Source organism: Apium graveolens, chromosome 2, assembly GCF_009905375.1.
Source record: "Apium graveolens cultivar Ventura chromosome 2, ASM990537v1, whole genome shotgun sequence".
NCBI lineage: Eukaryota > Viridiplantae > Streptophyta > Magnoliopsida > Apiales > Apiaceae > Apium > Apium graveolens.
This window is the reverse complement of record NC_133648.1, coordinates 233,498,958-233,571,046: the sequence shown is the minus strand read 5'-3', so window position 1 is coordinate 233,571,046 and position 72,089 is coordinate 233,498,958. Positions and strand designations below refer to the sequence as shown.

Below are 72,089 nucleotides of genomic sequence, written 5' to 3'. Positions count from 1 at the left end.
ATATAAATCAGTCAATGACTCATTAGACTTTGAGTCAAAGTGTTCATACTCTTGAGTGAGTATAGTCTTCCTGTTCTTCTTAATCGAATCAGTTCCCTGGCATCTTGTCTCCAAGGCCTCCCATATCTCCTTTGCAGTCTTGCAGTTAATTACCCTGTTTGACATTACATTATCAATGGCACTATGCAGCAAGTGTCGTACATTAGCATCCTTAGCAATTGATACGATATCTTCAGCAGTGTAATCACTCTTCTCCTTTGGTACAGATTTTGCTGCTTCACCTGCAACTGCAACTGCGAGTTTGGTTGGCTTGTGAGGTCCTTCATTGATTCTGCAAGATATTCTGGATCTGTAGCTTCCAGAAACATAGTCATCCTCACCTTCCATTTGGGGTATTCAGATGGTTTCAGTATGGGAACTCTAATAGCCTCATATCGACTATGGAATTGAGTCTTTGGAGGTTCTTCAGTTTTGGTGGGCTTGGTTGGAGTTTCTGCTTCAGACATGATTGTTTTTGGATCTTAAACTGTTTGTGTGTTAACAGATAGGCTCTGATACCACTTTTTAGGTCACACACACACTGTAGAAGGGGGGTTGAATACAGTGTATAGCACAATCAAATCGAATTCAAAGAATACAAGTAACATAAAACAAACTTTATTAAACTCTGTTACAATGTGGAGCTGTCCTCTCTCAGTGATGAATAAAATATCACGAGAGCTGCTAGGGTTACAATGAATATTATTCTCGATGATGATAGCACTTATAGTGTAAACCCTATGTCTGTGTTTATATACTACACAGTTACAAGATAATTGCTAATTGATATGGAATATAATCATGCTTCCTAAAATATATCAATCAGATATCTTTTCTTCCGAGTATTCTATTCTTCATAGAATTCCTTCTTCATGCATATCTCTTCTTGCGTTTGTCTTGATCTTCTTTTCTTTCAATCAGCCGCCTTCCTTATCTTGAAGTCTCCTTAAGTCCTGATATTATCTCCTGATAAATATCTCCTGATAACTTAAGTTCTGATAACTTAAGTTCTGACTTCAGTATAAGTACTGATTTCCAGTTAAGTACTGATTTGTCTTGTTTAAGTAAGATCTGAAAACTAAACACAAATCATATTAGACATGACAATATCAAATATATCTAACAACCACTCTCATTAATAGCAGTTAAGGGTGCCTGCTTTCTCTTTTTTTACTCACTCCAGTCTGTTGGGAGGATGGAGTGGTTGGTTTCCTAGCTTCTAGGGGTAATGAAGAAGGGGTCTCAGTTTGGGAAGGCCCTGTGGGTGTTCCTGTGTTTATACTTTTACAGGTACATGAGCCATTACTGAACTAGGTATAACACTTGACCTCATATCAGGCATAGAGTATGGATAGATCCTGAATTTCTCCAAAATAAATGGAGTGATTCTAAGACCTACATGTACCTTGTTCTTTGTAATTAGTGAACCAAATAAGATTTTGGACACTTGCTTACAATTTCCTATTGTACTTCTATCAATACCACTAATTAAATGTATGGCTACAACTTTATTACTTAAAGTTGATATAATAAATCTAGGAAAGAAAATTTCCTTACCTCTTGTGGCCAAAGGCATTGTAAGCCTTGTGCCGAGTTCCTCCAGAATCAAGAGCCCCATATTAATATGTCTGTTATGAGCCATAGAGAACACCAGCTTCTGTACCACACTGGATATATTGTCATATCCAGTCTTCCTGCAAGTGAAGGCCCTTACAATTGAGTCAAACAGGAATGACCATTCCCTCCCCAGATGCTTCTATTTCAAGCTATCCAGGTTGATCTTCTCACTGTAGTTCATAAAGTCCATGAACTCAGCTATCTCTTATTGAGTTAGGACCTCCACCATGTTGTCATTAAGAATGCCCAAAGCCTTGTTGACATCATCCTCATTGAATTCCACTTGTTGGCCTTGAATTGAGCAGTTCACCAGTAGAGATATAGCCTAAGACTCATGCACAACTGTCCTAACTACAGTTGAATTCCAGAATTTGTTGAGAACATCCATGTACATAATTGGGTTTGCAGTCAAAGCACCTGCAAAGTATGTCTCGGACAAAAACTTGACATAACTCTTGAAGCTGTCAGGAGCTTGATTAGCATCTGTGAAAGCTAGGTAGTTAAATCCCTCATTTGGGATGAAAGCTCTAACAGTGCTTGATGCCATTGTAAATGTTTAAATTTGAGTGGTAAGAGATTTAAAAGAGAAAGTGTTTGAAATGAGAGAGAGTAGTTAAGATTTGTAAATGCTAGGTCACTTGAGATATCGAAAGCGTAAAGAGGGGTTATGTCGAGATGTTTGAGTATTTATAGAAAAAGGTAAATAACTTATCGAGAAGTAGAAATAAACATTTGGAATTTTCTTATTGAGAAGTCACGTGAGAAAATAGATACATATCGATATGTCACTTTCTTGACTCTTATCGAGAACTAGATAGTGACTTATCGAGATGTCAAATAAATACCCAGTTTTTCCCGAATTGACTGAATTTTTCTAATTTTTATTTGAATAAATCAAAATAAAGTTAAAATAATTTTATAATAAAAGTATTTTACTAAAATAATTTATTAAAATATTTCAGTTCTAAGTTGTCGAGAAGTCTAAAATGTATACTTCTAGAGAACTCTATGAATTAATATGTATCAAGATATTTACAAGACTTATCGAGAAGTCATAAAGAGGCCTATTGAGAACTCCTTCGAGAAGTATAGAAAAAGACTTATCGAGAACTCTATCGAGAAGCCTCAAAATGACTTGTCGAGAACTCAGTTAGACTTATCGAGAACTCAGTTCTCTATATACTTTTGTTCTTTTTGGTTTTGTCTTATTTTAAGTTCACATACTGAATATGTAAATTAACATTTAGACATTTTTTTAGAATTTGAAAATTTCCAAACTAAATTTTGAATTTTAAAAAATAAACATGCAGAGAGTTCTGAAATATTTATAAATCATAATCCAGCTAATATCCAAGTAAATTAAATTAATTTTGATTTATTAGAAATTAACCTGCTGTAACATATTAGCTGACTTCTTGCCTTTAGGATGAAGTATTTAACATTCCAATTTCACCAACAAGTCTAGTGAAAGTTGTTTCATCCAAAGGATTAGTGAAAATGTCAGCTAATTATTTTTCTATTGGAATAAAATAAGCTCAATAGTACCATTTGCAGTATGTTCTCTAATAAATGGTACCTTACATTAATGTGCTTTATTCTAGAATGATTAACTGGATTAGCAATAATAGAAATAGCACTAGTATTTTCACACATAATTGGAAATTTGTGTAACACTAGGCCATAATCCATTAGCTGATTTCTCATCCAAAGCACTTGAGCACAACAACTTCCAGCAGCTATGTGTTTAGCCTCAGTTGTGGAAGTTGACACATATTATTGTTTCTTACTGTCCCAGGATACATGCCATGAAATAAAATGTACTAAACCATTTTCTAAAGTAACCTTTTTCTATTTCCATTTCTAACTTAGCAAATCTGTACAGAATCTTGCAGGTTTGTGACCACCCTTTGTCCAGTTAATCTTGGCCCTTGATCTTGCATTCTTTCAGCTACTTTGTAGACTTTCCAATCCAGTGAATAGATTGTTTGTTGACTAATAATCTTGAATCTTGAACTTGTCTACATTCTGAATTTTGGAAACACGTCAAGATCTCCAATTTGTTCTATAGAGAAGTGACATCTCGATAAGTATAATGACTTATCGAGATCTCTGAATTCTCTATGGGTATATTTGACTTGTCGAGGTCTCTTGATCATTGCATGTAAATTGAATTATCGATATGTCTGAGATCTCTACATGTAGAAATGACTTGCCGATATCTCTGAGATGTCTCTATACACATTTTGACTTATTGATATCTCTAAGATCTCTATATCAGAAATTGACTTGTCGCTATCTCCAATTCTTCACATCATCATTTGACTTGTCGATGTCTCTGAGATCTCCATATGCAGAAATGACTTGTCGATATCTCCAGTTCTCTACATCTTTATTTGAATTGTCGATATCTCTGAGACTTCTCTAGAAGCCATTTTGGACTTCTCTCAAAGTCATTTTGGACTTCTCGAATGACTTCTCGATATAACTTGATCTATGACTTGTCGATATCTTGACTTAGAACATTTTTCATAGAACACCTTAATTCAACTCCAAGCTTCTACACTTTTCTCGGATGCATGATCATGGCTTGATCTTCTTCCAGAGTTTTTTCCTTAACTTGAATCTGTTCACAAAAAAATCCCCCAGTCTAATCTTCTAACCATTTTACAGACTCAAGAAATACAATTACAGAATACAAAATTAATTATCAAACAACTTAATCTTAGGGTTGTCAATGTGACTTAGTCTTGTTATTTTACAGACATGTCTTGCACAACAAACCCGATTATAATCAAATTAAAGTTTTTTTAACCGAAACCGAATTTGAACCTGAATCGGAGATTGTGATTTTTTATTTTATAAACGGAAAATATACAAAATCGAACGCCTTCTCAAAATATAATTTCAGAACGAGGCCTCTCATTTACCGAGATTTTAAACCAATGTGATTTCCTTTGCAACAAGTACACTGTTCAGTATTTTTTTAAGGCCACATTATTTAGTATTTGTTTGTTGTAGAAAAAGGCATAATATACTTTGAATTTATTAAGGGAAATATAATTTTCACCCAATTTACCAATACTTTCAAGAGCAGTTTGAAATAATAATTCAGTCAAGTTAATTGGACGATAGTCCGTTAGCTAGCGTTTGAAAGCATTGATTTCATTTCAAATTCAAAATTTCAATTGAAGAATTTGAAATTCAGAATTTGATTTTCAAATCTCTTATTTGGGAAACTCGGGAATTTGAATTTTAAAATAGTTTTTTTGAGATTTTTTTAAACTTGAAATATTAATTTTAAATATATTTTTCAAAAAAAAAATGCTGAAATAAAATTATTGAAAAAATCTCTCGGTAAAAAAGTTCCCGAAAGTCGGAAAATTCTCCTGATAAACAAATTCACGGGAAAAATTTTGATAGAGATTTTTCTAGAAATTTTTTCTAAGAAAAAAGCTTTTTGGAAAAAAATTGTCGGGAAAACATCTCGGAAAAAAGTTCCTGAAAATATATTTCTCGCAAAAAGCATCTGGAAAAAAATTCTCGGAAAAATTTTTTCAAAAAAAAGTGTCCGGGAAAATTTTTGGAGAAAAAGTTCTCGAAAAATATTTTTTGAAAACAATATTTTCGAAAAAAGGTCTCGTGAAAAATTTACTGAGAAATTTTTTTTGAAGAAAATGTCCCGAGAAAATATTTACCGAAAAAAATTTCCAGAGAAAAATCTCTCGGGAAAAATTTCCGAGAACAAATTTCTCTGAAAAAACTTATCTTGAGAAATTATTTTTTGGAAAAAGTATTTCTGGAAAAAATTCTGGAGAAAAATGTCTCAGAAAAAAAAAAGTTTCCCCGGGAAAACTCTCTCGAGAACTTTTTCTCGGGAAAAACTTGTCTCGAAAAAATATTTTTTGAAAAAAATATACGTAGAAAGAATTCTAACAAAAAAGTTACATGAGAAAAAGTTTTCGAGAAAATTTTTTGAAAAATATTTCCGAAAAATGTTTTCGTAAAATATTTTGCCCTGAAAAATTTCCCAAGAAAATGAACCTCAAATAACCCGGAAAAAACTTAACTTGAGAAAAAGGTCTCTGAATTTTTTTCTCGAGAAAATGTGACTCTTCCCCTTAATATATTTAATCTGAAATAAAAAATCAAAAACAAATTGTCTATAAAACTTTCATTTAAAATAACATGTATTTTGCTAGTATTTCATATTCTAATTTTTGAACTTATTTTTTGTTGTGTTGAATTTGAATAAATTTTTATTACTTCCTAGACATATAATTTGATCAAATTGGGAATTTGTAATTAAATCCATCTTTTCACACGGGACAACTAGTGCTATAAAAGACAAGTTGAAGCTTTCAGGAACATGGCTCCTTTAAAATGTTTCTTTTTAATATTTTAAGTCTTTCAAATAATAATATTTTATTTTTATATGATATATAATATAATCATATATGAATTAGTTTGTCGGACTAAATTGATAATTTAGTTCACATTACATTTTATTTGTGTTCCGTTTCAAATTAATTTTTTGTTGTGCCCAAAATCTTGCATGGGCTAGATTTAAGGTCAATAAAAGATTTGGGCTCAATTGGTATGAAGTAATGAAGGTTTTGATGAGGTTCTTGGGTCAAAGAATCATGGTTTATAAGGTAACTGCACCAAGGTATAGGGATCTGGAGCTAACAGTAGCTAATAATGTAACAGCCCGCACTTCCGGACTATTAATTCCAAATCAAAACTAAAACAAAATACAATTTACTAATACGAAAATCTATTACAAAGATCACTATTACAAACGCGCAGCTAAAAGCGGAAGTCCAAAAGTCAATTTACGCCAAACTTATGGTTCTCGAACTCCAATGCTATCCAACTCGAACTCTTAGACAAAACCTGAAATATTAAAATAACGAGCTGCGAAGCCCAGCAAGCAACTACCGTTTGACGGCTCAAAATAAAATTTTAAATCTTTTTCGAAAACAAAATTTAAACATGCTTGACACATAACACGGATCATACAAAATCACACATATATTCGATAACAAGGTGAACAAAGATGCACACGATATAATCAATAATCATAATCAAACACATTCTATAATCCACATAATCAAAATTGTTAATCAATCAATAAATCTTAATAACAAATTCTTATCTTTAGTCCCACAGTCCTAAATCACACCTCATGCCACACTTTGCCAGTGACCGTCATCTTATACTTTATGTCACACTTCCCAAGTGACCGGGTATTCGAATGGGGGCTAGTTTACGTCCCTCGTCAAGTGAACCCGAAGCTTGACAAGGTATCGATGTGTTCCGGAATGTGCGCAAACTAGTTCTAAGTTCTAAGTATCACACTATCAAGTGATCGGAATCTAATTCTTATACATGACTAAGACTGGGGATTTCTTTGAATTCGTTTCTTATCATCACATATCAATATCATACTTACAATCATCAAAATAAATATTCGAGCACATGAACCAAACAATAGAAGATACATTACACAACAAAAACGGAGTAACAAATAGTTACTTACAAAACATGTAGGAAAACAAATAATACAGAATAACGGAAAGTTACTTGCCTCAATCACGCAAACATATAATTCACGTTAGAATACACAATCAATCCTTAGCAACCCATCAAAAACGAAACATCTAAAATCTCGATCTTCTCCATGATACCAATTCTGATCAGATCTTTATTTTCACTTTTTGACCCTTTGAACGATTTTTTCTTGGAAAACACAAAACACGAAAGTTGTAGAGAACGAAAAGATCTTTCCGAAAAGTCCATAATCATCGAATTCCGAATTACGAAGAATTTTCTACGAATTTTACAAGACTGCTGATTTTTGTGTACAAAGTCCTACGAATTTTTAATAATTAAAATGAGGAGGACATATAGGATCTATTTAAAATGATACAAAACCCTATATCTTAACCTACAAGTTATCCATATTAGATTCTGATCCAAATTTTAGGCCCATTAGTCTAATCCAATTTTAATATCCTAATCATTATCTGATTTTAATCCTTTTTATTCTATTATTCTATTATCAATCTAATTTTAAAAATTACAGGATATTACATACTACCCTCCTTATAAAGAATTTGGTCCCCAAATTCACAACAATCCTATACTTCTACTCCCCATAATCTCCTATTGGTCAAACTTAAACTATGGTCCACAGGAACGCATCCTAGGGAATGTACTAGTCCCATAACTAACACACTCCGAAGAACAGCCTGCTCTTGATACCAACTGTAACAGCCCGCACTTCCGGACTATTAATTCCAAATCAAAACTAAAACAAAATACAATTTACCAATCCAAAATTCTATTACGAAGATCACTATTACAAACGCGCAGCTAAAAGTGGAAGTCCAAAAGTCAATCTACGCCAAACTTATGGTTCTCGAACTCCAATGCAATCTAACTCGAACTCTTAGACAAAACCTGAAATATTAAAATAATGAGCTGCGAAGCCCAGCAAGCAACTACCGTTTGACGGCTCAAAATAATATTTTAAATCTTTTTCGAAAACAGAATTTAAACATGCTTGACACATAACACAGATCATACAAAATCACACATATATTCGATAACAAGGTGAACAAAGATGCACACGATATAATCAATAATCATAATCAAACACATTCTATAATCCACATAATCAAAATTCTTAATCAATCAATAAATCTTAATAACAAATTCTTATCTTTAGTCCCACAATCCTAAATCACACCTCATGCCACACTTTGCCAGTGACCGGCATCTTATACTTTATGTCACACTTCCCAAGTGACCGGGTTCTAATTCTTATTCGAAGGGGGGCTAGTTTACGTCCCTCGTCAAGTGAAACCGAAGCTTGACAAGGTATCGATGTGTTCCAGAACGTGCACAAACTAGTTCTAAGTTCTAAGTATCACACTATCCAGTGATCGGAATCTAATTCTTATACATGACTAAGACTGGGGATTTCTTTGAATTCGTTTCTTATCATCACATATCAATATCATACTTACGATCATCAAAATAAATATTCGAGTACATGAACCAAACAATAGAAGATACGTTACACAACAAAAACGGAGCAACAAATAGTTACTTACAAAATATGTGGGAAAACAAATAATACAGAACAACGGAAAGTTACTTGCCTCAATCACGCAAACATATAATTCACACTAGAATACACAATCAATCCTTAGCAACCCATCAAAAACGAAACATCTAAAATCTCGATCTTCTCCACGATACCAATTCTGATCAGATCTTTATTTTCACTTTTTGACCCTCTAAACGATATTTTCTTGGAAAACACGAATCACGAAAGTTGTAGAGAACGAAAAGATCTTTCCGAAAAGTCCAGAATCATCGAATTCCGATTACGAAGAATTTTCTACGAATTTTACAAGACTGCTGATTTTTGTGTACAAAGCCCTACGAATTTTTAATAATTAAAATGAGGAGGACGGATAAGATCTATTTATAACGATACAAAACCCTATATCTTAACCTACAAGTTATCTATATTAGAATCTGATCCAAATTTTAGGCCCATTAGTCTAATCCAATTTTAATATCCTAATCATTATCTGATTTTAATCCTTTTTATTCTATTATTCTATTATCAATCTAATTTTAAAAATTACAGGATATTACAGGTTGCTTATGCACCATCCGCTAACACTTTAGCCAACATTAAGCAGCGTGAGGATGAATCGTTGAGATAATATTTTAAGCATTTTAATGCTGAAGTATCAAAGGTAAGGAGAGCTCTAGATGAAACCTACAAAAACTTTCTTATAGCCGGGGTGAGACTGAGCACATAATTCTGGAAGGATCTCCAACATGAGAAACCTAAGACCCTCAGTGACTTCTACAACAAGGTAGAATCACACAAGGTGGTGGAGGAGTCACTAGCGAACCTTAAGCGAAATTCTTTTGGGGGCAATGGGACATGGAATAAGAATAAAAAGGGCTAGGTCCATCAGCCATATGGATAGAGGATTTAGGAAATGACCTGCCTTTGTAGGAGATTCGAATAAAGAGGTTCCACAAGATAATAAGGCTTCTCCCATCACAGTAAACGCAACCTCAAACAGGAAGGGATTGGGGTATGCCTATCTGCAGCAAAGAGAATGAGCTAGGTATGTGGAATATACACCTTTGAAAGCTCCGATCAATCACATCTTTGGGGTGGGAGACATGGCAGGCATCTTCAAGAAGCTATATAGGTCAGGTCCACCAGGGAAGAGAGATGAAGAAAAATATTATGCCTTCCATGATGCCAACGACCATGATACAGCTGACTGTCATCACCTGAAGGATCACATCGAGGATCTGATACATAATGGTTACTTGACAGAATTCATGGCTCAAGAAGGCTGGAAGTACAAGGACGATAAAGCCAAGAAGGAGGCTGAGAAAGAGCCTGAACGTACCACCAGAGCAAGGAGCATTAACATAATCATTGGGGGTGTTTACCATGGAGGTTCATCCCCAAATTCGATGAAAAGGTATGCAAGAGAAGCTCAAGACCAGCCATATTATGGGGTTCATAATTTGAATGGAAGACCCCGAAGGAATTTTGGAGGTGAAGCAGATGATATCACCTTCATTGAAGCGGATGCAGAACATGTGCAGCACCCACACAATAATGATTTGTTTATAACTACTTTCATCAGAGGTTTGAATATACACAAGGTACTGGTGGATAATGAGAGCACCTGTAACATATTTTCCTATAATACTTATCAAAAAATGGGCCTTCTTGATAAAGAAATGTCTGCGTACAATGAGTTGTATGGCTTTACTGGGGTCTAGTATGTGTTGTGGGAAGAGTGAAGCTTCCAGTGACTTTAGGAGACGAACCTCTTTCAGCCACCTAAGTGGAGGAATTTATGGTGGTTAATGAAGATATTTCGTATAATGCCATAATTGGCAGGCCTTTGTTGAAAGATATGAGAGTGATAACCTCTATATACCACCTCTCACTAAAGTTACCAACTCCGAGGGGGATTGGTTATGTTAAAGGAAATCAAGGTGAGTCCAGAGCATGCTACGTCCGCGCTTTATGTATAGATGAGCAGACATACAAGCATGTGTTATTAGCAGATGGAGAACCTAGTCTAGATAGTTGCTACAAGCAAGTGGAAACACCAACAGATGCTACCAGACATGTGGGAAAGAAAAGTGGAGGTCCTTATGCAACGTTATTATGATTATCCAACATCAATGAGGAGCTCCCTATACTGATGTTGTCTTTCCTTCGGGGGTAGATGCCCATGGAGAGGTCCTTATTCTAGAAGCACCCCCACCAAAATTTTTAGAAAATGGTGACTTTTTGATGGACGAGTTTGTTGAGGAGGTTAATGATAGTAATTTTGAATGTATTAACAACACACCTGAACCACTCGAAAAGGAGGACAAAGTGGTTCCATTAGAGATTGAATTGGGTCCAAGGATGCCTTAGGTGAAGGAAGCAACAGGTGTTGCTGGAGGCACAGGATCCATACTGGTGGATGAAGCTGACCCAACTAAGGAGTTGAAAGTTGGACAGCAGTTGGTAGCATAGGTAAAGGAAGCTATAGTTAACTTTCTGAAGGCTAACATAGATGTTTTTTCCTGGTGCCACTCAGACATGGTTGGGATAGGCCCAATGGTTATTTGCCACCATCTTAATGTTGATCCAGAAAAAAGGCTGTGAGATAAAATAGGAGAGCAATCAGTAGAGAAAGAGCTACAGCTTTAAAAGAAGAAGTGGATAGGTTGTTGAAGGAAGGTTTGGTTAGGGAATCTTACTACCCAAAACGGCTTGCTAACCCTATTTTGGTGAAGAAGCCAAATGGAAAATGGCATACTTGTGTGGATTTCACAGACCTTAATAAGGCAGGTCCCAAAAACAGCTTCCATTTGCCTCGAATAGATCAGTTGGTTGATGCTACAACCGGCCATGCTTTTCTCAGCTTCATGGATGCATATTCTGGTTACAACCAGATTCCCATGTATAAGCCGGATGAAGAATATACCTCTTTTATAATGGATAGGGGTCTTTATTGTTATATTGGAATGTCATTTGGTCTACTAAACACAGGAGCAACCTATCAAAGACTGGTTAATAGAATGCTCAAAATCAAATTGGAAAAACCATGGAGGTGTATGTGGACGACATGTTGGTGAAATCGAAGGTTGCAGCTGATCCTGTGGCACACCTGTCTGAGATGTTCGACATTTTGAGAAAATTTTGAATGAACCTTAACCCTCAAAAGTGTTTGTTTGGGGTTGAATCAGGGAAGTTTTTAGGTTTCACAGTGAACCATCGAGGTATTGAGGCCAATCCTGCAAAGATAAAAGCTTTAATTGAGATGTGTTCACCACAGACTGTTAAGGAGGTGCAATACCTAACTGGAAGGGTAGCCGCTTTAAACAGGTTAGTGTCAAAGTCATCCGATAAGTGTAAGGAATTTTTCACAGCAATCAAGAAAGAAAGGAATTTTGAATGGAACTCAAAATATGAAGCTGCATTTCAGAAGCCGAAGTAGCAATTAGGCAGCCCCTCATTGTTGTCTAAACCTATAGAAGGAGAGGTCCTTATTCTCTATTTGGCAGTTTCAGAGTATTCTATCTATGCGTATAACGACTCGTATTTTTGTATTATTGTAAGTGTAATTATAGAATAATTAAATAAATAAAATATGTGTACTCTGCAAGGCAAGTACCCCTGACCATATCTTTATGGTTCAGTAATATATGAATAACTCTTGATTTAAATTACATACTGGAACAGAACATTTTAAGTTGTGTATCCCATGTATCTGAATTGTTATTTAAAATATATTTTTGGGGAGAAGTAACTTCTGAAAGTACATATCTATGAAAAGTGATTAAAATGAAAAGGAGTTTTGAATAGTGTGTTGTGATATAATTATTTTTAAAAGAAATAGGTAAAGGTGATTTTGGAAAACTGGATAAAGACAAATGTTTTGATCCACCTATGTCATGGAATGTTTTGATCCACCTATGTTGTGGAACGTTTTGATCCACCTATGTCGTGAAATTTGAAAAGAGGTAAAAAGGGAATTCAGTTAGTCTATTGGAGTTGTGTAAAAGGCCCGTTATTCGGTAACTGCCCAGCAGGTGGTGGCGTAAGAGGCTAATTCGGTTGTGCACACTGTTTAACCGATTAGTCCAGCGTGAGGGAGACCTAACTAGTCTCCCAAGTTCCGGAACACATTTTTTATTCTGGACGGCTGTTCGTCGCTGTCCGGTGATGACAGACTGATCAGCTATCTTCATCTGTTGAACGTCCAATAGATTTGATTGATTAAATTTTAAAACTGTTTAACAAATCAACTCGTACGGAACAAATGATTTGAAAGTGAGATAGCATGCTAAAATTAAACTCTGGTATTTATATGCAGCACACAATTGATGTTATGATTTTACAGAGCATGCTAGTTTTGAATATCCAGTTTATGAATGTTTATCTAGCTTTTGTAAATGAGTTATGATGTCTATACCTATAACAGTTTTATCATAACATGCCTTACTTGTTATTCGTATATTGGTACTGCAGAGCAATTGATTGCTAACCCTTGTAGAATGTTTTGTGTATATATATTGTAGATATATAGGAGATCTCCTCTGCTATAGTCAGGCCAGAGTTCCAGTTCCTTCCGTATCAGGCTCCTCTGAGGTAGTTGTGTCAGACCAAAGATGGTCTGTTGAGTTTTGGTATGAATTTAGTTGTGTCAGGATTGTTTATAATAAGTTGGTTTTGTAATAGTTGTAACCTACGTCATACTTAAACATGGAAAAGATCTTGGAAAAGGGGTCGTGTTTATGTAATAATATCAAATTGGATTATATTATGTTTGTTATTATTGATATTGGTGACGTCAACTCCTGACCCCGGGGTTGAGGCCGTTACAGAGCAGTGCTCGTATGGGAAGAAGGGAAGGTTCATTTTCCAGTATATTACGTCAGCAAAAGGTTATTAGAAGCTGAGACTATATATACCAACATGGAGAAGCTTGCATATGCTTTGATACTTGCATCTAGAAAACTCAGGCCATATTTTCAGGCTCATAAGTTAGAGATGTGTACCTCATATCTATTAAGGCAAGTTCTTTATAAGACGGAAGCTTCTGGGAGATTGATGAAGTGGGCTATAGAGTTGGTCAATTTGACGTCGATTACAAGCCAAGAACAGCTATAAAAGGCAAGCCCTTGCTGTTTTTCTTCTAGAATTTCCAGAAATTTTTTCTGTGGAAGGAAATGAATGTACACTTTAGCATAAAATGGAGGTTCAGAATGAGGAAAACTGCTCTCCATGGTGGACCTTGTATGTGGATGGAGTAGTGAATAGTAAAAGAGCAGGAGCAGTGTAGTACTGCTGAGCCCAGAAGGATACAGGCTGCAAAGTGCGATTCATTTTGATTTTTATGCAACAAATAATGATGCAGAGTATGAAGCTCTAATTGCAGGCCTAAAGATAGCTTTAGAAATGAAGGTAGAGATTATTAATGTTTATAGTGATTCAATGCTTGTGGTCTGATATATTCGAGGAGGCTTGCAAGCTAGAGGTCCACGAATAGACCTATATATAAGGTACTCCCAAGAATTGATGAACAAATTCAAAGAGGTTCATTTGGAGCAGATTCTAAGGTCAGAGAATTCAGATTCCAACGCTCTCGTAAAGTTGGGTTCGCAAAAGGAAGTTACCCTGTTAGGAGTCATTCCATCGGAGGTGCAACAGCAACCAAGCATTTGCAAAATGGAAGTTGTTGCGGTTGAGGTAATAGCTAAAGGAACCTGGATGAGTCATATTTTATGACTTCATAGCAAAGGGAATTCTTTCAGATGGAAAGGAAGAAGCAAGGAAATTAAAATACAAAGCTGCTGGGTATGTGGTTTATGAGGGAACTCTCTACAAAATGGGATTCAATAAGCCACTTTTAAGGTGCATATCAGGGAAACAATGTGAATATATTATGGGAGAAATTCATAAGGGGATCTGTGGGAACCATTCAGGAGGAGCTTCCTTGTCTCATAAGATACTACGCCAAGGGTACTATTGGCCTAGCTTAAAGATAGATTGTTACCTCTATACGAGGTCCTGTGATCATTGCTAGAGGTATGCCAACTTCAACAGTAAGCCAGCAGTGCCATTAAAACCTCCTACAAGTTCATGGCCCTTCGCTGTGTGGGGGATTGATCTAATTAGGGAGCTTCCCAAAGGAAAAGGTGGGGTAAAATCAACTCGTACGGAACAGATGATTTGAAGGTGAGATAGCATGCTAAAATTGAACTCTGTTATTTATATGTAGCACATGATTGATGTTATGATTTTACAGAGCATGCTAGTTTTGAATATCCATTTTATGAATGTTTATCTAGCTTTTATAAACGAGTTATGATTTCTGTACCTATAACTGTTTTATCATAACATGCTTTACTTATTATTCGTATAGTGGTACTACTAAGCAATTGATTGCTCCCCCTTACAGAATGTTTTGTATATATGTATTGCAGATATATAGGAGATCTCTTTCGTCGTAGTCAGATCAGAGTACCAGTTCCTTCCGTATCAGGCTCCTCTGAGGTAGTTATGTCAGACCAAAGATGGTTTGTTGAGTTGTTATATGAATTTAGTTGGGTCATGATTGTTTGTAATAAGTTAGTTTTGTAATAGTTATAACTTAAGTCATACTTAAACCTGGAAAAGATCTTGGAAAAGGGGTCGTGTTTATGTAATAATATCGAATTGTATTATATTATGTTTGTTATTATTGATGTTGGTGACGTCAACTCCTGACCCCGGGGTTGAGGCCATTACAGTTGGTATCCGAGCTACAGGTTTGAGTCCCTAATTTTGGTTAGGACTAAAGTCGAAAGAGTGTGGGAAGGCTTATATAAAATTGTGAGTCATCAACTCAATCAGAGGAGCGAGTCTAAGAGTTCAGTTAAGGGTTTCGAGGGCGTAACCCTAACGTCTATCGAGGATTGGCTGGAACTGCCCTAGCTTTTAGTATGTCTCCCTTGTATTTAGGTATTATTGGCAATGTCCAATAGATATTTCTAGTTCTCCCTTTTTGAAAAAACGAGTCTGATTATGAGAACTCAGCTTCTGAACGAACCCTTGATATGTCAGCTGAAGAGGCACCAATGTTATTCCTAGACATCGTATTTTCTTTATCAAGCGATGTTGTTGGACCGAGTGTGCGACCTTGGTGAGTTCAGATGGAATGATAGTAGTCAGTGGCTACTATGACAACCAAGTCTCATAGTGTAGGTGGATAATTAATGATGTTTATATCTTAAACCCCTACACGCATTTCTTGAGACATATTTTGTTTCCAGAATAATTGTTCACTATCCAAAAAGTTGCTTGTTTTCCGTAAGAAAGTCAAATCTCAAATTAAGCAACTTAAGGTTCTGTTGATTTCATCATAAATTAGATTTCCCCTTCCTATTTGTGAATTTTCTATCCAAACATTGTTTCTTTCCTCGGTGATTTTATCAGTTGATTGGGGCAGACGATACATATGATTTGACTATTTGTCTGTGTGACAAAGGGTCTAGTGGGACGCCACCAAATTATGTGTTGTAAACTGTGTGGTACTAAGACTGGCCATCTTATGTACTTGTATGGTTGCTCTCAGTCATACCTACATCTTCTTCACTGTTCCTTCTTAATCGATTTCCTTAATTTTGAAATTTCATTTTGTATTCTATGACAATGAATTTTTTCAGTGACCTCTGCAATTAGACAGTCCTAGTTATTGAAAGTAAATAAAAGTTGACTGTCAGGAGGAATGAAGGTTCTATATCAGGTTGTTAGTTAAGAATAATGGCAATATAGAGTATTTAGGATCCAATGACGAAAGTTACATCCTCGAAAAAGTAATTCAGTGGTTGGTGAATCACTTGCAGATGATAAAAATCATCCTTAGAGGAATAGTTGGTTGAAGCTTGGACTAGGGTGCCTAGTAGAGTTCAGCGTTCCTTAAGTTTGATTTGATTTACCAGTTTGCTCTATGTAGTTTGTGGCTGATATAGCCATCCAATTCTTGTTGCATATCAGATTAGTTTAGCTGTGGTATTTGAGTAGTGATGGGAAGTTAGTCAGTTGCTGTTGTATTAAGTAGCCATGCTACAGTGTTTAGTTTATTTATATTTCAGTTTTCCTGTACTGTTATTGATTTTGCTACTGTCATTAATGCTATTGTTGCTAGTGCTGTTAATCTAAAACTCTTTTATAAATGGACCCTGATATTAAAGACATGGGTATTTTGATTGGGCAGCATTTTCCTGATACAGGTGCACCATTTAAATGGTGATATCTTCTATCAAACATTCTTGTTATGTTTTGAATAAACTCATCTCTATATTTCAGGAAGATGCCACCCAAGAAAGCTACTCAGTCTAAAGAGAATAGTGGTAGTTTTGTTGTGGGTCCAACTTTAAATGATATCCTGGATCTGTTGCGCCAGCAGCAGCAACAATAACAACAACAGTTAATCCAACATATTCAACATCAACAACTACTGTTACAGCAGCAACATCAAGGAGTGAACCGAATTGTTAATTTCAAATTATTCCAGAATGTTAAACCTCCTGAGTTTAACGGTGGGCCTGATCCAGTAGCTGTTGGAGCATGGTTAAAAGAGATGGAGAAAACTTTCAATCTTGTCCAAGTTAGCAAAATTTTAAGACCGATTATGCAATCTATTTCTTGAAAAATGAAGCAAATTACTGGTGGGAGTCAACCAGGGCATTAGAAGGAGAAGGTCATGTTCCATGGGCTAGGTTTATCGAGTTATTTTTGGAAAAATATTTCCCTGACTGTATGCGAAATCAAATGGAGACTGAGTTTCTATAATTGAAGCAAAACGACAGAAGTGTAGCTGAGTATGAGGCTAAGTTCATAGAGTTAGAAAGATTTGTACCAGACTATGTACACTCTGAAGCCCAGATGGCAAGGAGGTTTCAACAAGGGTTGAAGCCTGAAATTCACAGTGGAGTCGTGGCATTGCAACTCAAGACATATCCTTCTGTAGTTCAGGCCACCTTAGTAATTGAGATTGATCAGAAGTTAGCCGCTAGAGAAAAAGAAGATAAAAAATGGAAGATAGATGATGTGGAAGAAAAACCAGGTCAAGAAGGATCTAGCCAGAAGTCTTGGAAAAAGTTTGAAAGGAATAGGAATAAAGAATTTATAGGACAAAATTTTTCTTCAAACAGGCCTAGTAACACCTCAGTTAACTCCAATCAAGCCAAGTCGGTTAGGTCTCCTATATTAGAGTGTAAGCAATGTGATAAAAGGCATGGTGGGGTGTGCAAGGCAACAACTGAATGTTTCAGGTGTAGACAGAAAGGACATTATTTGTCGGAGTGTAAAGTGGAAAATCCAGGAGTCACATGTTATAATTGTGGCAAGGTAGGGCATATTTCCAAGAACTATAGAAGTGTTTCCCAAGATAACATGGGAGGTAATGCATGAAAAGGCCCAACATCTAGTACACCCAAGGCTAGGACTTTTAAGATGATCAAAAGGTCAACTGCTTAAGACCCTGATGGGAAAATAGGTACACTCTTCCTCAATTTCATACATATTAAAATATTGATTGACTCTAGAGTGTTTAAGTTATTTATATGTGGGTAGAATGAATTTAATGTTGGAATATTTAAAATGAAACCTTTATTATAGGAGTGACTAATCAAGATAAAGTACAAATAGATCAGTGATGTCCTAAGTACCCTAGATAAGAAGTTTCTTCCAATCATGTAAACAAAGGGGCTATTAAGGCAAGAAGGTAAGGCATATCTAGCATATGTAGTGGATACTAAGAAGGAAGCACCTAAGTTGGAAGGAAAATCAGGTAGTAAATGAATTTCCAAAAGTCCTTCTGGACGAATTACCAGGATTACCCTAGATCATGAGATAAAGTTTCTCATCGATATAGTAACCCGAGCAAAGCCAGTGTCAAAGACTCCATGTTGTATGGCCAACGGGAATGAAAGAATTAGTTAAGCAACTACAAGAGTTATTGGAAAGGGAGGTGATTATACCAGATATATCCCCGTGGGGTACACCAGTGATGTTATTGGGGAAGAGGGATGAAATTATGAGATTATGTACCGATTGTCGAAGGTTTAATAATTTGACAATTAGAAATAAATAACCCCTGCATAGAATTGATTACGTAGGTGACCCAACTAAAGGAACATGTTGGTTCGTGAAGGTTGACCTAAGATCAGGCTACCATCAATTAAAGGTTAATCCTGAGGTCACACTAAAGTCTGTGTTTAGAGTGGGGTATGGACATTACGAGTTCTGGTGATATTTTTGGATCAACAAAGGCACCAATCGCGTTTAAAGATTTATTGAACATAGTGTATGAGGAGTACTTGTATAAGTGTAATTGTATTTATTGATAACATCCTCAGCTATTCGAAATTAAGAATATCCCTATAGAATGCCCAAGGATTTCCCTACGAAGGTTGGAAATGAAGCAACTGTATATTGAGTTCCAAGGTATGAATTTTGGTTGAGATTAACAAAAGATTATGGTAATCCTATTAACGACCACTCAAGAAAAGCCAGTGTAGTAACATATATGTGAGTAAGATCACTGAGGAGTTAGCAAAAGATTTGGGAAGAGTGAAAGTTGAAGTTTGAGTAACCGAAGGTAATAAGAAATCACCAGACGAGGTGAATTTTCCGTTTAAGCTGATTGGAAAGATAAAATAATTGTTAGGTCCTGAATTAGTTCACCAGATTATAAATACAGAGTATTGATTCGGAAAAAGTACAACTTATGATACAAAGGGAGAATGCAGATTCATATCGGAAGGATATAGAGATAAAGGTTGAAGCATTAGTTTTGCTGAAAGTTCCGCCTTGAAAAGGAATGGTGAGATCTGGGCATAAAGGTAAGTTAAGCCCTAGAAATATCAGACCGTTTCAGGCTAGTGTTGTTGCCACAGCTGCAGCATACTCATAGCATGTTTTATGTCTTTATGTCAAAAGAATATACATCCTCGATTTGAATCAAGACAGTGTGTATGAGCCAATCTAGATCTGAGATCGTGAAAAGCGAGACCTTAGGCATGAGTTTACTTATATAGTTAAAGTAATTTGGAGAAATTCTCGAATAGAAGAGCCTACTCGAGAGTTAAGAGTCAGATATGCTTGACAAATATCCTCACTTGTTTAGTTAGTTCAGATTTTGAGGACATAATCTTTTTAAGGGGGGAAGGATATAACGACTCGTATTTTCATATTATTGTAAGTGTAATTATAGAATAAATAAATAAATAAAATATGTGTATCGATTCTGTTAGCTGTGTATTACTTTATTATTAATTATGTGTGGTCTAGTGGTATTCAAGCATTATTCGTATAATTAATTACTGAGCTGTAATGTTTTATTTTCACTTTTAAAAGTGATTTATTGAAGATTTATTTTCATAAATATTTGAATTATCTTTAAAATTATTTTTATGTTTTAATAATTTCATTAATTACTTTTGGGGATTTTATAAAATTTGAAAATCAATATTTCATTAATTATTTAGCCCTAAATGATTTTCTGATTGTATTAAAGTGTATATTCAATATTAAATTCCAGAATTCTTCAAAAATTACGAAACTCATATTTTATGAAGTTTCTAATATTCTAAGAATTTTAAAATTATTCCTGAAATTGTGTTGATTCGTTTAATCGTAAATTGCGGGTATAAAGTGTAATTCAAAAATGAGTTGAAAATTATGAAAAAATTATTTTTAATAACTTTGAATTATTTATGATATTTTAAAATAGTTTGGTAATTCTCGTGTAAATTTTCACCCGCGAGCTATTCATTTCAGTCGCAAAGTTCGGGATAAAATCGGGTTACATGGATGTTCTTATTAATCCAGTTGATACGTGTCGAATTGTCACAATTAGTTAGACACGTGTTGAACAGAGTTTGGATGAAAAAAAGATATAAAATAAACAAACCCCTCACCCCCTTCCCTGTTACCTCTCGATCTCTCCTCCCCTGTGCTCTCATATTTCCTTAGTCTTCCCCTTTTATTTCTTTGATTCTCTGTTCTTTCTGTTTCCTTTTTACTCACCTTTCCCTCGCGCGCTGCTTGTGATTCGTTGCAGTCCCTCTTTTGCGGTAATCGCCGGATATTGTCCTTGGTAGTTCCGATATATACATTTACATATTTGTATGTATATGTGTGTGCCTGTTGTGTGGGTGTAAGTTTGTGTGTCTGTTGCGCTTGTTCTTGATATCTTCTGTTTATTCTGATACCTTTAATTATAAAATAATATTTAATATTTAATTCGTACAATTATTTTCGAAACATAAATAGTCGGGTATAATTGTTAAGGTTAAAAATTGGAAGTGCGAATTTGCGTAGTCAGATTGTGATTGATTGATTGTGATTGTTGGATTGTGATACATCAATTATGTTTCGACGGGTAATCCGATAAACAAAGGAGACGTTCCCCTCTTTCGGGAAATTAATTCCAAAAATTCGGGAATGTATCTTGTAAAATATCGGGAATATCAGTCGAATGTATATATCTATATAATTATAAATAAATATTACAAAGCGTACCTGCGTGTTGTAATAAAATATTTTGTAAAATATAACTGACAACCCTGTTTTCTAAAATAGCGAGTATATGTGTTTCCCGAAAATGATTATCGAGCCGAGTTTTGAGTACGTGAACCCTGATTATTACATGTATTGTAATAATAGGTACACTTACGAGTCGGATTATGATATTGTTTGGGTAGAATTGGTAGTGAGGATATGTCAAGCATGCCTAGTCATCTAACATAGAGTATTTCGACTCCTATAGGTTCTAGTCGGAGACCCGAGAGTTGACGTCGAACTAAAGATAGCCTAGAATCAGCCGACAAGCTCTGCAAGGTTCCAATCGAAGGGCCTGAGTGTCGAAGTCGGATCCAGGATAGTCTAATAGTTAGACGATAAAGCCGAGCGTTCAAATCAGTTCAAGGTCAAGTTGTAAAGCTCTGCAAGGCAAGTACCCCTGACCAAATCTTTATGGTTCAGTAATATATGAATAACTCTTGATTTAAATTACGTACTGGAACAAAATGTTTTAAGCCACGTATCCCCTGTATCTGAAATGTTATTTAAATTATGTTTTTGGGGAGAAGTAACTTCTGAAAGAAAGTGATTAACATGAAGAGGAGTTTTGAATAGTGTAGTGATATAATTGTTTTTAAAAGAGATAGGTAAAGGTGATTTTGGAAAACTGGATAAAGAAAAATGTTTTGATCCACCTATGTCATGGAATATTTTGATCCACCTATGTTGTGGAATGTTTTGATCCACCTATGTCGTGAAATTTGAATAGAGGTAAAAAGGGAATTCAGTTAGTCTATTGGAGTTGTGTAAGAGGCCCGATATTCGGTAACGGCCCAGCAGGTGGTGGCGTAAGAGGCTAATTCGGTTGTGCACACTGTTTAACCGATTAGTCCAACGTGGGGAGACCTATCTAGTCTCCCAAGTTCCGGAACACATTCTTTATTCTGGACGGCCGTTAGTCGCTGTCCGGTGATGATAGACTGATCAGCTATCTTCACCCATTGAACGTCCAATAGATTTGATTGATTAAATTTTAAAACTGTTTAACAAATCAACTCGTACGGAACAGATGATTTGAAAGTGAGATAGCATGCTAAAATTGAACTCTGGTATTTATATGCAGCACACAATTGATGTTATGATTTTACAGATCATGGTAGTTTTGAATATCCAGTTTATGAATGTTTATCTAGCTTTTGTAAACGAGTTATGATGTCTGTACCTATAACTATTTTATTATAACATGCCTTACTTGTTATTCGTATAGTGGTACTGCTGAGTAATTGATTGCTAACCCTTGCAGAATGTTTTGTATATATGTGTTATAGATATATAGGAGATCTCTTCTGTCATAGTCAGGTCAGAGTTCCAGTTCCTTCCGTATCAGGCTCCTCTGAGGTAGTTGTGTCGGACCAAATATGGTCTGTTGAGTTGCTGTATGAATTTAGTTGTGTCAGGATTGTTTATAATAAGTTGGTTTTGTAATAGTTGTAACCTAAGTCATTCTTAAACCAGGAAAAGATCTTAGAAGGTCGTGTTTATGTAATAATATCAAATTGGATTATATTCTGTTTGTTATTATTGATGTTGGTGACGTCAACTCCTGACCCCGGGGTTGAGTCCGTTATAGTGCAGTGCTCGTACAGGAAGAAGGGAAGGTTCATTTTCCAGTATATTACGTCAGCAAAAGGTTATTAGATGCTGAGACTAGATACACCAACATGGAGAAGCTTGCACATGCTTTGATACTTGCATCTAGAAAACTCGGGCCATATTTTCAGGCTTATAAGGTAGAGATGTGTACCTCATATCTATTAAGGCAGGTTCTTCATAAGACGGAAGCTTCTAGGAGATTGATAAAGTGGACTATAGAGTTGGGTCAATTTGACGTGGATTACAAGCCAAGAACAGCCATAAAAGGGCAAGCCCTTACTGTTTTTCTTCTAGAATTTTCAGAAACCTTTTATGTGGAAGGAAATGAATGTGCACTTTAGCAGAAAATGGAGGTCCAGAATGAGGAAAACTGCTCTCCATGGTGGACCTTATATGTGGATGGAGCAGTGAATAGTAAAGGAGCAGGTGCAGGTGTAGTACTGTTGAGCCCAGAAGGACACAGGCTGCAAAGTGCGATTCATTTTGATTTCTATGTAACAAATAATGATGCAGAGTATGAAGCTCTAATTGCAGGCCTGAAGCTAGCTTTAGAAATGAAGGTAGAGAATCTTAATAATTACAGTGATTCAGTGCTTGTGGTCTGGCATATTCGAGGAGGCTTCCAAGATAGAGGTCCACGGATAGACCTATATATAAGGTACTCCCAAGAATTGATGAAAAAATTCAAAGAGGTTCATTTGGAGCAGATTCCAAGGTCAGAGAATTCAAATGCCAATGCTCTCGCAAAGTTGGGTTCGGAAAAGGAAGTTACCCTGTTAGGATTCATTCCATCGGAGGTGCAGTAGCAACCAAGCATTCGTAAAATGGAAGTTGCCGCGGTTGAGGTAACGGCTAAAGGAACCTGGATGAGTCCTATTTATGACTTCATAGCAAAGGGAATTCTTCCAGATGGAAAGGAAGAAGCAAGGAAATTAAAATACAAAGCTGTTGGGTATGTGGTTTATGAGGGAACTCTCTACAAAAGGGGATTCAATAAGCCACTTTTAAGGTGCATATCAGGGAAACAATGTGAATATTTTATGGGAGAAATTCATGAGGGGATCTGTAGGAACCATTAAGGAGGAGCTTCCTTGGCTCATAAGATACTACGCCAAGGGTACTATTGGCCTAGCTTAAAGAAAGATTGTTACCTCTATACGAGGTCCTGTGATCATTTCCAGAGGTATGCCAACTTCAACAGTAAGCCAGCAGTGCCATTAAAACCTCTTACAAGTCTGTGGCCCTTCGCTGTATGGGGGATTGATCTAATTAGGGAGCTTCCCAAAGGACAAGGTGGGGTAAAATATGCGGTGGTTGCAGTAGACTACTTCACTAAATGGGCAGAAGTTGAACCACTAGCTACTATTACGGCTGCAAAGCTCAAGGAATTTGTATTTAGAGCTATTGTATGCAGGTATGGAGTACCCTACATGCTAGTTTCTGACAATGGGAAACAATTTGGCAGTAAAGAGATGAAGCAGTTATGTGAAGACCTTCACATAAAGAAAGGGTTCTTGGTAGTGTGCCATCCACAAAGTAATGGCCAAACAGAGGCCATTAAGAAGATTATAAAGCATCCTTTAAAGACAAAGTTGGAGGAGAGCAATAGGTGTTGGCCAGAGGAGCTATCTAGGGTGTTATGGTCCTATAACACCACACATCGAACCACAATAGGTGAATCTCCTTTTACACTCACCTACGGGTGTGAGGCAATGGTACCTGTAGAGATTGAAGCAGGTTCGTTCAGAAGAGAGAATTATAATCCGGACAATAATGAACTTAATCATCGTTTGTACTTGGATCTGTTGGAAGAGGTACGTGAGAATTCACAGCTGAAATTGGAAGCTTATCAACAGCCGACAAGGAAGTATTTTGATAAGAAGGTTCGAGCTCGACCTTTAAGATTTGGGGACTTATTGCTAAGAAGGATGATGCCAAACATGAAGACTCTTGGACACAGTGTCTTTAGTGCTAATTGGGAAGGTCTTTATATCATCAAAATAGTTATGTGGAAACGAACGTACCACTTGAAAGATTTGGATGGGAACCTGATTCACAGGGCTTGGAATGCTGAACACCTTAAGAGGTATTATCAATATAGTTTATTTGATGATTATTTCAAGTAGGCCTCTTTCAGGCATAGGAAAATAAAACAACTTACTAGTTGTAGTTGCCATGATAGGTTCAGATTCAGTATGATAGCTGATTTTTTTGGTAGGCTCGGGGGGTAGTGCATGTACACCCCACCGATAGGATTTCCTGTTTTTTCTTTTTGAAATAAAAAAATGAAGTTTAGTTCACATATTTTGGTTTTATGTTGTTTGGTTAAATTTAAATGTAGATATGGATGGTTGGCATCTATAAGGTTCACCTGATATAGTTCTTCACCTTAATCAATTAAGGATAAAGAACTAAGGGGTAATGGACATATGGAATATATGATTTTGGCTGTTAAAATCTGGTAGATTTTAAATTTTCTGGTAATTATTCTAATAATCATGGGATATGACTTGTATGAATGCATACTATAAAAATTTTATACATTGGATACATATATTATGTGGAGGTGTGTCTAAGGGTACATACCTCAAAATGATTCTGGTTTATCGAGTGAATGACGTGGAAGCACAAAGGAACCTCGGAAAAAATATACTTTTTGGAATAGGTGAGATGTACGCAAAGAGTTGCGTAACTGGATGAGAAGGTATATGGTTGATGTACTAAAATGTATATGGTTTATATATGGGATGTATGGTTTATACATGGGAAGACCCAAAATATTTCAGCCTACGTGATTTCCTTTGGGTAGTAAGGCGTTACTTATACAAAAACATGTCTGTTGATATTTGGGAAAAGGATGAATCTGAGTAAATGTTCGATTCCTGAATAAGGTTTTCTTGGGTCTGTGAACCTGGATGGATAGGTTTGTATGAAAAATACGAGTATATAGGATTTCCAAAGGTGCATGTCGATCTCAAGGAAGCTGAGCTAGTATAGATCCTGTGAGGTTTTGCATAAGTATGGTCGGAATGCGAGGTACTTGCACAGGGAATAGGGGCTTACAGGGACGTTGTTAAGTTCAAGGACTTACGAGGATGTAAGTTCAAGTTCAAATAAGAACCTTGAAATGTGGATTGGAATTTGAATAGGATTAGTGGAGTTCGTAGGACTATGAAAGGTAGTAGAAAAGCTAAGTGAGGTCATCCTAATCCTTTATGTTATTTATTTTGTTTTGTTAAGTACTATATGATTATATGTATAGAAAAAATCTCAATAAGGTGACTGATCATTGTGGAACCTTATAATTAATTTAAAATATGTTAGAGAAACCTTTTAGGTAATTTCTAGGAAATCTTTGCAAGTAATAGTGGGTAAACGAGATTAGATTTAATGTTATGTGTTATGATCATATTGTAGCTTCAGCTGGAAGTATTTTCCTGATGAGGTACTTCAAATGTGAAGCTCAAAATATAAAATTCGCTGACTTACCTTTTTTTTAAGACAACACTAATATCACACTGGTTTACACTAAGTCAAGAACTTGGTGTACATCTAGTTAGCTCTACCAAATTGTATGGATGCTCCTGATAAAACTATGGTAGGTGCTTTTATGTGCTAGAGCCTGAATTTTGGTAGCCATTATATCTAGTTTAAAAAAATGGACAAGTTAGAAAATTATATACAATTGAAATCTTTGCATAAGAATTGGGATATAAGCTAGCGTTTAATAGGTTATTTGTAAAGAGAAATAGCATCGTATAAGTTGTAACAAAGTCATAGGTATGCATAAGTACCATAGAATAGAACCTCATGATTATTCCAATTTTGTTTGATTTAGGCTCAATAATCAACCCTGTAGTATGGATGTTTAAGCGTGATTAATTTGTAGGTTTATTTTTTGCAGAAAGAAGTTGTGGATTAGAAAGAAAAATTATGTTAACTCAATTCTTGCATTATATGTCAGAATAAAAGGAACGATTTGGACTTACAAGATAGTAACTGGGCTCTTGTAAGCATAAGTATATATTAAGCAGGTCGTAACCTAGACTTGGTATCTGTTGAGTAGCTTCGTTGAGGATAAGTTAGGTATTGAAAGGAATGGGTGGTGTAAAAGTCAGGGTTGCGTTTGTAGCTAGATAACCAGGTTTAGAAGCGGATTCTTAGAGGAAAAAATACTTAAGAGAATTTATAATCAATGTTATTGTAATATATGGGACATAGCGTGTAATTATTTTTATCAATAAATAATTATTATGTGATTATTATGTGATTTTTGGTGAATTATTTGATGATTGGTGTTGATATGTGGATGTTTATATATGGTAAAGTATAAGTATGTTAATTTTATTATGTCCAGAATAAAATATAGATATTTTTGGTATTTTTCTGGTAATTTTTAGATTGTTATATGATTTTATATTGATTTATGAAATTATTAATTATTTTCTGAATAATTACAAAACCATTTTATAAAGCCAGGAATCGTCCAACTTCAACCGTTTTTACATTTTTACAACCCGAAACTCTTCGAAAACTCCTTTCTAACCTAATCTGATTATTCCAGACATTTTCCATGTTTTGATTTTTTCAATCTGGATTACGGTTTGACCCGTGCGCGTCCCGGCGCAAAATTTTCGATACGATAATCATTTCGATAACATTATCTTCGTATAAAGTGTTTTATAAGAAGCCTGGTCTTGATAATTATCCAAAATTGGTTGAGAGTTATCCAAAACATTATCCAATCAGATCATTTTTGCAGTTACTTAGCGGTTAAGTAACTTATTTTTCGATCCAATACGATCCATCACGTATTAATATTCCGTAAATATAAATAGCCTATTTCTTATTTCCTTTTATCCGCATATTCATAATCGATCAGTAAAAACATAGAAAATACAGAGAAAACCCTTATTAATCATCGTGTTCTTGAAAATCAAACTCAAATTTTAAGGCATTACTGAATTCAGAATCAAGCGTGCCATATACCGATTCGAAACTCTCGAAAAACTCTTTCATAATCAATCATCCATTTCAGTGTAGAAATCAAGGTTATTTTCTTATTTATTTTATTTTAATTTAAATTATTTAATGATTAAAAGAGGAATTTTGATATTGATGTGGTTTATGTGATTTGATGCTTGAATCATGTAGATAGTTTTATCCTGGTCATTTTGGTATATTATATGATGAATTTGGAGTTCAATAACATATATAAAATTGAGCTTGATTCTCTGATTTAAAATTAGGGTTTATAAGTAGTTTGAATGTTATTAATTGAATTTAGGCATTTTTGATCCGAGGGTTATTAGTTGAATTGATTTATACCACTAGATAGATCGTGAAAAGATGAGTTGAATGATACCAGTTTCAAGGCCAAATGATTCCGGGAAAGCCGCGCCGGAAAACTCGAGTTCGTCTGTTTCCGGCAGCTTTTCCCGGCGATTGGCGGTGATTCGAGTTAAAACAACTACATAACTGTGTTCCTGATATGTTGTTCTTGAGTTCTGCAGCTTTTGGTGCAGTTCTGGAATGCATGGCCGGCCGGCGATGTCGCCGCCGGTGAAGTCGTCGGAGAAGATGACGATGGGGGTAAATTACAGTTAAACCCCCGTTGCTTTCCAAAATTTAAGATTTCATACCCAATTTTGCAACTGTTACATTTTTATTTTGTGACCAAAAAGTTTTAAAAACTTACACTTTACACCCTGGGATTATATTTTTTTAAAATTTGTTTTTAATTACTTATTTTGATTTCAAAATTCATTTTAATAATTCATAAATTCAAAAATAAATCAATATTAATTAATTAATTAATTTTTTTTAGTTAATGATTAATTATTTAATTGGTCAATTAATTTAAAATTAATTGATTAATTAATTTAATTATTTATTAATTAATCTTAATTGATTATTTAATTAGATTTAATTATTTCTTTTGATTTAAAAATTCTGAAAAATAGTTTCGAGCTTTAAAATATTATTTAAAATTATTTCAAGGCTCGATAATTATTATTAAATCTTTTAAAAGTCAGATTCGGGTGTTCGAACCCTATTATTTAATTATAAAATGATTCGGAGACCCGTTTTAATTTTGAAAAATGTTAAAAAATTCGTATTAAATACCTGGAAAATCATTTTAACCCCAAATCTTCTTTGAAAAATTATTTGGATTGAATATCTTATGTGCTATTTGCTATATGTGATCTGATTGTTGTATAATATGACTATATGTGCATTGTTTGATGGTTTTTGCTGTAACTTTCAATCTATACGTCGGATTTGGGTGAAACGAAGGGTATATAGAAGCTTGTAACGAATAGAATGAGATGGGAAGTAGTATTAATAAAGACATGTGATGTTTTACAGGGGAAGCAAGACGTAGAAAGGGAAAATAAGTGGTCAGTGAGTGGGAACTAATTGACGAGTGCAAGTAGAGTAAAAGCGAATTGATAAGGAAAGTGTCCCTGAACTTTCTTGTTGTATAATTGCAAGTGCTTCTGCTCTTTCTTGTAATGTATTGCAAGTACTTTTGAACTCTCTTCATTATGTTGCAATATTCCAAATAGTTCATGTTCTATATTGTAAGTACTTTGAAGTACTTACCCGAAACCCTGATTCTTATTGATCTTGAGCTGCAAGCCTGATTTATTGTAAGCCATTGATTATTGAATTCTTGGATAAGAACTAGATACATATGATACTACTCCACAAATACATATCTACCATATACTGATTCTTAATATGAGATTGCTCAACATAGAACCTTTATGCCTTGTATAACAAAAGACCCATCCTTGTAACTATTGAACCTTTGGTCTTCTACCTGGATTGAAAGTCAATCTTCCTTTTTACCTTGTTATATCTTCAGGGTATTGTGAATCACCCTATGCTTCAAAATAAATGTTGTTTATGGTTCAGTTTATTAAACTACATTATTTATCATGCTATTATTATAGAATTATATTGTTTTTAAATATGGACCAGATTCATGGTCGGACCAGATTCGTGGTCATGATAGGCCAATGTGTTCCTTGGATCCAGTATATAGAGCAAAGCGGAGCCTTGCTCGGGGTTAGTGAGTGACTGATCAGCAGCCTAACCTTGGTTTTTAAAAATGAAAGTGAATATCAAATTCTAATCATTGCTTATCAGGAAACTTGATTCCTTATATGATTTCAATTGATCATTATTAATCTCAGTGACTATCATTATGACTTGCTGAGCTAGTTAGCTCACTCTTGTAAAGCTGTTTATGTTCTTTTCCAGTTAAAAAGGAAACTAGTGGTAGCGAAGATCCTCAGTCAAGTGTGCGAGCTACGTTTCCAGGTTGAAATGGAAAAAGCTAGAGGAAGATATGTGGCTTAGTTGTGTTGAAAGTTTGTAATAAAGTTTTACTCCAGTTGTAAGATAAATAAATATGGGATTTAGTACGTTGTAATAAATAAGGTTGGCTTGTGGACATACTTTGAACTGTTGTGATCCATGGTTATGGTAGGTAAGGTTATTGCATATATTATTGTTATATAAGAAGGTTTATATATATGATGTGTGTGTGTTATGGACCCCAAACCCAAGTAACTCGGGGGTAGGTGAGATCAAAGGTAGCTTGAACTGGTTAATTTTGAGAAAAGACACTAGTACAAGGGTGAAGTTGTTTTTGGTTAACACTCATTAAAATATCCTAAGTTGGAGAAAACATAGTTCGCAAGATGCGAAAGGGTGTTTTAAGGTTTAAGTATGCCCTAACCAACTAAAAAGAAATAATATAATTGAAAATCATTTAAAAAGTTAAAGGAGTGGTAAGGCCTAATGAGACTGTTAAGCAAGTCCTATGTAAGTCAAAGTCTAAGATATTATTATAAATAGTAGGTCGATAGGGTAAGCTTAAGGTATATGCAACTCAGACCTATGATTAGGGATTAAGAAGTATACAGGTTCTAACTTAGATGTTGCCCTAGGGGCCTTAAGCTACGCATGTATGTTACTTACTTTAGCATTGCATGAAAGATAGTAATGAAAGCATAAGTGAACAAAAAGTACGTTGATAAAATTAAAAAGCAGCCAGTACGCGGAAGGGGGTTTAGTGGCATTACCACTGGTGAGGCATTGTGAGGTGCCCACACCCTCATCCATAATAAGTCTTGATGCAAAGCACCGTCAAGTTCGAGAAATTGCTTTAAAAGGTCCTTAAAAAGGAAGGAAACTTAACCGTGATCGAAAGAGTCAAGGGGTGGCCGCTGCATCAATGGCCATCTCTATGGTGACGTCAATGGAAGGTTCACCAACTGGGGGGTCATTAGTGCATACCTTAACCTGCATAGTGGGGGATGAAGCTTAAACCTCTAAATAGGGGGCATCAGGTGCCACCAACTTTGCTTTGTAAGCTTCCACAACCTTCTCCTTCCTGATCTTCTCAGCATCTTTGGTTACATCTTCACCTAACATGGCCCAGTCAAGGTCAGGAAATACCTTCATGGTAGACTTCATAAATCTCTGGTGCCATTAGCCCAGCTGGTTTTATACATTGCCTTCTTCGCATCTAGGAGAGTGGCCTTAAATCCATCTGTAACAGTCTCGAGCTTGGTCTTGTTCAGCTCCAACTCATGCACCTTTCTAGCGTAATCAGATGCGACCTATTTCTTCTCCTGTTCTATGGTGTTGATTGTTTTGTTGAGATGGTCTTTTTCCTTTAGGAGTTTGGATTCTGAACTCCTTATTTTCTTTAGCGTCTCAGCGGCTCTCTTTCTCTCATCATCTCATGCCTTGAGGGTGGTCTTCAATTGTTGCACCTCTTCTGCCAATCTTTGATCAACATGAGCAACTTCAGTGATCCATTCCCCGTGCTTAAGATGCATAAATAGGCTTAGCCAGGGTGATTGCAGGTGCAGCCTTCATGAATTTGATCTTATCCGGTTGGGTGACGGTTTCTTCAGGAACCTGATTTTGCAGCATCTCAGTAAATACATGGAGCCTCCTTGATTCATCAGAAGCAACACCTCTTCTTGGTTTCTTCTGGGATCTTAAGAGTGGAGCTTTGGCTGGTTCAGGAGCAACAAGGGCGAGCTTTCGTTTGGAGGAAGAGCCTGATTTATCTAGAGTCAAGGAAGAGTGAGGAATTCTGGAGATAGGGTTGCCTGAATGGGACCTGGATTCTTGTTATCTTGAAAAAGATCTTCAAACTTAATGGTCTGTTTAATGCTGGAGGAAACACCAGTAGACATTTCTGCAAAGAGACAGGTGATGAAAATAGTAGGTACGAAAGTGTGTAATGATAATAAGAGATGGCAGAGCAAGTACAACACAAAAAGAAAAAATAGAACACAAATAAAGACCTATGATATGAGAGGTTCCAGCTTCACTTGCTGAACCTCTTGAAATAAATTTACATCTTTTCAAGTTTTTCTTAGTGAAAACTGGTTCCATCACCAAGGGATGCAGAAAGAACAAGAGCTTTCTTGGCACGCCTAAGTTGTTTGCCCTGAAGGATGGTCATAATAGGAGTATCCACACATATACATACAATTGACACATTTATCAAATGTAAATCAGAAGGAACCTACGGGCTGGAGTAAAGTTTAAGATGTGGAAAAAGATAATAGAAACTTACTTGGGTTCAAGTTAAAATCTTTCTTATATGTTGGATAGTCATAGCAATAAAAGAAATGCTTTTACCATCCAGACATGCCTTTTTTGTTCCCACCTATGCACCTACCTTCATGAACCCCCCAACCAGCAAGATAAAAACTCTTAGAGCTTTTTCCTGAGGGCTTCAACTGGTAAAAATATCCTAATTCATCAGCTGTGAGTTTGGCACCAAATTCAGTGTAGTATAAAATGTACATACACATAACCATTCGGTAGGAGTTTGGGGTAAGCTGAATAGAGCAGATATCATATCTTTCTGATACCTTGACAAGAAAATGGTGGAGGGCATGGTTATCCCCATTCTAAAATGATAGGCTGACATAACGGCTCCAGGTATGGCTTTCTCAGGTCCAAAGTTCTCAAACCTATGAAAATGTTCAACTCTAGCAGGGCCAACAAGCTGACATCCAGGTTCTATGATGGCAAGTAGGTTGGCCAGCTTGACTCCATTCATGGTTGTGTCAAGGTTTTCACAAATCAAATCTACATTCTTGGAAGCAACTGAGTTGGCCTCACTTTCCGAAGCCTCGTCGTTGGGGTCGTAAGGCTCAAGTGGTTGGGTGGATGGCTGGATAGGAACAGATGAGTCGTTGGAAAAGGAGTTTGACTCAGCTTCTTCAGATGTGGTCCAGTTTAAGGCTTCAACATCAAGGTCTTCATTGGATAATGGCTGGATTTTGGTTTTGACATCACCAAGGCACGTTCAGGATTCAATACTACGACTTTGGAATGGGTTCGGGCGCTTACAGTACCTTAAGAGACCAAGGGGGTGGAGCTAACATCCGAAAGATCAATCAAAGATTTAATTTCATGTGTGGATAAGTGGTGGGAGCTAATAGCTGCCGATTCTCCCGACATCTGCAAAAGTGCAAAGCAGAGTAAGCCAATCGCGAACCTATTCCCATTATAGTGAAAGTAAATAAAAGGCCAAGGTACGGGACTTAGAGGACATCTACAACTCAGAATGGCTTATAGGTTCATTGTAGGCCAAAAAAAGGAAAATTTTGGGTCTTGGCGTTACGCAAAGAAGGTGATGGGCTTAGCGCTTGGGAAATTGATCAAACAGGTTGTAATGGGCACAAAGTATACAACAAAGGATGAAAGTGCCGGGACCTCACAAATGGATAATGGGACCATGTTTAGGTCATTATGCTCACCTAAGGCAAAGACAACCTAAGCCTAGCTACAAAAGGTATGGGTGCGAAGCTATAACATAATAGTACATGAATACAACACATATGTATGGTGAAATGACAATTGAACCTAGGCATGCGTTTACAGTAAGGATGTGATAGTGGATACGTATGCAAACATAAGTACAAGTGCCTGATATGCAATTAGGTGCATATATGGGAAGATGAACATACATTAATGGGGGCCTAATCGTCACACCAAAATTTAAATGATACCTAGGGGAATCAACTAACAATGATATAACCAGGACGTACGAATCGAGCACACAAGTATAAACACATAATTGAGTATGCATGTGATGATTTACATTCTTGAAGCATGCAAAAAGGATTTCATAAAAACCAGCAAACAAATATAGAAAGAGACGAGAAACTGGGGTAAAAGATGAGAATCGGAGAAGAAAAGCTTGACTCGCCGAGATCTACACCACCGAGGAACTTGTAATGTCAAAAGTAAGTAGGCGTGAGTTTGAGAGTTTATAGCTTGGGAGTAAAAGAAGAAAAGGATAAAATGGCTTGGTGTTTAAATAGACATGAGGAATTTAAGGGGTGTGGGATGCGTGGCACCCTCCTATTGGTCAAAAAGTGAAGTGTTGGAAGGCGTTGCAGCTAGTTGTGTGTTCCAAGGAGAAGAGGGAGAATCTCACGTGAATTCAAATTATTTTAAATTAAGGTGATTGACTCCCTTTAAAACCATAATATCCATTTGAAGGTAATGGGTAATTAAAGAAGGTTTGATTCGGCAAAGTGAATCCCTGAGGTAGGTGCATGGGTTCATAAGGAACATACATCAAGGGCATATTGACTAGTTGAACCTCAACTAAATAATTTTTGAACATCACGTGAGAGTTAGAAGCTAAAGATATAAAGGTAGTATTTGAAGATAATTGACATGGGGGATTGTAGGTAAATGGATGGAATAATTTTGGGTCATGAACGCTGGAAGGCAGGTGACTGGAATGTAGGGGTCATTCTTAGGTACGTGGATAAACCAAAGGTTAGGAAGGTAGAGGTTAGTACTTTTTATAAGAAGGAGCTCCGAGGAATTGGACAAATGACATTGATTGGTTAAAAGGTTATTCTGGTTCCTTTTATATTCAATACTGCAAGGAACCGGGGGGTAGTTGTTGTGCCCAAAATCTTGCATGAGATAGATTTAAGGCCCATAAAAGGTTTGGGCTCGATTGGTATGAAGTAATGAAGGTTTTTATGAGGTTCTTGGCTCAAAGAATCATGGTTTAGAAATTATCTGCACCAAGGTACGGGGATCTGGAGCTAACAGTAGCCAATAAGGAAGTTCGGTTGGCTGTTAACAGATTTGTATGGCCAGGGAAGGTATTGAGACACATCAGAAACAGGTCCTTGTAGGCTAATATGGTGATGGAAGCACCTGGACATGTGGAAGGAATGGTAAGGTACTGGTGCAGGAGCATCAGTGTACCTTAACAGGTAGGAATAATAAACCTCGACTGGCAGAGGTAGAGTTCAATTAGGATTGTACCTCCTACAATAAAGGAGAACAGTTTCTATCTACATGGGATGGAATTTTAATGGAATTCTATGACTATAAAATGTGATAGACATGAATAATTATAAGATAAACACATAAATACATGGGAACCATGTATCGGCAATGGATAAAACAGGATTCTAGGTGTCCAACCGCACCTGGACACTGCACCTCTTTTGGAAACAGTTGAATTAAATATGGTAACTGGTTTGGCATATCAAAAGGGTGGATTATTGGCCAAGAAATGGAGTCCAACCCTAGAGAACTATATTTAACTTGATCCTTATATATAGGGTATGTAGGCAATTGGCAAAGGGGGTTCGATAATTCACTTTTTGCACATTGGCACGTGTAACCATTGTGATTATTCTCCGAGTATATTTAATAGGATTCGATAAGGTATTTCTCGACCATTTTTACTTGGTTCTTTGTCAACTCAGTTTGAATTTCATACACAAAAATAGCATTTTCTTAGCTGTTGAACCTCTATTCAGCAGCTACAATAACTTCATTTCATCCGAAAATCAAGGGTAATTTAATTAATCAAGTACGATTAATTCGGGGTGTTATAACCATTTTTCTCTCATAATATTTTTCTATGTTGTAATCCTTATTTTAATGTTTCAATGTATTAAATAATTAATAATAATATCCCAATGTTAATTAATTACTTTTATAAATATCTGAGATCAAAATTTTATGTAATAAACTAAAATAAATATACCAAAAACTATTATTTTAATCTCGGTCTGTCGGTCCAAATTTGGACCTGCACTGTTCATCGGTCCAAATTTGGACCGAGATTTAGTTCATTATTAGGCGAACTTGGACCAAAATCGATTCAAATTTGAATCTTTAAACCACTCTTAAAGTTGTTCTTATACAAAAAATCTAGACACATCATCATTTGTTAGTTCACTACTAAAACTGATTATAAAATTATTGCATTTAACCTATATAGCCCGAAGATTTTGAAAGGAATGTTTTATTTAAGCTAACTGAATTATCCATTGAAAAAGAGCTCTGCCATTAGAGGAAGTTTTTTCCTAACTTTTCCTAACATCCTCTTCTCAAACTAGAATTTGACTGGATTATGAAAATAAAGCTTCGGTTGTTTGTTAAAAAATATTTTTCTAAAAAATTGTTTACGAATTAACTTAACGATTAACATATTACTCATTCAAGACTTAGCATGCAACCTGACTTATATATATCACATAACAACATAACATAACGAATTATAACATACAACTCTTCTTTAAAGATTTGACCCTATATTCTCTTTTTAAAAACTGAGTGTAAGTTTTAATCATCAAATCCCAATAATCAACTCATATACTATGCATGCAAATAGTTCAACCCTTATCTACCTTATATACTACAAAATCATACATTCATATTCGAATTAAGATAATCTTGAATCCAATCACCGAAACAAATATGATCTTAACTTTAAACTCTTATTTATCCATTTTATCACATATAACAAATCACATATCGACTTAAAATCATTCGGACTAAATTTATAAATCAAAAATCACAACCGAATTTATTCACATAATTCGAACCAAAACTAATGAATTAAAATCATATCAATCGAATTTATCATATAATTCGAACTAAATTTTTTTAAAATCAAAAGTTTCATTCGGGTTTTCTAAAAAAACAACATGCAATAATCAAATAGAGTTTTTAGGGGTTGTAGAAATAGCATCATTGTTCAACACCAGCTCACCGGAGTTCATCACCGGTGGCGGCAAGGGTCCGGGGTTGCCAAACTCGGCCCCCCAACTCGAAACCTCACCGATAAACTTCAAAATTTCAATACCAATTAAATATGCAAGCTTCAACAATTAATTTCTGCAAAATTGAACTAAAGACCTGAATCAAAACAAGAAACCGAGAATATATCATCACTCGACCCAAATACAATCACACACATATACATGCAACCATGTATGTATATATATAAGGCAAGAGAAGTTCAAATCCTAGGTTGAATTTGAGTTTTGCGGAGAGAATCGTAGAGAATAAGAGGAGAGAGACATACCGAGAGAGAGGGGGGAGAGAGAGTTCGAGAGAGAAACAGAAAGCGAGGGGGGAGGATGGAAGGAGGGAGTTATAAGGTGAGAGGGAAGGGGTATTTTGGTAATCTCACAAATAAAAATCCGTTTTTCTCTTTTTCTTTTTCTTTTATACTAAAATCTATAAACTCCATTTAATAATATTAAAATGGCTTTGTAAAATCTGAAAATGCCACAAATTATATTTTTAATACAAAGAATATTAAATTAGCTATCTCCCCATATTTTTAAAATAATTTTTGAGCAAACGAATTATTTCCTATGAATTTTACAAATAAAACTCTGATAATAAAACAAACTCTGGAAAATCATTTTAAAATATCAAAATATCAAAATAAATCCAACTATCATTTTTTTTAAAAAGTCTCTAGGACCATTACAGTGATAATAAAATAAATTTCAAATCTTGATCATACTCTGGTAATTTTATAAAAATAAATAAGAGTCAACTAATCCTCATTTTACTAAATAAGCCCCTTTCAAAATATTTAAAACTCCCGAATCACAAACGTAAATATCAAACAACAAATATTCATCTAATAATATCAATCACAACTAGTAATTATACACTTTTTTACACATTATTTCTATTTTATATATATTTGCATATCAATATTAGAAATCTGACACTTTTAAAATAACGATACAATTTGTAAACTCCAATTCAAACAATCATAGATACACATAATACTTAACATTTCCATAACATAGCTCACAAATTATCTTATCCTTAATCCTTTTTCATTTAATCCATCTTTCGTATAGCGGATCTCGTTCTACCTGACGGCCCGACAAAAACATAGCTTATGTATTCCGTTGACGTAACAAATTGGAACAAGACATTTTATGTTCCCTTTTACTATTTCACAGAAATTACGCGTAAGCCACAAACTTATATAACTTTATATTTAAATCCACAATTAGATCACAAAAGTATATTTTATTCATATAATTACATCGCTAAAATCCCAATTATTACATCAAATTTTCTTCGATAATTTTTTCCGAAAATATTTTGGAGAAAATTTTTCGGGGATAATTTCTCTGAAATATTTTGAGAAATGTTATCTGAGAAATGTTCGGGGAACATTTTTTGAGAAATTTTAGGGACGAGAACTTTTTTTTCGAGAAAATCTCGGGAAAAATCGACAATATTTTGGGACTAAAAATTTTTCAAGAAACTTTTTGGGACGAAAAAAAAATTCCAAGAAAAATCTTGGGAAAATTTCGAAAACAAATTTCGGTTCCCGAGAAAATTTTAGGTGTTTAGGACCGAAAATTTTTCAAGGGAAAATTTGAGAGAAAATTTTCGGGAGAATTTTCGAGAAAAAATACATGAAAAAATAGGGAAAATTCTCTAGAAATTTTTCGACAAATTTTTTTGGGACCGAAAATTTATCCCGAGATCTAGTGATTTTTTCCAAGAAAATATTTCTACAAAATTTTTTGAGTAATTTTTCCCAAGAAATTTTTCAGAACCGAAAAATCTTTCCAAGAAAATTCTCGGAAAATTTTTTCCAACAAGAAAAATTTTTGGGGACCCAAAATTTTTCCGAAAAAAACTCGGAAACACTTCTTAGCCCGGAAAGTTTTCCGAGAAATATTTTGAAGGGAATTTTTTCCACAAAAATTTTCAAAATCCTTATAATATTATTTCGAAAAATATTTCAAACAAACATATTTTCAAAAAAATATTTTTCAAAGTGAAGTTATTTTCAGGAAATAAAAGGAGCCTAACATGATAGCCTAACAACAAAAAATCATTAAAAACAATTCGAATCTGATATGCATTTGGAACACTTGAATAATGCAATTAGGTTCGTAAACACAGTTATCATTATTACCACGTTCAAATATTTTTTTGTAGTTGCTTTAGGACCTCAGTGAAAAAATCAACGTCCTCACACAGTACATAGAGAGGCCGATCGGTGATGCAGTAGTTTTAACCGAAATGGATAAGGTTCACCCTGCCATGAATGAAAAAATAACAAAGTATAGACCAGCAGAACAGAAGTAGGTGTAAGAAGTTAGTTTTGTCAGAACAGTAGTATAAAGCGAAGAATATTTAGAAAGTTTAGCAGATTAGTAAATCCAATTATTGAAAAAACACTACTGTTTTCCTTTTCTGGTAATCTTTTTTACTCTTACAAAACATCTTGCGCTTTAAATTCTCGTGTTCAGGGTCCCATATTGTTAAACTACATAACATATCCACCTACCTCTACCACATACTTGAATTCTCTCCTCTCCTCAATCAATCATATATTCATATGCATTGCCAGTTTGCCACCGACATACATTGCATTTAGACAGGCTTGTTTGCATTATTATGAGTGATGGGCAGGACTTCTAGGTGGTTCCGTTCTTTACTTGGTTCTAAAAAAGCGTCTGGTAAGCGCGGTGGCTTGGGGACTAATGGTTCGACTTGTTCTGAGGCTTCCAGTTATCCGCATGGTTTGGATGCCAATAAGCATGCTATAGTCGTGGCTGCTGCTACTGCTAATGCTGCTGAAGCTGCTCTTGTCGCGGCTCGTGCTGCTGCTGAGGTTGTTAGACTTACTGCTACTTCTGGGACTGGGAGGACCAGAGTAGCTACTGCTTCTGCTGCTGATAATTATGCTGGAATGGAACGGAGGCGCCACTTGGCTGCTGTGATTTTACAGTCAGCTTTTCGAGCTTATCTGGTTAGTGCCACCTATTTGCTAGTTGAATTTTGTTTAATTGACGGATCTATAGATTGTAAAAGTTGCTTATTGTTTCTTAGCAATGCTAGAGATTGTAAAACAATTACTCCATCAAACATGACTTTAACCATTGACATGTACCAAATGATGATGTGACAAAGAACTACTTAACTATTGACATGATAAATAATTATATATTGTTCATTGTCACATCATCATTTAGTACACATTTGGTAAATATTTCAGGATCTCCGCTATTTTACTCGTTTTTTCTGCATTATGGTTTTGCAAAATCTAGCGAAGAATTTTTATCATTTTCTTATCACCAATTGGCACTTTTAGGAACTTTAATTTTTTATGATGAACAGGTTGAACACTGAAATTCGATTCTTCGACTATTCAGTGCTAGAATAGATCATGAACTTAAATTTTTATGCAATGATTTACTGCTACTTAAATTTTAACATATGAAGTGCTCCTAACTTCTCTCGAAGTTTCGTTTACATAATCTTTGATTAGTTTTGTGGATAGAAGATGAGAAAGTGCAGCAGTCTAACAGAACCACTCTAACTTGCAAACAGGTTCATATAAAGCGATATATCTTGATATCACCAACCCATTCTGTTTTAATTCTTTAAGCTTCTTTGTGTTAGTGCCTTGGTGGTTTCTGTCCCCCATTGCTTTTAAACTGCTTGTTGCTCTGATAATCCTGTATTTTTCATTGCTCGGACGCCTAATGCTGGCCTAATCTTTATTATTTGGATTTAGTATTATTTTTCCACTAACAACTGAATTTTTTAGACTTGATACAATCAATTTACAGCTTTAGTATGTGAAAAATCAGACTATCATGTATTCTGTTGGTTGTTACTTGTCCACATGCGTTGTATCATTTAACGGAATATAGGAAATTTGAGAACAGATATCTATCTTACTGTGCTGTAACAACTTCTGATCTTGTTATCTGTCGTGGACACTTTAGGCTAGGAGGGCAAGGAAAGCACTTAAGGGACTGGTGAAGTTGCAAGCTCTAGTGAGAGGCCACATTGTTAGAAAACAAAGCACATATATGCTCCAGAGGATGCAGGCAATGGCTCGCATCCAGGCTCGAGCTTGTGCCCATCGAGCTTATACATCAGACTCGCCACATTTTAGCAACAAGTCCACCCACTCTCAACACCGGGTATGCATCTGAATATTTAATATTAATAATGAATCACTTTCAGCGTAGATGCACTCATTGGCGATCCTCCCCTGCCACCTGTTTTTTCTCCTACTTACTATTGTCAATCACTTATATACTGGTTATGCTATGGATCACCACAGGAACTTGCATCTCTTCAAACAATTGACCACCATTCTTGTGCACACGGTACCAGGCCTAATGGATTGGCTCTCAAGGTATCTTTCTTATTCTTGTTTTTTTATTTGCTAAATGGCTCTTAAGGGATCTCATACTGTCACTGTTGTATCTTGTATATGAGCCATTTTTAAATTGATATCTAGATTTCTTTCAAAACAATTTGTAATATACAAAATCATCGAAGTTGTATAGTGGATCCTGAAGTTGTATAATGAATTCCTGTTCAATGATAATGCAGAGAAGTGTTTCAAAATCCAACAAGGACAACATTGGACGAGGAAAGACTTACAACGGGTCAAATTTGTTGGACAAGTGGATGGAAGAAAATGCAGGAAACAAACTTAGAGAGATGCCAGTGACAAATGAGTATTGTGATGATGAGAAAATTGATAAGATCCTTGAAGTGGATACATGGAAGCCTCACATGAATTTTAACCAAAATGACCAAGCCTTTCAGAGGTTCCAACATGCTTCTGCATGGAATCACAATGACCCTATCTATATACCACTCGATGCTTTATCAGCCCATTCAACAAAATCACAGAGGCCAACTCGTAGTCAATCTCCCCTAGATCCCTCAAAAATTAGCTCAGGAAAAGTCAATCAAACAACGACTGGAGTGGCTGAATACAGTTCAGGAGCATGCTCAGCTTCATCCAGACCTGGGAGTAGTAGTAGTAGAAGAGGACCATCTATCCCTTCTAGGAGTGAGTACTCACCAAGCTTTTATAGCAATTACACGGCTCATCCAAATTACATGACATACACGGAGTCATCTCAGGCTAAGGTTAGGTCCCGAAGTGCACCCAGGCAGAGGTTAAACTCGGAAAGACCTGGTACACTGAAGAGGTGTGTACATGGATATTGGGATGAGGAGACCATCTCGGAGAATGGTTGGCCTTTACATGCCAACTTCAGCACTATTGCTTATCCAGGGACTGATAGCTTCGAGAAGTTTGGATACGCTTGAGCACATCTTTGTCTTATAGGCTTTTCTCAAGGTTTTAGAATTTTTCTTAAGGTGCCAAACTTGGTTAATTTTTCACTCATTGAGATATTTAAGTATTAGTGGTGGTGAAGTTGATGAGGTACAATATTATGATGTTGCAGACTTCCCTACCAGTTGTTTAAAACTAGAAATGGGCATCACAGAGAGTATCATGGACTATCATCAGAAATTCTTTGAACCCAGGAGCTGCAGATAATTTTATTTCTCATGTTTTTGTGTCATGTCGTATTTATGCATCTGTGTCATTGACATGGACATATGGAATAAAATGGCGTCGCTTGTAAAAATGTAATTCTGTTTTTTGATAGTCTGTAAAAATGTAATTGTTGGATTAGTAGTTCGATAGCATAAAGAAACCCTCACACCCAGTTGTAAAATGTTCATCAGCTCTCTATGGATTTTATGATTTGTTTCGATGGTAAAGCAGCTACTTGTGTGCTCTAGATTTCAATATAACCACTTCTTCAATTCCCTAAACATCAGTGTTGATAATTAAGTGTGTCAATCCAGTGTACAATCCATTTACTAATCAGAAGTAAAAGATGCATTCACGGACTAGTGCTGGTACGTTTTTGTTTTCTACTGATTTTGTCCCGGTGTCTGAAATACAAACAAAATGAGACATTGGATGCTCTTCAATAGTATGGATTAACGGTTGATTACTTGAAGTGCTTAACACTGTATTAACTTTAATGTTTAACAAGAGACAATACTAGAGTTACAGGATTTGATGCCTAATGATTAAAATGTTCTTACTATTTAAAAGTAATCTTATGAGTAAATCAACTACAGCACAAACTCATTATTCAAACTATATAAAAACAACAATCGAGTACTACAAGAAAAGAGCTAGCCTAAATTACATATTTGTTATAAACTCATTTAGTTGCATTCACTTCCACTCCAGCTTCTCATGGAATGCTGCACCAAAATGCAAATTTATATGAAAATTAGTCCTGCAATCACAAGCAGAAGCAAGTCAAATGTGTTTACCATAATCAGAAGCCCGACACGTCGTCAGTATTCTAGCCTTGTATAAACCCTCTTCCTTATGTAACAAAAATTCGAGGGTTTGATTGACAGCATAGATATGGGTGTATGAATTCATAAATAAGTTTTTGCAAGTGACCATAACAAAAAAATAAAATCACAACATGCTTAACACTTAAGTGCGCTAAATTTTTTAGTGATACTTACTAGTTGCAGTCGGTGTTAGGATCGATAGTAAAGCCAAGGGAAACGCCACAGAAACCAGGCAATGTAGCTATAGCAGTTGCATTAGGATTATATGAAGTAATCAGTCCCATTATGCATCTACACACAGACTGCCTCTGTTCCAAAGTGTCAGACAGATTATTAAGACTGGCCATTGCTTGGCAGCAAGGTGATCCGGGAAAAGGGTCTGGTGCCCCAAACGTCACAAACGACGAGCAAGCTGAGATGAGAGCTGTCACGGTGGTGCAGTCTATAGCGATGGCTGCTTGAGAGACACTCGTCGTCATCATCATCAAGATATATGTTGCTGCCACTACTTTCAAACCCTCCATTAGGCTCAACTAATTATTAAATCTTTCTAATTGAGCTCTATGTAACTTATGTGGTTTTTTTACCAATAAAGTTGTATTCTTATGAATAGAATTAAGGTGGTGCGGTAGGTGTTGAATGAGGAAGGTATGCACTCCTCACAAAAGGGGCATGAGGACGGATTAGCCATGCATGTAAGTATACATACGTTTGGCTAGTGCTCGTGTGACTCCAATTTATGATCTCTTTAGTTTACTACGAAGCTGTTCGCCTAGCGAAGAAGCAATGTATTTACAGAGAACAAAGAATATGTCTACAGGTTTCTCTTCAATTACACTAATAAAATTTGAGATGATCTATACATGATTGTTGAAAGATTTAGACAGTTGGACTACCTTGACGGTTTACTCAAATTTACTCAAGAAGCACAAATGATACCTCAGGCCTGCCCAATCCTTATTTGTAACAGAGTTCATAAGTTCGAACATATCAAGGTATGAATACTGTTTTTTGAAAAATCGATAATTGGATTCCAATAGAAAGATCAATAGAAAGAACCTCCAACAAATACGTAGGAGGAGACGTGAAAAAATTATGGCAATTAGCTAAACAAGGGAATCTAGCGATTTCATGAGCTAGCCTGTTAGCATTTTTTCGAATGAAAAACCGCAATCATAGATCGAAGCTCCTGTTTACAATCCTCTATCACCTCACCCACTTCCAAGCAATTTAACTCTTCACCCATGATGGCCTTGACAGTGAGAAGCTGTTAGGGGGAACACACACAAGTATAGAACCAAACAAATAATGCAAAATACACACTCAATATATGACGCGGAAAAACCCACGTCCCAACTTGTATTATTAATCAAAACAATTATCAATAATACAATCAATCTCACCAAACGGTATTCACTCAAGCGATATTTAAGTCAAACAATACTCAAGCATACATCAAAACAATAACATGACTATGTATATGTAGTCATCACAAACTTAGCCAACAAGACATACCTAATTTGATTGCAATAATAATTGTCTACCCATACAATTATTACCCATTCCCATTATAATAATAATTGTCAACACATACAATTATTACCCAACTCAATTATGATAATAATTGTCTACCCATACAATTATTACCCAATTCAATTATGTTTTCTATCATCAAGACCATACTACCTATTGGGTTTAACCCCAACAATCCTCCCCTTCAACCCAATATGATTTCATGCACAACCGAATTAACGGTCACCATCAAGCCATCGACGTCGATCGCCCAATACCTCCCCTCGAACAATAACCCCTCCTTCTAGTACAAAAATATTTCTTTTATCTTTTCGACCTTTGAGTATCTCTAAATCTCCTTTAGTGACTTTCAACATACTGTTCTTCATCATAACAGTATATCCCAAATCAACTAATTTACCCAACAAAATCAGATTTCGATTTAACTCCGGTATGTATCTTACTTGAGTTAACTTCTGAACACTACCGTTGTGACGTTTCATTGTTACCTCACCAATGCCAGCAACCTTTACCGTTTTACCGTTCGGTAAAGTTACAATCTTTCCCTCACACTTTTTAAAAGACGGGAACCACTCCCTCCTACCACATATGTGATGAGAACATCCTGAGTCAAGCACCCATTCTTCTTTTGATCCCTTCTCTTCTTAAACCAAAAGAACATCTTCATCAGCTTCTACAAGGGAAACACTACCCCCTCGATTTTTCTTCAACTCTCTCAAGTCTTCTCTTGCCCTTGGACACATAAATTGTATATGACCCAATTCCTCACAATAAAAACACCTGATATTAGGGTTATGTTTCTTAGCATACTTCTTTTCCGTGTCACGCGAACGTACCACAAATGCACTTCCATCAGATGTGTCACTCGATTCTTGTTTCATCAATCTTTCGGCCTCCAGAAGAACAACAATAGTCTCATCCAAATCTAACTTCGTTTTCCCAACCAATAAAGAAGTCATCACAGTATTATACTTCTTCGGTAGAGACACTAGTAGTAGAACAGCTTTGTCCTCGTCCTTTAATTTTTTATCCAAATTATTTAGCTGGTTGATTAAGCCATTAAAACGATTCAGATGATCTCTTAAATCTCTGTCTTCTTCCATCTTGAGCCCAAACAAATCTTTCTTGAGAAACAGCTTGTTGGCCAAAGACTTTGAGTGATAAGTCTTCGTTAACTTCTCCCATAAATTCTTGGGATTGTCCTCTTCAAGAACATCATACTTGATTTCCGGTGCAAGGGCCAACCGGATCGTTGATGCCGCACGTAACTTTATGTCTCCCCACTTTGTATCATCACCTTCAGTAGGCTTCTTCCCTCCGAGAGTCGCATATAACCCTCGTTGAATTAACAGATCTTTTACCGTACTTTGCCACAAGGTAAAATTGTTTCTTCCATTAAACAATTCAATTTCAAATCCCCCAACCTTCTCCATCATGAACCTTGGCTCTGATACCAATTGTTAGGGGGAACACACACAAGTATAGAAACAAACAAACAATGCAAAACACACACTCAATATATGATGCGGAAAAACCCATGTCCCAACTTGTATTATTAATCAAAATAATTATCAATGATACAATCAATCTCACCAAACGGTATTCACTCAAGCGATACTTAAGTCAAAGAATACTCAAGCATACATCAAAACAATAACATGACTATGTTTATATAGCTATCACAAACTTAGCCAACAAGACATACCTAATCTGATTACAATAATAATTGTCTACCCATACAATTATTACCCATTCCCATTATAATAATAATTGTCAACACATACAATTATAACCCAACTCAATTATGATAATAATTGTCTACCCATACGATTATTGCCCAATTCAATTATGTTTTCTATCACCAAGACCATACTACCTATTGGGTTTAACCCCAACAGAAGCGAGTTTGTTTCCTGCAGGACTTGATCGTTCCAGAGTTGAAGCTCCTTAATCCAGGACAACGCCTCTCTAACCCCTACAACCTCTACTTCAAAAACAGAATCAACAACAAGAAAGCAAAGATTTTTACCTGCAATAAACGAGCTCATTTGGTCCCTCAAAACCTTGCCTACAGAAAAGGTCTGCGCACCCGAGAACACTAAAGCATCTACATTAATTTTGAGACCACCTCATTCAGGAGAGTGCCACTTATTATCCACCTTCTTGCTGACTGAGCTGTTCGGAATTGGAGCTGGGATCACATGGCATTTTTTAGCCTCCAACCATTCTGAGTACATTTTAAAGCTATTGTCTATAGAAAACGTAGCCGTGACAACTTTATCATCCCATACTTTCTTGTTCCTCCATTGCCACACACCCCACATAATAATACAGATTTTAACAACTACCTCTGTAGGTTCGGTACTGATTCTGCATTATAACTACTCATTAGCATGTTCTACTTCATTAGCATGTTCTACTTCACTCCAGTCAAGCTTTTTATCATGCTTGACACTGGAACTGAAATATACTCCTGATTTCTGAAAATTAACAGCCTGCCCCGAGCTTCTTTCATAATTGACAAGAAAATTTTTGACATTTGTAGCTTCTTCTGCTGTTCCTTGAAAAAATAAAAAACTATCATCGGCAAATAAAAGGTGGGACACAGTTGGAGCTGTTGGAGTTATTTTGCAGCCTCTTATCTATCCCCTGTTGGTTGCTGCATCAATATCATTAGACAACTCCTCAACACACAACAAAAACAAATAGGGGGAAAGCGGATCTCCCTGTCTTAAACCTTTTTTTGGAATGATTGGACCAATTAGAGAGTCGTTGAAGCAGAAATTATACGTCACCGATTTCACACACATCATCATCGAATCGATCCAAATTTCACAAAAGCCCATAATTCTCATCCTATATCGAAGGAAAGACCAATTGACTCTATCATATGCTTTGCTAATGTCAAGTTTAATAGCAACCTCTCCCACTCCATCATACTTTTTCTTACTCATATGATGAATTAATTCGAAAGCAACAAGAACATTGTCCATTATGCTTCTGACAAACGCATATTGGTTTTCTGAGATAATAGAAGGCATAACAGTCTTCATTTTATTGGCTAACACTTTTGCAAATATCTTATATAAGACATTACACAGAGTAACAGGTCTAAGATCCTTCAAACAAGAAGCATTTTCTTTTTTCGAAATAAGAACTACATTAGTATAATTGAGCTCACCTGGCAGACTTCTATTTCGAAGCCACTCTCTACGATAATTGAACACCTCATTCCCCATAATCGGCCAAAAACTCTGGAAGATTGCGGGATTAAGCCCATCAGGGCCCGACGCCTTATCAAGGTGCATTTGTTTGAGAGCTATAGTGAACTCCCCAAAAGAAAAAGTCTCTGTTAGTCTCATATTTTGCTCATCCGTAACAGTTCTGTGACCTCCTCCCAGGTTCTGTAAAATAGTGTTATTTTCCTCCCCTGTGAATAGTGTGGTGAAATACTTTCGCACAACTTCACACATCCCTTCTTGGTCATCCACTCGGTCTCCATTTTCGTTAAATAAAAAGCTGATTTTATTCTCTTTCTTTCTTGCAGATGCTGAAGAATGGAAAAAACGTGTATTCTCATCTCCCTCATTTAGCCAAAATAATTTTTTCCGTTATTTTCAATAGGTTTCTTCCTGCAATAGAAGGGTGTTCAATTTTTCCTTCTCTTCGATATAAGCTTGAACACTTTGAGCATCACTGCAATCCACTAACATGTCGAGATTTGCCTTATGATGTTTGACTTTTTCTCTGAATTTATGAAAGAAAGACCTTCCTCCAACGAGCCATAAACGATGAAACTTCAATGAGCTTTGGAAGTAGATGAGAAACAGGAATTGTATTCCAGATGGTAGAGATATCTTTAACGAATTTTGGTTCCTTTAACCAAATTTTCTCAAAGCAAAGTCTGAAGACTTTCAATGAAATATCAGGTTTACACAACTCTAGCATGATGGGTTCGTGATCCGACACAGAAGCATGCAAAATTTTCAGATTGTACATGAGAAATTTGTTGCACCAACTCATGGTTGCATAACCACGATCAAGCTTTTCCCTCACCCAATTCGATGAACCTCTACTCTTTTCCCACGTAAATTTACCTCCACTTAAGTTGAGCTCAGACAAACTACACTCTTCAATAACATTATGAAAACCATCTAAAAGACTTTGAGGATGTGAATGTTTACCTTTTTTTTCAGAAGCATGCATCATGTCATTAAAATCCCCCCATATACACCAGGGAAGAGGAGAAATATTCGCCAAATTGCGAATCAAGTGCCAGGACTCTCTACGTTTCGTGCGTTCTGGATGCCCATAATAGCAGGATAAATGCCAAGATACATTATTATTCTCCGAAAAAATAACATCAATATGATGGTGTGAGTACCTAGAAATTTGACACTGGATAAAATTCTTCCATAACACGGCTAGACAACCACTTCGCCCTACTCTGTCAACCGAGAAGCAATGATCAAAATCAAACTTAACTCTAAACTCCTCCATCTTATTAGGATAAGAAATAGTTTCTATTAAAAATAAATAGGTGGGTTTATGATCTTTTGTTAGATATATTTATGATGGCATGGCTAATGATGATTTGTGTTTAGTTTTCAGATCTTAATTAACAGGACAAATCAGTACTTAACTGGAAATCAGTTCTTATACTGAAGTCAGGACTTAAGTTATCAGAACTTAAGTTATCAGAAGATATTTATTAGGAGATAATATCAAGACTTAGGGAGACTTTCAGATAAAGAAGGCGGCTGATTGAAAGGAAAGAAGATCGAGACTAAAATAGAAAGAAATATGCATGGAGAAGAATTCTATGAAGAATAGAATACTTTGAAGAAAAGATAACTGATTGGTATATTTAGGATACAGAATTATATTCTATATCAATTAGAACTTATCTTGTAACTGTGTGTCTATATAAACACAACATAGGGTTTACACAATATGTGTTATCTTAATCGAAAATATTATTCTTTGTAACCCTAGCAACTCTCGTGATAATTTGTTCATCACTGAGAGAGAACAGTTCTTTGTAACAGAGTTTATTGTGTTGAATAAAATCTATATTATGTTACTTGAGTTCTTATATTCGATTTGATTGTAGTAAACATTGTATTCAACCCCCTTCTACAGTGTGTGTGACCTAACAAGTGGTATCAGAGCAGATCTGTTAACAAACAAACAATTTAAGATCCAAAAATAATCATGTCTAAAGAAGAAACTCCAACCAAGCCTACCAAAGCTGAAGAAACTCCAAAAACCATAACCCACAGTCGATATGAGACTATTAGGGTTCCCATGCTGAAACCTTCTAAGTATCCCATATGGAAAGTGAAGATGGCTATGTTTCTGGAAGCTACAGATCCATAATATCTTGACAGGATTAATGAAGGACCACATATGCCAACCAAACTCTCTGTGGAAGTTGCAGGTCAGCCAGCAAAGTCTGTACCAAAGGAGAAAAGTGACTACACAGCTGAAGATATCTCATCGATTGTCAAGGATGTAAAGGAAAGACACTTGATGCATAGTGCCATTGATAATGTCATGTCAAACAGGGTAATCCAATGCAAGACTGCAAATGAGATATGGGATGCTTTGGAAATAAGGTGTCAGGGAACTGATCCAATCAAGAAGAACAGGAGGACTATACTTACTCAAGAGTATGAGCATTTTGACTCAAAGCCTGATGAGTCATTAACTGGTTTATATGACAGATTTGTGAAACTCTTGAATGACCTGTCACTAGTGGACAAGGAATATGATCTTGAAGATTCAAATCTTAAATTCCTGCTAGCTCTTCCTGAAAGATGGGATTTGAAGGCCACAATAATAAGAGACAATTATGCTCTTGAGAAAACAACTCTTGATGAAATTTATGGGATGCTCAAGACTCATGAACTTGAGATGGAACAAAGAAGCAAGAGGATTGGGAGAAAGTCAAAGATAGTTGCTCTTAAGGCTGAGGTGGAAATCCCCAAAATTGCTGCCTCAAGGAAAGGTAAGGGAAAGGCTCTCATCACAAAGTCTGATACTGAGTCATCAAGTTCTAATAGTGATGATGACTCAGAAACTGAAAGTTTACCTGAGATGGACCTTGATGAAGAGATGATGAAGTTGTGTGCTCTAATGGTGAAAGGAATCACAAAGATTGCATACAGGAAATTCAGGAGAGGAAAGAAGTCTTCCAGGAAAGGTGCAAGTTCTGATAAGAAAGGTTTCAGAAAATCTGAAGGCAAAGGAGGAAAGTCTGATAGAGGAGATCACTCAAATGTCAAATGGTACAACTATGGAGAGAAAGGCCACATATCTCCTGATTGCAGAAAAGGGAAGAGTGACAAAGGCAAGGCTCTTGTCACAAAGAAGAAAAGCTGGTCAGATGCTTCAGCATCCGAGGATGAGGAAAATTATGCCTTGATGGAAAATGTTGATAGTAGTCCTGATACTGCTGAGTTAAAGGTACCTCAAACTACTTATGTCTTTCATACTGATGATATTACTGAGTTGAGATTACATCTTAAAACCATGTTTATCAGTTACAGAGATCAAACTTTAACATGTGAAAGATTAACTTCTGAAAATCTTACTTTTAAAAAGAAGAATGACTATTTAGAAAAAGAGTTAGTCAAATTCCACCAAGCTCAGAAAGATAGAGATGATGCCTTTTATGTTACGGATGAAGTGCTAAAAATGAATGAATCTCTAAAAACTGAGTTAGAAAAGGAAAGAGAGATTATCAGGACTCGAACTAACTCTGGTAGAGAACCTCGGGATATTCTTAATAGTGGAAACTGGAAAGAGGGCTTAGGTTATGGAGATGTTAAGAACAGTAAGGGAACTGTAGAAATGGAGTCTATAGTTGTTAAACAAAAACCAAAGGTAAATCCTGTTAAGTTTGTAACTGCAAAGTCTGATATTGAGAAATCAGAAGTTAAGGAGAAATTAACTTCTGACAAACCAAAACAGGATAAGCCAACTGAAGTTAACATAGGCTTAATGATAAGGAAGCAACTTAAGCATAAACTGAAAGAAGTTAAAAATGTAAACAAGGTAGAACCACCTAGGAAAAATAGGAATGGAAAGGAAGGTGTGAATAAAAGTAACAATTATAAGCCTGTTCCTAATGCTCCTAGAAAGAAATGTCATAACTGTGGAAATTCTAACCATCTGGCTTCTTTTTGCAGGAAAAATAAGAATATAAACTCCTTACCTTCAAAATCAGGAGTTAAGAGTCAGTCTGTTAGATATAAGCCACAAAATCCTTGTTTTCATTGTGGTAGTTTACGGCATTCCATTTATACTTGTAAGGAATATCATAGTTTGTACTATGATTATTATCAAATAAAACCTTCTTTGAAGAAAGTTAGTATTATTCCTTCTAGTGTAAGTTCTGATGCAAAGTCTGATATTGTAAATTCTGATATGAGAAATGTTAACATAAACTATGATGCTAAATCCGCTGCAAATGTTAACAAACTTAATAAGGCCAAAGGATCCAAGCAAGTTTGGATCCTTAGAACTAATCATTTGTGGTCTTTGTGATTGCAGGGCAACAGGAAGAACATCCTAGTTTTGGACAGTGGATGTTCAGGACATATGACTGGAAATAAAGCCCTGCTATCAGACTTTATGGAGAAAGCTGGCCCAGGTGTTTCTTATGGAGATGGCAACATGGGAAAAACTCTGGGATATGGTAATATCAATCTTGGAAATGTCATCATTGAAAAGTAGCTCTGGTCTTAGGACTTAAACACAATCTGCTGAGTGTGAGTCAAATCTGTGACAGAGGTTATCATTTGGATTTCTTTGAAGAATATTGCGAAGTTGTAAGTAAATCTAAAGGCAAAATTGTTCTGAAGGGATACAGACATGGTAACATTTATGAAGCCAAGCTTTCAACAATTTCTGATGGTTCTGCAATTTGTCTATTAAGTAGAGCATCAATTAAAGAAAGCTGGAATTGTCACAAGAAACTCTCTCATTTAAATTTTAACAATATAAATGAACTTGTCAAGAAAGATCTTGTGAGAGGACTGCCAAAATCAGTGTTTGCTCCTGATGGCCTTTGTGATTCATGTCAAAAGGCAAAACAAAGAAAATCTTCATTCAAGAGCAAGACTGAATCTTCAATTCTTGAGCCTTATCACCTACTATATGTTGATCTATTTGGTCCAGTGAATGTCATGTCTATTGCAAAGAAGAAATATGATATGGTCATAGAGGATGAGTTTACCAGATACACATGGGTGTATTTCTTGCACATAAAAAGTGAAACTGCATCTATCTTGATTGATCATGTCAAACAACTGGATATATTGGTCAAAGACTCTGTGAAAATCATAAGAAGTGATAATGGCACTGAGTTCAAGAATTTGATTATGGAAGAGTTCTGCAAAGACCATGGAATCAAGCATGAATTTTTTGCTCCTGGAACTCCACAGCAAAATGGAGTTGTTGAAAGAAAGAATAGAACTCTTATTGAAGCTGCACGAACTATGCTTGATGAAGCAAAGTTACCAACCTATTTTTGGGCTGAAGCTGTGCAGACTGTTTTTTTACTCAGAATGCAACACTTATCAACAAGCATGGAAAGATACCATATGAGATGGTGAAGAAAAAGAAGCCAAATCTGAAGTATTTTCATGTATTTGGATGCAAGTGTTTTGTACTTAAGACTCATCCTGAACAACTATCCAAATTTGATCTAAAAGCTGATGAAGGAATTTTTGTTGGATATCCACGTTCCACAAAAACCTTCAGGGTTTATAATTTAAGAACAAGGGTTTTCATGGAATCTATCAATGTCTCTTTTGATGATAAGAAGATTACAGGACTTGAAGATTTCAATGATCATGATCAGCTGAGATTTGAGAATAAAGTCTTAAATTCTGATTCTTTAAATCCTGATACTGCAAACTCTGATGGGTTAAACTTTGATGGATTAAACTCTGATGTTATTGAAATTGTGGTGACTATGTCAAAGGAAAATGCACCTGTGCAGAGGGAGCATATTGAAGATCCAACCACATCTCAAGAAGCATCAGCACCTAGAACAAGCTTTTCAAGTTCTGATTCATCAAGTTCTGATGGGCCAAGTTCTGATAATTCTGGAAACTCAAATTCTGAAGGATCCAACTCAGAGAGCATAATTTCAGGGGGAGCATCAGAAAATGTTGATGGAGACAGCATGGATCATGAGGGAGCATCTTCAAGATGCTGATTGGGTGCAAGCAATGCAGGAAGAGTTAAATGAATTTGAAAGAAATAATGTCAGGACCCTAGTGCCAAGACCAAGTAATAGATCAGTTGTTGGTATAAAATGGGTGTTCAGAAACAAAACTGACAGTGATGGCATAATTATAAGGAATAAAGCAAGGCTGGTTGCAAAAGGATATTCTCAACAGGAGGGAATTGATTATGATGAAACATTTGCACCAGTTGCTAGATTGGAAGCCATAAGGATATTTTTGGCTTATGCTGCTCACAAAAAGTTTACAGTCTTTCAAATGGATGTAAAAAGTGCTTTTATTAATGGAGAATTGGAAGAAGAAGTATATGTTGAACAACCTCCAGGTTTTGTAGATTCAATATTTCCTAATCACGTCTACAGACTTGATAAAGCACTTTATGGCCTTAAGCAAGCTCCAAGAGCATGGTATGAGACCTTAGCTCAGTTTCTTCTGGAAAGTGGATTTAACAGAGGGACTATTGACAAAATATTGTTTTATCTCAACCATAGAAAAGACTTACTTTTGGTGCAGATATATGTTGATGATATCATTTTTGGTTCTACAAATGATAGACTTTGTAAGAAGTTTGCCAAGTTACTGCAGTCAAGATATCAAATGAGTATGATGGGAGAACTCAGCTATTTTCTGCGCCTTCAAGTCAAGCAAAATGAAGAAAGAACTTTTATTTGTCAATCCAAGTACACCAGGAATTTGTTGAAGAAATTTAGAATGCAAGACTGTTCAAGTGCATCCACTCCCATGGCCACTGCAACAAAATTGGATAAGGATACTGGTATATCAGTAGATATTACTTATCACAGAGGTATGATTGGATCATTACTTTATCTAACTGCAAGTAGACCTGATATCATGTATGTTAGATATATTTGATAATGTCATGTCTAATATGATTTATGTTTATTTTTCAGATCTTACTTAAACAGGACAAATCAGTACTTAACTGAAATCAGCACTTATACTGAAGTCAGAACTTAAGTTATCAGTACTTAAGGTTCAGGAGATATTTATCAGGATATAATATCAGGACTTAAAGGAAACTTTCAGATAAGGAAGGCGGCTGATTGAAAGGAAAGAAGATCAAGAAAAACGTAAGAAGAGATATGCATGAAGAAGGAATTCTATGAAGAATGGAATATTTGGAAGAAAAGATAACTGATTGATATATTTTAGGAAGCAGAATTATATTCCATATCAATAAGCGATTATCTTGTAACTGTGTGATATATAAACACAGACATAGGGTTTACACTATAAGTGTTATCATTATCGAGAATTTTATTCATTGTAACCCTAGCACCTCTCGTGATATTTGTTCATCACTGAGGGAGGACAGTTCCATATTGTAACATAGTTTATTGCATTGAATAAAGTCTGTTTTCTGTTACTTGTGTTATTTGAATTCGATTTGATTGTGTTATACACTGTATTCAACCCCCTTCTACAGTGTGTGTGACTTAACAAGTGGTACCAGAGCCTATCTGTTAACACACAAACAGTTTAAGATCCAAAAACAATCATGTCTGAAGCAGAAACTCCAACCAAGCCCACCAAAACTGAAGAACCACCAAAGACTCAAATCCATAGTCGATACGAGGCTATTAGAGTTTCCATACTGAAGCCATCTGAATATCCCATATGGAAGGTGAGGATGACTATGTTTCTGGAAGCTACTGATCCAGAATATCTTGACAGAATCCATGAAGAACCTCACAAGCCAACAAAACTCGCTGTTGTACTTGCAGGTGAAGCAGCAAAGTCTGTACCAAAGGAGAAGAGTGATTACACTGCTGAAGATATTGCCTCAATTGCTAAGGATGCTAAGGTACGACACTTGCTGCATAGTGCCATTGATAATTTAATGTCAAACAGGGTAATTAACTGCAAGACTGCAAAGGAGATATGGGATGCCTTGGAGACAAGGTGCCAGGGAACTGATTCGATTAAGAAGAACAGGAAGACAATACTCACTCAAGAGTATGAACACTTTGACTCAAATCCTAATGAGTCATTTACTGATTTATATGACAGATTTGTCAAACTCTTGAATGATTTGTCACTAGTTGATAAGGAGTATGATATTGAAGATTCAAACCTTAAATTCCTGTTAGCTCTTCCTGAAAGTTGGGATTTGAAGGCAACAATTATAAGAGACAACTATAATATTGAAGAAACAACTCTTGATGAAATTTATGGGATGCTCAAGACTCATGAACTTGAGATGGAACAAAGAAGCAAGAGAAAAGGAGGAAAGTCAAGGACAGTTGCTCTCAAGGCTGAAGAAGAATCCCCCAAGGCAGTTACCTCAAGGAAAGGCAAAGGAAAAGCGCTCATCACAAAGTCTGATACTGAGTCATCAAGTTCTGATAGTGATGATGACTCAGAAACTGAAAGCTTACCTGAGACAGATGCTGATGAAGAGATGATGAAGCTGTGTTCTCTTATGGTGAAAGGAATCACAAGGATTGCATACAGAAAGTTCAAGAAGGGAAAGAGGTTTTCCAGGAAAGGTGCAAGTTCTGATAAGAAGAATTTCAGAAAATCTGAAGGCAAATGAGGGAAGTCTGACAGAGGAGATTACACAAATGTCAAATGCTACAACTGTGGTGAGAAAGGCCACATATCTCCTGATTGCAAGAAAGTGAAGAATGACAAAGGTAAGGCTCTTGTCACAAATAAGAAAAGCTGGGCAGACACTTCAGATTCTGAAAGTGAGGAGAACTATGCCTTGATGGCAAATGTTGATATGGCAAATGCTGATAGCAGTCCTGAAGCTGCTGAGTTAAAGGTACCTCAAACTACTTATGCCTTTCATACTGATGATATTAATGAGTTGAGAAGATATCTTAAAACCATGTTCATTAGTTATAGAGATCAAACTTTAACATGTGAAAGATTAACTTCTGAAAATCTTGCTTGTAAAAAGAGGAATGATTATTTAGAAAAAGAGTTAGTCATGTTTCATCAAACTCAGAAAGATAGAGATGATGCTTTATATGTTAGGGATGAAGTACTTAAAATGAATGAATCTCTAAAAACTGAGCTAGAAAAGGAAAGAGAGATTATTAGGACTTGGACTAACTCTGGCAGAACAACTCAGAATTTTTTAAGTAGTGGAAACTGGAAAGAGGGCTTAGGTTATGGAGATGATAAGAATGATAAAGGAACTGTAGATATTAAGCCTATATTTGTTAAACAAAAGCCAAAGTTAAAACCTGTTAAGTTTGTAGCTGTAAAGTCTGAAACTGAGAAATCAGAAGTTAAAGAGGAATTAACTTCTGACAAACTAAAATATGAAAAGACAACTGAAGTAAACGTAGGCTTAATGACAAAGAAGCAGCTTAAGCACAAGCTGAAAGATGTAAAGAATATAAACAAGGTAAAGTCTCCTAGGAAAAATAGGAATGGAAAGGAAGGTATAAATAAAAGCAATGATTATAAGCCTGTTCATATTGCTCCTAGAAAAACATGTCATAACTGTGGAAGTTCTAACCATCTGGCTTCTTTTTACAGGAAAAATAAGAACATAAACTCCTTACCTTCAAAAAAAGGAGTTAAGAGTCAGTCTGTTAGATATAGGCCACAAAATCCTTGTTTTTATTGTGGTAGTTTATGGCATTCCATTTATACTTGTAAGGAATATCATAGTTTGTACTATGATTATTATCAAATAAAACCTTCTTTAAAGAAAGTTAGTATTGTTCCTTCTAGTGTAAGTTCTGATACAAAGTTTGATATTATAAATACTGATAAGAAAAATGTTAACATAAACTCTGATGCTAAATCCGCTGCAAATGTTAACAAACTTAATAAGGCCACAGGATCCAAGCAAGTCTGGGTCCTTAAAACTAATCATTAGTGGTCTTTGTGATTGCAGGGCAACAGGAAAAACATCCTAGTTTTGGACAGTGGATGTTCGGGACATATGACTGGAAATAAAGCCCAGCTATCAGACTTTGTGGAGAAGGCTGGCCCAAGTGTTTCTTATGGAGATGGCAACATTGGAAAAACATTGGGATATGGCAATATCAATCTTGGGAATGTCATCATTAAAGAAGTAGCTCTGGTCTCAGGACTTAAACACAATCTGCTGAGTGTTAGTCAAATCTGTGACAGAGGTCATCATGTGGATTTCTTTGAAGAACACTGTGAAGTTGTAAGTAAATCTACAAGCAAAGTTGTTCTGAAAGGATACAGGCATGGTAACATTTATGAAGCCAAGATTTCAACAAGTACTGATGGTTCTGCAATCTGTCTGATGAGTAGAGCATCAATTGAAGAGAGCTGGAATTGACACAAGAAACTGTCTCATTTAAATTTTAACAATATAAATGAACTGGTCAAGAAAGATCTTGTGAGAGGACTGCCAAAATTAGTATTTGCTCCTGATGGCCTTTGTGATTCATGTCAGAAGGCTAAACAAAGAAAATCTTCATTCAAGAGCAAGACTGAATCATCAATTCTTGAGCCTTATCACCAACTTCATGTAGATCTATTTGGTCCAGTGAATGTCATGTTTATTGCAAAGAAGAAATATGATATGGTCATAGTGGATGAGTTCACCAGGTACACATGGGTGTATTTCTTGCACACAAAAAGTGAAACCTCATCTATCTTGATTAATCATGTCAAGCAACTGGATAAATTGGTCAAAGATTCTGTGAAGATAATAAGAAGTGATAATGGCACTGAGTTCAAGAATTTGACAATGGAAGAATTCTGCAAAGACCATGGAATCAAGCAGAAATTTTCTGATCCTGGAACTCCACAGCAAAATGAAGTTGTTGAAAGAAAGAATAGAACTCTTATTGAAGCTGCACGAACTATGCTTGATGAAGCAAAGCTACCAACCTATTTTTGGGCTGAAGCTGTGCAGACTGCTTGTTTTACTCAGAATGCAACACTCATTAACAAGCATGGAAAGAGACCATATGAGATGGTGAAGAAAAAGAAGCCAAATCTGAAGTATTTTCATGTATTTGGATGCAAGTGTTTTGTTCTTAAGACTCACCCTGAACAGCTATCCAAATTTGATTTAAAAGCTGATGAAGGAATTTTTGTTGGATATCCTTTTTTCATAAAAACCTTCAGAGTCAACAATTTAAGAACAAGGGTTGTCATGGAATCTATCAATGTCTCCTTTGATGATACGAAGATTACTGGACTTGAAGATTTCAATGATCATGATCAGCTGAGATTCAAAAATGAAGACTTAAATTCTGATACTGAAAATCCTCACAGTCTAAATCCTGATACTGCAAACTATGATGGATTAAACTCTGATGTTATTGAAACTGTGATGACTACGCCAAAGGAAGATGCACCTGTGCAGGGGGAGCATACTGAAGATACAACCACATCTCAAGAAGCATCATAACATACAACTGGCTCTTCAAGTTCTGATTCATCAAGTTCTGATAAGCCAAGTTCTGATAGTTCTGAAAACTTAAATTATGAAGGATCCAACTCAGAGAGCATAGTTTCAGGGGGAGCATCAAAAAATGTTGATGAAGATGGCATGGATCATGGGGGAGCATCCAGTTCTAGAGAAAACCTTCCGTCTGCAAGGAAGTGGACTAAATCACATACACCTGACTTAATTATTGGAAATCCTTATGCAGGTGCCAGAACTAGAACAACTACTTCAAGTGAATATCTTTATAATTCTTTTATTTCTTAGACTGAACCAAAGAAAGTGGAAGAAGCTCTTCAAGATGCTGATTGGGTGCAAGCAATGCAGGAAGAGTTAAATGAATTTGAAAGAAATAAAGTCTGGACCCTGGTGCCAAGACCAAAGAACAGATCTGTTGTTGGTACAAAGTGGGTGTTCAGAAACAAAACTGATAGTGATGGCATAATTACAAGGAATAAAGCAAGGTTGGTTGCAAAAGGATATTCTCAACAGGAGGGAATTGATTATGATGAAACATTTGCACCAGTTGCTATTGGAAGCCATAAGGATATTTTTGGCTTATGCTGCTCACAAAAAGTTTATTGTCTTTCAAATGGATGTGAAAAGTGCTTTTCTCAATGGAAAATTGAAAGAGGAAGTATATGTTGAACAACCTCCCGGCTTTGTAGATCCCAAATATCCAAATCATGTCTACAGGCTTGATAAAGCACTTTATGGCCTTAAGCAAGCTCCAAGAGCATGGTTTGAGACTTTAGCTCAGTTTCTTCTGGAAAGTGGATTTAACGGAGGAACTATAGACAAAACACTGTTCTACCTCAACCATGGAAAGGACTTACTTTTGGTTTAGATATATGTTGATGATATCATCTTTGGTTCTACAAATGACAGACTTTGCAAGAAGTTTGCCAAACTGATGCAGTCAAGATATCAAATGAGTATGATGGGGGAACCTAGCTATTTTCTGGGCCTTCAAGTCAAGCAGAATGAAGAAGACACTTTTATTTGTCAAACCAAGTACACCAGAAATTTGCTGAAGAAATTTGGAATGCAAGATTGTTCAAGTGCATCCACTCCCATGGCCACTATAACAAAATTGGATAAGGATACTGGTAAATGAGTAGATATTACTGATTATAGAGGTATGATTGGCTCTCTACTCTATCTAACTGCTAGTAGACCTGATATCATGTATGCTACCTGTCTTTGTGCAAGATTTCAAGCAGATCCAAGAGAACCTCACTTAACAGTTGTGAAAAGAATTTTCAAGTATCTTAAGGGAACAGCTGATCTGGGATTATGGTATCCTAGAGAATCAAACTTTAAACTAATAGGTAACTCAAATGCAGATTTTGCAGGTTACAAAATAGACAGGAAAAGCACAAGTGGAAGCTGCCAATTCCTTGGAGGCAGATTGGTTTCTTGGTTTAGCAAGAAACAAAAGTCAATTTCCATATCAACTGCAGAAGCAGAGTACATTGCTGCAGGAAGCTGTTGTGCACAGATTCTTTGGATGAAGAATCAGTTACTGGATTATGGGTTAACTTATTTTAAAATCCCTATTTACTGTGATAATCAAAGTGCTATTGCTATGACAGGTAATCCAGTTCAACACTCAATGACAAAGCACAGCAGCATAAGGTACCACTTCATAAGGGAACATGTGGATGAAGGTACAGTGGAATTGCACATTGTTCCAACAGATCAACAACTAGCAGATATCTTCACAAAACCACTGTGTGAAGCTACTTTTACAAGATTGGTAAATGAACTTGGAATGGTTTCAGGTTCTTTCTCTAAATCTGCTTAGCTTTTGTTCTGATGCATTAGACTTTATGATCAGTATTTACAGATATTACTATATTTGTGTATTCTGTGGTTAATTGAAAATTGCTTAAGTACTGATTGTTGTCTGATGTGAATTTCTAAACTCTGATAGTGATATGAATGTTTCTGTGATTATTCAATCCAATGAAGATAAATATGCTAGATGCTGACCTAGTAGTCTTTAATATACTAACAAATCCCATGTTAGAAGTAATTATTTATGTGGAAATCTATTGACACAAGCAAATTCTGATATTGAGCTTAGTTAAGTTTACTTTATCTATCTTATTACTAAGTTAACAACTAGAATAATGCTTCTCATCTGTTAAGTTCTGATGTTAGTAAATCTGGTGAATGTACTAAGTGCTGATAAGCCTCACTTATCAAAAGAAAAGGAAAAGAAAAGGAATAAATATCAGGTACTCCTTTGAGATCTAGAGTAAAAACTGTGGAAGGGAAGACCCAAGTGCATTGCTGGTATTAAGTAAAATGTATCAGAAAAGTAAAAATAAATATTTTTCTTGGTGACTTTTCACACTCTATGATTGCTGAAGAATTACTCTGATAATAGCATAAATTCTGATAAGTAGTCGTGACTCACTTACACTGAGAAGCCACTGTAAAATGGAATTTCAAAAGATACATAAAATGAGCACAAAACTATTGAGGTGGACTCATGCATGAACTCATTCTAAAGTAGACTTCAGAATCATGACAGATTTTGAGCAAAGTTCTTAGTTATGCCTTATTTTTAAGATGAACTGAAGTAAATCAGACTTTAATCCTTATCTGATATTTAGCTTACTGCACACACATACACTCCATATGAATGATGAAAATTACTGTGGTGATAAATGATGTTTTAGATATACAGTTTATGTGTCAGATTGCATAAATTCTGAGGACAAGTTATGATAGAAGTTCTGATGATTAAGTTCTGAAGAAATGAAATCAGAATTTGTGTGAAGAATTGCAGAAATAGGCATTCATTTTTCGAGTTCAGAAATTATGTTCTGATGACTGTTAAGTTCTGATATAAGTCTAAGTTCTGATATTATACTCTGATTCTTTACTTGACTTATTTGTGGTTAAAATATGAAACAGTCTTATTTAAAATCAGAATATGTTTGGGTGAGATATTAACAGTCAATACAATTAGGGTTAGTGGTATACGTCCATGCACAGTAATTTTTACTTGTTTCATGTGCGCATTAAATCCTGTTTTAAACTTCCAATGGCTGCTTTTATTCTCATCAGTCTAGGGAGACGAAGTAGAATTATTTCTACCTATAATCATTAAACTTTCCTTGCGTCTCCTGACATTCCATTGGCTATATAAACCAATACTTAATTCCAGCCAGCACATCTCTTATTTTCTCACAAACTCACTCTCGTCTTATTCTTATCACCACAAATGGCTGCGTTTGTCTGGTTTTACAATTATGGCACTATGACTGTGAATGTTTTTCTAAATGGAATTCCAACTCCATACCATATCAACAACATTCCTCATAATCTCTGAATTCAATTTCCAGAGATCATTAAACGTGATCTGTTGACAGTCCGAAGAGATCTACAGCTTCGTCATCTCCGACAGCAGGAGAGAATCATTTGTCTCATTGTTCTTTTTGTTGAGAGTAGGAAGAAGAAATAATTTATGCTCCCTGTTTCTTTTCACTGTCAGCTTTGTCTGGCTGCTTAGCTTAGGACAAAAGCTGTTGATGTTAGGATTTGTAACTTAGGATAATCTTGTAATTTTGTGATGTAATTTAAATTTCATGAAATGTATTTGCTCAATATATTAATGGAATTTTTATATTTATGCAAGATTTTTTCTCTGAGTTGTTTAATATTCTGATGCATTTTTAAATCCTGATTTACCCATATTCTGATGACCGTTTTAGCTCTGATACAAATCAAGTTCTGATTCTGACGTGGCAATATTTGTTTACTTGGTTTCTTTATGGTCATTCTCTCATTGGTCATATTTTTACAGAATATTGGTCTCGCAGTGAAAATAATTTACTAAGTGGGAACAGTTTTAAATTTTAAAATAAAACTGAACTACCTTAATTAATGGGATTACTTGGTAAGTGGAACTGTTTTTCCTTGAAAAACTGCATGTGATAAGTAATGATTACCGAATTCCCGTGCCCATTAATTATCTTTTTCTGCTGCATGTCTGACAGGTGTCCCAACGGTTACTTTTTCTACCGTGTATAAGTAAAAGAGAGAAAAGATTGTAAATTTTTTTGTTTACTTTCACATTTTATCTCTCTCTCTCTTTACTTATATTCTCTATCATCTCCTGACGCTTTTTCATACAGACATTTTATCAAACACCTTACAGGCAACCTAGTTTCTCAACTTTTCTCTTGGCACCTAAGGATTTGATTATAGATGGAGCCAAGTTTGTACCCAACAACTATGTTGTAATCTTGAACAATGCTGAAGCTCCATCTGATTTAGACTTTGTGCAAGATCTTCTAGCACACAGTGAGATTGGGTATGCGTTGACCCAACCTCAAGTCATTTCAAGCCAACAAGTTCTGACGTTCTGGCGGACTGGGCATTTTGATAATGGTGGTGCTACTGGTACTCCAAGCATTATTTTTGAAGTGAATGATGTTGAGCATGTGGTAACTCCTGGAGCAGTTCATAAAGCTCTCCACTTACCAAAAGGCTGCATTTTTTCTACAGCGGAGGAACCTGTTCTACAGCAGCTCATGGCCAATTTGGGGTATGAGAAGAGTTTGGCCAAGCTTGGACAGTTGAAAAGGGTACATATCAGGAAGGAATAGAGCTTTTTCTTCGACTGCATCACTAAGGCATTCGCCAATAAGTGTTCCAACTTTGATGCCATTCCAATTATGAGTCAACACATCGGGTATGCTATTATTCACCAAACTCATTTTGATTTTGCAAGTGCTATGCTAGGTTTTATAGGGGATAGGATGACAGAAGATAGGAATGTAGTGTACTTTGCTAGATTCTGTCAGCTTATATATAACTTCTGTTGTGCTGATGAACCCCAACCTACCACTGACTTAATTCCACCCTTTAAGCTTGCAAAACGGGCTTTTAATGACTTGGTAAATGCTGACCTTAAGAAAAAGGTGGTTAGACCCTTACAATACATTAGTCTGTAAAACAGATCGTGGTAAATGCTGATCCTCAAACCTACAGATCTGTTTACCCTGATGTTCAACCCACCAGCACAAGCCAGACACCACAACAACCATCAGAACATACCACATATACATCTCAACCTACTCAACCCTCTATCAGAACATATTTCAAACCTTCACAGATATCTCAACCTTCATCATCAGCATATACTGTGAGGCCTTCATCTTCAAAGCCCAAGAAGACAAAGACTGTACCTCAAACACAATAGAAGAGAAGGAGTATTGTTCTGAGAGATGAGTCAGACAGTGAGGAATAGGTTCCTGTGTCAGAACCTGTTGTCAAAAAAGCTGAGAAGGTCTCTTCTCAGAAGGATATTGGAATTGGGGGTTCTAAGCTTCTCAAAAGGCTTAGAAGGATGTATTCTGATGAAACTCCCAAGGAATCTCCACCTTCAAAGAGATACAATAAACAGAGAGCACAAAGGTTCAGGGTCGAGTCAGTTTCAGAGGATGAGGAAGCAGCAGCTAAGGAAGGAGATCAAAAATCTCTGATCTCAAAAGAGCCAGAATTTGCTGAAGCTACTGCATCTACACCTCCATTGTCACCAACTCAGGAAACTGCTCAAGATAAAGTATCTACACCATATGTGACTCCTGTAAATGAACCAGTATCTACTGCAGACCCAGGAACAAGTGCTGAGATTGATATTCACAACCTAATTGTGCCTGAGGTTCTCTACTTAGAAGTTCCACCAGCTCAAATCAATCCATCAACAACACCAATTCCTGATGCTAATGAAACTCCAGAATTGTCTACAACACCTTCTCTGTATCTAGACATTATCAGACTATAGGTGAGCATCAGAATATGGTTGTTGATCAGAACTTAGAAACAGATCAGCATTTAGAGGATGATGTTGAAGCCTCCATAGCCTCTCATACTATTCTTTTATCAGAGGATGTTGACTCTGTAAGTTCTGATGCTGCAAATGCTGATGATACTGGTGATGCTGCTACAAATGCAGATGCTGATGAAGCTGGTCATTCTGGACATGCACCTCTACAGGCTCCTTCAAAAGCTGAACTAGTTAAAAAGTTTGTTAGTGGAGATGCACCAGTACCTTGGAGTGAAACTCCTAGAGGACAGGAGTGGACTAAGGAATGGAACTTAGTCAGTTTTATTCCTTCAGAAAAGATTATTGCTGATCACTTGGCAAAAGCTGATGAGATGTTAGTTAATGATGATTTCAAAATACAGCTGAGAGTTACTGCATTGAGTACTAGACACCTTCAAGGTCAACACTCAACAACTCATGTCGAGGTGCATAAAATTTAAGAAGCTTTACTCAAGCAAGAAAAAACTATGAAACTTGAAAAGAAAAGCTTTTTCAAACCTACCTTTGATAGAGTTGCCTACATTGAGAAAACCCAAGAAAAGCAACAATCTCAGATTGATGAAATTTTGAAAAATCAAGCTTCTCAGCAATCTCAACTCAATGAAATTCAATCCTCAGTAGAATTGCTTATCTCTCTTCTTTTACCTGTTGATGCCAAAAAGGGGAGAAAGTAATTAAGTCCAAATGCAAACCTATCAAGACACTGAAGGGAAAGGATGATGGAAAAGATGACCCGGGAAACTATGGAATGGGTGGAGGTCATGGTCAAGGTAGAGTTTTCTCATCAAGAAGAGCTGGAACTACAAGTCATAGAACAACTTCTGATACTGGGAGAAGAATAACTTCTGATATTGGTAAAATGATAAGTTATGATGAACTTTTGGATCTTGATGAAGAAATTTCAAGACAATTATTTCTGAAAGAAAATCCAGGAATGGACTTTGAAAGTCTAATGGAAGAAGAAGCTAGACTTAAGTCAGAAAAAGTCAACTCCAAATCTGAAGCTTCTGTTGGTAAAAAGAAACTTCCTACGGCTAAAGGCATTGTGATAAAAGAAAGGACAAATCCTGTGGCAACCAAGGTCAAATCACAATTGCAGATAGATCCAAGGTCCAATGGCAAAGAAAAAGTTGGTGAACCTATAAAGGTTTATGTGCCTCCTATGGATGAAGAAATTTTTGTTGAAGATGTTGATCTTACTCTGACTTCAAGGAAGATTTCTAAGACAACCTCTGACATGGCTCAAGTTGCTCAGAGTCAAGATATAGTTAGTTCTGGTATAACAATGAAGCGAGCAACCTCTGACATAGCTCAAGTTGACTTAATATCAGAAGATAAATCAAAGGAAACCTCTGACATTGCTCATCTTAAATCCTTAAAGTTACTCCTACCAGGTTTCACTAAAGCTAAACAGACTCAACCTTTGAAGACTACAGCAAGTGGTTTTGAAGCAAGAGTGGTTACTGGAAAGGAAGCAAGAGATAAATCTGGATTGGGTAGTGCTGATGAAAGAAGAGTGCAGAACACAACCAATGATCCAACTTCCTTAAGTGAACCAGGTGTTGGAGCAACTCCTGAAAGATTGAATCAACTAGAATCTGTACAGATGGTCTATCATACCTTCTTGAAAGAACACATCTTGTTATATTTCATGACAGATGGTAGGGTTTACCATATAAGGGAAAATGCTATACCACTGAAGTATTTTGAAGAACTAGAACATGTTTTATTCTTACTTCAAGTGAATGACAGAATAACAGAAAGTGCTGCAAACTATTTGAAGACTCAAATTCAGAGACAGAAAAGGCTTTATTCAGTAAAGTCTGACAGCACATACTGTCCAAAGTACAGAGATCACAAGGGTAATATTGTTGATATGAAGCCTAATACTGCACAGATCAGAACATATCTTGGTATTAAGGGACTTGAATTCAATCTAGAGTCTGACAAAGCCTATTTCATAAGACTAGATCAGGAGTTGAGAAAAGCAAAAATTAATTATCTCAGATATGCTATCTTCTAAACTGGTGAAGATACTGCAGAACTCAAAGATGCTAAAAGGAGGATGATTGATGAACTTAGATATGCTGAGAGATGTTTGTTAAAGAACTATCTCAGAACAACTCCTGACATCAAAGAGATCTGAAAGTGAGGCCAAGTCAAGATCTACAACTGCTCAAATTCTAATATGTATACAGACTGAAGTTGTTATCAGAAGTTAAAGTTGGTAAAGCTTTAAGGACTGTAAGTTGTAGTTATCTAGTCAATTTCTTATGCATTTATACTTAATGTTTTTGACATCATCAAATATCTGTTAAACTTGTATATTATGCTAATTTACAAGTTGGGGGAGATTGTTAGATATATTTGATAATGTCATGTCTAATATGATTTATGTTTAGTTTTCAGATCTTACTTAAACAAGATAAATCAGTACTTAACTAAAATCAGCACTTATACTGAAGTCAGAACTTAAGTTATCAGTACTTAAGGTTCAGGAGATATTTATCAGGAGATAATATCAGGACTTAAAGTAAACTTTCAGATAAGGAAGGCGGCTGATTGAAAGGAAAGAAGATCAAGACAAACGTAAGAAGAGATATGCATGAAGAAGGAATTCTATGAAGAATGGAATACTTAGAAGAAAAGATAACTGATTGATATATTTTAGGAAGCAGAATTATATTCCATATCAATTAGCGATTATCTTGTAACTGTGTGATATATAAACACAGATATAGGGTTTATACTATAAGTGTTATCATTATCGAGAATATTATTCATTGTAACCCTAGCAGCTCTCGTGATATTTGTTCATCACTAAGAGAGGACAGTTCCATATTGTAACAGAGTTTATTGCATTGAATAAAGTATATTTTCTATTACTTGTGTTATTTGAATTCGATTTGATTGTGCTAACACTGTATTCAACCCCCTTCTACAGTATGTGTGACCTAACAATGTATGCTACCTGTCTTTGTGCAAGATTTCAAGCAGATCCAAGAGAACCTCACTTAAGAGCTGTGAAAAGAATTTTCAAGTACCTTAAGGGTACAGCTGGTCTAGGATTGTGGTATCCTAGGGAATCAGACTTTAAGCTAATAGGTTACTCAAATGCAGATTTTGCAGGGTGCAAAATTGACAGGAAAAGCACAAGTTGAAGTTGCCAATTTCTAGGAGGCAGATTGGTTTCTTAGTTTAGCAAGAAACAAAAGTCAATTTCCACATCAACTGTAAAAGCAGAATACATTGATGTAGGAAGCTGTTGTGCACAGATTCTTTGGATGAAGAATCAGTTACTGGATTATGGGTTAACATATTCTAAAATCCCTATTTACTGTGATAATTAAAGTGTTATTGCTATGACAAGTAATCCAGTTCAGCACTCAATGACAAAGCACATCAGCATTAGGTACCACTTCATAAGGGAACATGTGGATGAAGGTACAGTGGAATTGCATTTTGTTCCAACAGATCAACAACTAGCAGATATCTTCACAAAACCACTGTGTGAAGCTACTTTTACTAGATTGGTAAATGAACTTGGAATGGTTTCAGGTTCTTTCTCTAAATCTGCTTAGTTTATGTTTTGATACATCAGATCTTATAATCAGTATTTTCAGATATTACTATCTTTGTGTATTCTGTGCTCTAATTGAAATTTTCCTAAGTGCTGATTGTTATCTGATGTGAATTTATAAACTCTGATAGTGATATGAATATTTCTGTGACTATTCAATCCAATGAGGATAACTATGCTAAATGCTGACCTAATAGTCTCTAACATACTGATGATCCCATGTATGAAGTAATTATTTATGTGGAAATCTTTTATCACAAGCAAATTCTGATATTGAGCTTGGTTAGGTTTACTTTGTGTATCTTATTACTAAGTCAAAAACTAGAATAGTGCTTCTTATCTGTTAAGTTCTGATGTTGGTAAATCTTATGAATGTACTAAGTGCTGATAAGCCTCACTTATCAAAAGAAAAAGTGAAGAAAAGTATTAAATGTCAGGTACTCCTTTGAGATCTAGAGTAAAAATGTGGAAGGGAAGACCCAATTGCATTGCTGGAATTAAGTAATATGCATTAGAAAAGCAAAAAATTTCTTGGTGACTTTTCACGCTCTATGATTACTGGAGAAATACTTTGACAACAGCATAAATTCTGATAAGCAGTTGTGACTCACTTACACTGAGAATCCACTATAAAAAGGAATTTCAAAAGATGCATAAAATGAGCACAAAACAGTTGAGGGGGACTCATGCATAAACTCATTTTATAGTAGACTTCAGCATAATAACAGATTTTGAGCACAGTTCTTAGTTATGCCTTATTTCTAAGATGTACTGAAGTGAATCAGACTTTACTCTTTGTCTAATTTTTAGCTTAATGCACACACTTACACTCCATATGAATGATGAAAATTACTGTGGTGATCAATGTTGTTGTAGATGAACAGTTTAAGTGTTAGTTGCATAAGTTCTGAGGACAAGTTCTGATGGAAGTTCTGATGATTAAGTTCTGAAGAAACCATATTAGTATTTGTGTGAAGAATTAAAGAAATAAACATTCACTTTTTGAGTTAAAGAAGCCATATTTTGATGACCTTTAAATTATGATAATAATCAAGTTCTGATGCTTACGTGGCAGTATGTATTTACTTGATTTATTTTTGGTCATTACTTAAACGGTTATATTTTTCAGAATATTGGATTATGTGAGATAAAGTAGTAATAATCATTTGTTTAGTGGGGACAGTTTTTTTTTGAAAAACTGAACGTGTAATGTAATCATTACTTATTTACCGTGCCCATTAACTTTTATCTTAACTGTTGCATGGCTGACAGGTGTAAAGGTCTGTTCCACTTCTCAATAACTGTTGTCACGTGGGATGTTTAAGTAAAAGAGATAAAAGATTTTCAAATCTTTTATTCACATTACTATTCTATTCACTCTCTCTCTTTTCTTATTCTCTCACATTTTCTGACGGTTTTCTATACAGACATTTTATCAAACACCTTTCAGGCATCTAATTTCTCACTTATTTCTGATGGCGCCCAAGGATTTAATTGTTGTTGGAGCCAAGTTCGTGCCAAATAACTATTCTGCAATCCTAAACAAGGCTGAAGCTCCATCAGATTTACACTTTGTGCAAGATTTCTTAGCCAATAGTGAGATTGGGTACGCTTTGACCCAACCTCAAACTTTTTCAAGCAAACAAATGCTGACATTTTGGAGAACTGGGCTATTTGATAATGGTGGTGCTGCTGGTTCACCAAGCATCATTTTTACATCAGGAGATGTTGAGTATGTGGTTACCAGGTCGACTGTTCGCAAAGCTCTCCATTTACCTGAAGATTGTACATTCTCTACAGTGGAGGAGCCGGTTTTACAGCAGCTTATGGCAAGTTTGGGCTATGAGCAAAGCCTGGGAAAGTTAGGTCAACTGAAACGATCTTATATCAGAAAGGAATGGAGATTTTTCTTTGATTGTATCACCAAGGCATTCGCCAATAAATGCTCCAACTTTGATGTTATTCCCATAATGAGTCAGCAAATCGGGTATGCCCTTATCAATTAAACTCATTTTGATTATGCAAGTGTTATGCTAGGTTTCATAGGGGATAGGATGACAGAAGATAGGAATGTAGTCTATTTTGCTAGATTCTGTCAGCTTATATATACTTTTTGTTGTGCTGATGAACCCCAACCAGCCAGTAATTTAATTTCACCCTTTAAGCTTGCAAAAAGGGCCTTTAATGACCTGTTAAACTCTGATACTAAGAAGAGAGTTTTGAGACCATTACAAATCCCTCAATCAGTAAAACAAATCTTGGCAAATGCTGATCCAGAAACTTATACATCTGTCTACTCTGATGTCCAACCCACAACCACATCACAGCCACCACAACAGCCATCAGAACATACCATCTCTCAACAACCTCAAACTCAACCACAACCATCAGCACATCAAGTGAAGCCTTCATCTTCTAAACCCAAGAGGACACAGACTGTGCCTCAGTTTCAGCAGAAGAGAAGGAGAATCATTCTGAGAGATGAGTCAGATGATGAGGAACAGGTTCCCCTATCAGAACCTGTTGTTGTAGAAGCTGAGAAGATATCTTCTCAGAAAGATACTGAAACTGGGAGTTCTAGGCCCCTCAAAAGGCTTAGAAAGCTAAACTCTGATGATGAAGCTCCCAAAATCTCTACTTCAGCAAAGAGACTTAAAAAGCAAAGAGTCAGGAGGGCTGTAAGTGAATCATCTCACTCTGAGTAAGTCCTGGAAGCAGCAGCTGAGGAAGGGGGTCAGGAATCTCTGATCCCAACAGAACCTATTGTAATTGAATTACTTTCCACTGCTGAATCAGCTCACAAGTCTTCTATTCAAGAACAAGAGGATATTCTAGAGCAAGTGCCTACACCTCATGTGTCTCCTGTAATTGATCCAGTACATGCTGAAGACCCAGATACAAGTGCTGAAATAGACATTCATAACTTGGTTGTGCCTGAGGTTCTGTACTTGGAAGCTCCACCTACTCAAGTTACTCCACCAACAACACCAATTATGGATGCTGAT

The 72,089-nt window shown here is 35.9% G+C and overlaps 4 protein-coding genes across 4 annotated transcripts; 2 read left to right on the top strand and 2 right to left on the bottom strand.

Moving 5' to 3' along the window:
* The first annotated feature begins 23,286 nt into the window (after positions 1-23,286).
* On the top strand, positions 23,287-23,745 carry LOC141697749 (uncharacterized). Its single transcript, XM_074502280.1, has one exon. It carries the CDS (start codon positions 23,287-23,289, stop codon positions 23,743-23,745), a length of 459 nt encoding a protein of 152 aa, XP_074358381.1.
* A 15,775-nt stretch (positions 23,746-39,520) lies between these two features.
* LOC141708184 (protein IQ-DOMAIN 24-like) lies at positions 39,521-42,853 on the top strand. The gene is made up of 4 exons (XM_074511685.1): positions 39,521-40,058; positions 41,041-41,241; positions 41,385-41,459; positions 41,660-42,853. The coding sequence occupies exons 1-4, from the start codon at positions 39,711-39,713 to the stop codon at positions 42,389-42,391; spliced, it is 1,356 nt and encodes a 451-aa protein (XP_074367786.1). The 5' UTR covers positions 39,521-39,710; the 3' UTR covers positions 42,392-42,853.
* A 773-nt stretch (positions 42,854-43,626) lies between these two features.
* LOC141706197 (putative non-specific lipid-transfer protein 14) lies at positions 43,627-44,098 on the bottom strand. The gene has a single exon (XM_074509012.1). It carries the CDS (start codon positions 43,975-43,977, stop codon positions 43,627-43,629), a length of 351 nt encoding a protein of 116 aa, XP_074365113.1. The 5' UTR covers positions 43,978-44,098.
* Positions 44,099-48,739: 4,641 nt separating this feature from the next.
* On the bottom strand, positions 48,740-49,486 carry LOC141697724 (uncharacterized). The gene has a single exon (XM_074502233.1). It carries the CDS (start codon positions 49,484-49,486, stop codon positions 48,740-48,742), a length of 747 nt encoding a protein of 248 aa, XP_074358334.1.
* Between the last annotated feature and the right edge of the window lie 22,603 nt (positions 49,487-72,089).

Excerpts from the sequence above, each read along its gene's own strand:
- LOC141697724 (XM_074502233.1), bottom strand. The coding sequence starts at position 49,486 with ATGGAGGAGTTTAGAGTTAAGTTTGATTTTGATCATTGCTTCTCGGTT.
- LOC141708184 (XM_074511685.1), top strand. The coding sequence starts at position 39,711 with ATGGGCAGGACTTCTAGGTGGTTCCGTTCTTTACTTGGTTCTAAAAAA. Across the intron at positions 40,059-41,040 it reads CAGCTTTTCGAGCTTATCTG|GCTAGGAGGGCAAGGAAAGC; the intron begins GTTAGTGCCACC and ends TGGACACTTTAG. Across the intron at positions 41,242-41,384 it reads CCACCCACTCTCAACACCGG|GAACTTGCATCTCTTCAAAC; the intron begins GTATGCATCTGA and ends GGATCACCACAG.
- LOC141706197 (XM_074509012.1), bottom strand. The coding sequence starts at position 43,977 with ATGGAGGGTTTGAAAGTAGTGGCAGCAACATATATCTTGATGATGATG.
- LOC141697749 (XM_074502280.1), top strand. The coding sequence starts at position 23,287 with ATGGAGGTCCAGAATGAGGAAAACTGCTCTCCATGGTGGACCTTATAT.